The 57,415-nt window shown below is 41.2% G+C and overlaps 3 protein-coding genes across 4 annotated transcripts; all 3 read left to right on the top strand.

Moving 5' to 3' along the window:
• The first annotated feature begins 6,107 nt into the window (after positions 1-6,107).
• On the top strand, positions 6,108-19,755 carry tmem116 (transmembrane protein 116). The gene is made up of 11 exons (XM_066689651.1): positions 6,108-6,554; positions 6,998-7,044; positions 7,206-7,269; positions 7,713-7,844; positions 15,395-15,499; positions 15,614-15,663; positions 15,792-15,875; positions 16,005-16,143; positions 17,035-17,179; positions 17,542-17,618; positions 17,880-19,755. Exons 1-11 carry the CDS (start codon positions 6,474-6,476, stop codon positions 18,087-18,089), a joined length of 1,134 nt encoding a protein of 377 aa, XP_066545748.1. The 5' UTR covers positions 6,108-6,473; the 3' UTR covers positions 18,090-19,755.
• Positions 19,756-21,301: 1,546 nt separating this feature from the next.
• Positions 21,302-42,152, top strand: LOC136712999 (acyl-CoA dehydrogenase family member 10). 2 transcript variants are annotated; one of them, XM_066689887.1, is made up of 21 exons: positions 21,302-21,430; positions 22,025-22,222; positions 22,799-22,947; positions 23,084-23,278; positions 23,545-23,703; positions 23,865-24,018; positions 24,288-24,426; positions 24,679-24,747; positions 25,062-25,243; positions 26,405-26,555; positions 26,775-26,920; positions 27,226-27,399; positions 27,779-28,194; positions 29,351-29,491; positions 29,668-29,805; positions 30,173-30,263; positions 30,493-30,651; positions 34,538-34,710; positions 34,948-35,091; positions 40,831-40,908; positions 41,728-42,152. In XM_066689887.1, the coding sequence occupies exons 2-21, from the start codon at positions 22,036-22,038 to the stop codon at positions 41,860-41,862; spliced, it is 3,180 nt and encodes a 1,059-aa protein (XP_066545984.1). In that variant the 5' UTR covers positions 21,302-21,430; positions 22,025-22,035; the 3' UTR covers positions 41,863-42,152. The 2 variants fall into 2 exon arrangements, with proteins under 2 accessions (XP_066545984.1, XP_066545983.1); XM_066689886.1 differs by having other exon boundaries at positions 24,285-24,426.
• Positions 42,153-43,151: 999 nt separating this feature from the next.
• aldh2.2 (aldehyde dehydrogenase 2 family member, tandem duplicate 2) lies at positions 43,152-56,109 on the top strand. The gene is made up of 13 exons (XM_066689888.1): positions 43,152-43,461; positions 44,983-45,087; positions 45,306-45,446; positions 46,429-46,508; positions 49,576-49,687; positions 50,076-50,204; positions 50,398-50,511; positions 50,877-50,979; positions 51,208-51,392; positions 53,980-54,144; positions 54,580-54,737; positions 55,139-55,253; positions 55,500-56,109. Exons 1-13 carry the CDS (start codon positions 43,342-43,344, stop codon positions 55,530-55,532), a joined length of 1,560 nt encoding a protein of 519 aa, XP_066545985.1. The 5' UTR covers positions 43,152-43,341; the 3' UTR covers positions 55,533-56,109.
• Positions 56,110-57,415: the final 1,306 nt, after the last annotated feature.

Raw genomic sequence — 57,415 nt, 5'->3', positions numbered from 1 at the left:
TGTTCAGCTTCAATCACATCGCTGTGGAGATTGTTCCAGACAACTCTGTGTGAAGAAGTGTCTGCTGATTTCCATCCTTAAAGCCTTGATTGTAGGTCTTGACCTTCAATTTTATTGACTGTTCCCTGCCTTAATGACCTTGCAGTTTAGTCACGTCCTCAGTGCTTTTGTTTGTCACTCAGACAGCACCCTGACAGAAGATGAGGTAATCATCAAGGGAATGAAAATGTTGTGCAATTGCAGTAAACTACCCTAGAAAACCTATTTAAAAATAAAAATGTATTTGATTGGGAAATAACTTCTTATGGACTTTTGTGTACATTTGCTAGTTTACATGAGTTACTTGATTTGACTCCAGAATAATGTAGTGTAAGTGGTACGAATGAGCCCCGGTTACACATGATAGGTTTCTTAAGTGCATGATATACTTTCTTCACTCCGAAGCAGATTGCTATACACTCACCTAAAGGATTATTAGGAACACCATACTAATACTGTGTTTGACCCCCTTTCGCCTTCAGAATTGCCTTAATTCTACGTGGCATTGATTCAACAAGGTGCTGAAAGCAGTCTTTAGAAATGTTGGCCCATATTGATAGGATAGCATCTTGCAGTTGATGGAGATTTGTGGGTTGCACATCCAGGGCACGAAGCTCCCGTTCCACCACATCCCAAAGATGCTCTATTGGGTTGAGATCTGGTGACTGTGGGGGCCAGTTTAGTACAGTGAACTCATTGTCATGTTCAAGAAACCAATTTGAAATGATTCGACCTTTGTGACATGGTGCATTATCCTGCTGGAAGTAGCCATCAGAGGATGGGTACATGGTGGTCATAAAGGGATGGACATGGTCAGAAACAATGCTCAGGTAGGCCGTGGCATTTAAACGATGCCCAATTGGCACTAAGGGGCCTAAAGTGTGCCAAGAAAACATCCCCCACACCATTACACCACCACCACCAGCCTGCACAGTGGTAACAAGGCATGATGGATCCATGTTCTCATTCTGTTTACGCCAAATTCTGACTCTACCATCTGAATGTCTCAACAGAAATCGAGACTCATCAGACCAGGCAACATTTTTCCAGTCTTCAACTGTCCAATTTTGGTGAGCTTGTGCAAATTGTAGCCTCTTTTTCCTATTTGTAGTGGAGATGAGTGGTACCCGGTGGGGTCTTCTGCTGTTGTAGCCCATCCGCCTCAAGGTTGTACGTGTTGTGGCTTCACAAATGCTTTGCTGCATACCTCGGTTGTAACGAGTGGTTATTTCAGTCAAAGTTGCTCTTCTATCAGCTTGAATCAGTCGGCCCATTCTCCTCTGACCTCTAGCGTCAACAAGGCATTTTCGCCCACAGGACTGCCGCATACTGGATGTTTTTCCCTTTTCACACCATTCTTTGTAAACCCTAGAAATGGTTGTGTGTGAAAATCCCAGTAACTGAGCAGATTGTGAAATACTCAGACCGGCCCGTCTGGCACCAACAACCATGCCACGCTCAAAATTGCTTAAATCACCTTTCTTTCCCATTCAGACATTCAGTTTGGAGTTCAGGAGATTGTCTTGACCAGGACCACACCCCTAAATGCATTGAAGCAACTGCCATTGTGATTGGTTGGTTAGATAATTGCATTAATGAGAAATTGAACAGGTGTTCCTAATAATCCTTTAGGTGAGTCTATATGTCTGGACTGAATTCCTTAGAGTCTTTAAATTCATAACACTCCTTTTCATCAGAATAAACATTGATACATAACTAAAACCAACTAGCAGTACATGATCAATTTTACCATCTAGCCCTGCCCCCATTGTATTTTTATGCATTTTGTTTATGCATTTTATGCATTAACACTTAACAATTGGGTTTCCCTTCCCTTCCCTTTCTATAGCAATCTTTATTGTACTTGTATTTTACTGCATGCCACTTTAATTGCCAGTGAATATATTACGTTTAATCTTTATTACTGTAAAAGATCTAGCCCTACCTACCTACTTTTTTTTTTCTTCCTTAGTTTGGTAATCATTCGTTTATTTTTTCTTCTCCTTCACCTAGTTTGTAAGTTCAAGCATTCTGCTGGAGTGATTCCAATGCCTAATTCAATAGGATATAGCTGCTCTCCTTCGTGATATAAGTTTTTTAAGTGTTTTTTTTTTTTTTTTTATGGAACTGAAATGTAATAAGGTACTTTCCTTAACAGCTTGGATGAGAGCCAAGGACTATAAGTATAAAAAACGGAAACAAGACCTCAAATTTATTTATTTTTGCTCACCAGCATTTGGTAAATTGAGCTGTTCAGGAAACAAAATGTAAAAAATACATTTTCTGTATGTGGTGATCTGTTTGCTTTGTTCTTCTGATTCCACATTAACCAACATTCCAGTGGTTGGGGAATCTACAGACTTGCCTTAAAACATAAGACACAATACCTTTATGGTGAAGGTATACTTTTAACATGGGCTGCGTGTCCCTGCCTTAGGTGACTCCACTCTTCAGAGGTAGTTTTGACTGGTTGACTTTTACTAAAAGAATTACCTACGTTTACTTTTCCTTTTCATTTCGACATCATATATTTAGCATCTCGGAGTCCCTGCTGACTCTTTGTGGAATTTCCTGTCCTTTGCTTGTGTACACAGTGTAAATGCTGTGTGGAGGCAGGAGATCTGAAGCGGTCGAGCGTTGGCTTGGTGTCATTCTGGGTCTAGTCTGTTTTCACTGTATTGGCTGCCTCCCGCGTTGTCCCAGGTGGCATCTGTGTAATATGCCAGGACAGTAGAAGGTTTCACAGGCCTCGTGATAGAGGTAGCTGTATTAGCTCAATGTCTGTTGTGCACAGTGACTCCTACAATATTAGTTGCCCTCAGCTCACTGTAATGGCTGTAGTTGATTTTCATCCAAAAGTGTCACCTGGTGTATAGCAGTTAAAGAGATATTACTCATACAACAGGCTGGGTGGCCCAATATTTTGAAATTTCTGCCTGTAGCTATCCATTACTGGAACAGCAGGCATTCCCAACCACCACAAACTCTTCTACACCTTCTCCTCCCTCTTTTGCTAATAAATAAAAACATAATAATAATATTAATAATAATAATAATAATAATAATAATAATAATAATAATAATAATAACTACAGTTCATGGAACTAATAAAGACCATGACTGCAATATTTTATGATTTAACACTTTAATATTCTTCACCCAAGGCAGGGCAAATATGCTGGCATTAAAAGATTTTCTATAAATTTAGAGCAGGAATAAGACTAGTTTTGGTCTCTGTCGAAGATGTGGTTTGCCTTTGTTAAAACTGCCAACTGTGTATGGTTTGGATACCTCTTTAAAGTATTTGTGCTCAAAAACAGCAAGAGAGGAAGTATGTTTACTTGCTTCTCATTTTGCTCGTAGTAGAAAGTGCTTGTGGTGGGGGTGCACTCTGAATGCCTCATCTTTATGTGTATGTATAATTATAAACACTTTATAGCCCTGCCTGCAAATATTTATATTTGTTTTATTTCTGGTATTCTGTGCAGGGATGTTGTGTGCTTGGTTTGAGATTAAGGCTTTATTCAATGGGCCATATCATTGGATTCCTTTCCACTACTGATTATCTGTCAGGTAATGCTTGGGTTCCCTTTCAATACCTGGTCATTGGTTCTGTTGATGAACTAGAATTATTAATGTTTAATTTGTATTTTAAAGTTTACAGTTTTCCCAAGGAAGTGTTTTTTGAGGACAATTAATTTCAGGGGACCTTATTTTTCAGGAATCACAGTCAGATCTTTCACCTTACCTGGACAATGTAGCATAGCAGCAGCCTTGGCCCTGGAGACATCTTATTGCTTGGGAACTATGGGAAGAAAAACAACCAGTAGGTGACTAAAAGAGCTGTACCAACATGAGAAAGTGCCATGCTTTATTTCCTGGAGACCTTTTTATTTTTCACTTTCACTAATAGTCACTGATATTATTAACGGATCAACTGCAAGACAAAAGAGTACTCCAGAGTGAGGACTAAAGAAACTGGTGCAGCAGACATGAACTTGTGTTCCACGGAAATACAAAAGGGAAACCCAAGCTTCTGTTCACGTCAACGGATCTGTTTAACTGTTGTGTCACTTGCATTATGTCTCAAGTCGCCGAAAATGCATTTTCCCAATTCTCTTCCTGTTCCATTTATCGCGTCTGTCTGCACAGTAAAGCATATATTTTGATCCGCTGATCCGCTGATACAAGCGAGTAGTCAGTTTCTCTTTTTGATATGAAGATGATTATGCTTTGCTTCATTACAATATACAACATGGTCCCTTTTAAAACAAGGGCTTGAAAACGACGCCTGGGAGGAGACATCCAAAATAAAAAATAAAGAATATATACACGTCTATCACCTGCATACTTTTTCTAACACTCCCATCATTTTGGCCTCTGTTACTATTATGTTGCTTTCCCAGAATTTGATCGACTGACCTGGTTTCATTTGTCCTTTACTGAACTTTGGCCATAGTCCCATACGCAATTAAGGTTGCACTGAACAATTCCCCTTCATTTTGCCAAGTGGCACATTAGTTAGAACAAAAGTAATGGGACAAGCCGCTCTCAGCCTTCAATAGACAGTACGAGAGATCCAGTGCCATGTAGATGTTTCTGCTTTTCCATTGGCACCATCACTGCCATGAACGAATTGTGATATTCTGGACAACAGTGCCCTGCCAGACAGCACTGTATTGCAGTATTAGGGTGAGTGGCAAGACAATAATGCCTTTCACAAAGCTGGGAGGGGAATGCATTTCATTGCCTTGCTCAGAGCCCCTTCATCAATCCTATAGAACACCTCAGGGATGGACTTGACAGGTGAATCAGACACTGAAAGCATCTTGTGTGGCTTTCCTCAAACCTGTCCTTTACATATAACTAGATTAATAACAATAAGAACAACAAACAACAACAAAGGTCAGATAAAATAATATTTTATCTGACATTTTCTCAAGCAACGGATGACAAACTGTTATTAAATATTGAACTATACATACATTACATGTACATTATTAAACCTGCACTGTTCAATACCTGGTTCAGGGTACAAATAATGCATCTGCTGATTAAATGTATTATTATTATTGTTATCGTATTTACATGTATGTATTTATGTATTTGGGATGTGTATAATACATTGCAGGCAAACAATTGTGTTAATTTTGTATAAGCTGATGCTGTAGGGTTGTGGCTGGTACAGTGTGTAACGATTTATATTAATATATTTAAAACCTGGGCACGTTGTTTGGGCTTGCATTATTCGTGACAGCGGATCTGAAATAAAATACTGATGGAGGGCAAACAGGCAGGGACTCGAACAGAATAATTTCAGTCTGGTTGTTTGTGTTTGAATCAATTTGTAGTTCAGGTTAGAAAAAGCACTGACTTGTTTGTTTGTTTGAACCCTTGTATTGTGTTATCAACATAGTGCTGTTTAAGATATTGATTGTACTGTACTCAATCTAGCAAATGAACAAGGATGATGATGATGATGATAATATAAATAATGTATAAATTCACAAACTCTTGATGTATTTGTGTTGCTTTATTAGTTTGGTAGTTTGTGGCAACATGTTTTTCATCAGTGCATATTTATAATCGTGTAAAGCTTTTGGTATATTTAATGATAATAATAAAATAATAATAATAATAATATTATTATTATTATTAATATAAAAATACATGACGTCTTTCTAAGTTGCAATGGAATAAAACAAATCGTCGCGGAGAGAACCGAGTTACTAATAATTACTCAGATGACTTCCCTTTGTTGCGCTAAAACAAGGAACCCATGGGAAAAAAACACGATTTGTAATGTACAGAGAGCTCTTTATATTTAAACTAGTCTCCTATATTAGTATAAAAATGCTTTTATGAGGCTACACAGATGATTATAACCCCGACCACAGTAATCATGAATTAAAACCCGACTCAATCAATGATGTACACATTCCCACAGCTGAGCACTTTTCCACTGCGCTGCCACTTCGTGTTTGTCTAGACGCGCTACTTGGTGCTTCGGAATATATAGCGTCCTCCGGGTAACTCCTCCCTGTGTGCGGACAAAAACAACCATTTATACGAAGGGGGAGACCTGGTAACGTGCAACCTTTATAAAGTCACTAAGTAAGAATTGATAGCACCGAGACAGCCAGTGGTTTTGCAGCCCGAAGGAGGCAGGCGTTTGGAGAAAGCTGCGGACCGGAGCGCACAGCGTTTGCGCCGTTTCCAAACCTGGCTCAGTGCGCCAGAGGCTCCAGGCTTGGGCAGGACACGCTTATACAGCAGTCGGGGAATTGGCACTTTCCTGGACTGTCATGCGAGAGGAACATTCAATATTTGTAAATCTAGATCAACACATCTGGACGGGAAAGGCTGTGGTGGAACAAAACAAAAACCTTTTTAAAAACAAGAATTGCTGCGTAAGTGCGCACTGAACGTCTCCAATGCGGCGATACATACATCTAACCAGGGAGATGGACATTTCTATTCAAAATTTAACGGCACTGGCCCATGACTGGACTGCGGTGAGTGTTTTACAGCAAGCACACACACAAGGATGTTGTATTTTGTAATTTTTACATGATGATGATTATATTTATTATAAACTTTAAGATCATACGAATAAATGTTGAGCTTTTGGTGTGCAGTCCTTGTAATTTCTGACAAGTAGTTGCCTACAATGCACAACAATACAATCCAGGATCACACAGGCTAGGCAATTGATATACATATACTAATAATAGAAGTAACCGTCATGTTAAAAATAAATATAAATATAAATTCCTTAAGTAAATGAAAGAGTTGGGATTTTAACGGCTTTTGGAAGTAACCATCAATCAATTTAATTTCCAATTAACAGGGATTTAAGGCAGGCAGCAAAAGCGCATTTAATGGTATTAAATCTGAAAACATGACAATTTGGAAGCAATATGACAATATTTCCGTTTTTATTCCTATACATTTTAAGGTGTATGATGCTGTAAGATGGATCCAGCTAATAATGGCAATTCTAAGGTAAAACTTTTAATTTGATTTTAAAAAACATCAGTCAATTAAAGAATGCCCATTCATAACATATGCAGATATAATATTCACTATTATTGTTATTATTTTGTTGTACATAAATCCATACTGTGCTGTATAAATGTATTAAGTCCTTTCTGTTTGACTTGTAGCATCGCCGGATCAGGGTCTATAATTGCATATGCAGCCTTCCAGAATTTAATTAAGACCACAGAGGTAGGTTCATATATTTGCACCCAACAAGGTGAAGGTTAATGTTAAGGACAGCAGACCTTATTCTAAGGCCGGGGCCTGATCTCACAAGCGGGCATAGACTCTCCCGGTCATGGTGCATTGTGCTCTGTTTCAAATCCCTTCTTTCTTTCCAGTTGGAGTTGCTGGAAAGTAATCAGTTCCTAATATAGGATTAATGTGTTGTTAGTGTGATGCTCATACAGGGTTCCCTTATTTTTTAAAATTAACTTTAAAAACAGGACTTTTATGTTTCTGGAATTCTGTGTCTGAAAAAATCTTGCTTTTTAACAAATTAATTGATTGATTGTTTACTCTAACTTTAACTTTAATTTATTGTGGAATGTTTGCACAGCTTAAATTGCTGATATTCAATATGATTTTTGAACTATGTGGTGCAGTGGTGAAACTCTGGTCATCTCCTGTAGATTCGCCCGCTGTTCTACCTGAGCATCACAGACCTGCTGCTGGGAGTGAGCTGGCTGATAGGGGCCATTCTCTACAGAGAGCCCTTCCACAGTCAGAACATCGCCTGCTACAACCTGCAGTCCATCGGACAGGTGGGTCACATCTCGCTCTCTTGTCTAGCCATTTGGCTGAGGAGGGGTTGGCCAATTTAACCAATTCATAAAACCAAATTGTGTCTGTGCCCCTGTCATGTTGTTTTATCACATTTGCCCTTTCATTGTGCATTGTCATGTGCCTTGTGTGTTGTTGTTTGTGCAGAGCTTTGCCATGCGTGGCATGCTGGTTTGAAATGGAATCACTGCTCAGACCGCCTGGCGCGACGCCAGCCCCCTCGGCTCCCTTGAACTTGAATACGCACGCAATTCTGCTGTGCCAAAAGGGCTGAGCTGCAGAAACGTTTATTCATTACACATTTTTTTATTACACTCGCCCCTGAGACAGACAAAGCTCGCCCTCACATGGCACTGCCAGCAGAGGGATGCGTTGTGCTGAGCACCTGGCACACAGAGCACAGTATCTCAGGACACGGTCAGTCCACCCGAGCTGTATTTTTGAACAGCAGTGTATTGGCACTACCGCTACACATCACCTGATTTGCAGGGCAGCATGTGTGTGCTTTCATTCCTGCTGTCCAGACCTTGTGAAACATGTCTAATAACAGTTTAATAACAGTTGATGTCTTTTATGTGTATTTCATTTAAAGAACGATGCTGTCTGTTGTAAACGGCATTGAATTGAAATGTTGTGTACTTGTGAAAAATAAAAGGGAAGGTGTACAGTTCACTGAGCACCAAAGTGTCACAACTGAGTTACAAATCAAATTGTGATAAGATATTTCAGCTGCGTAGTGATTTATAGCTTTTGTGTTTTAACAGCAGAAAAACATTAAACCGGGGCGGCTCAGCATTGTTTACCAGGTTGTTCTTCTGCGCTCGTGATCTTCTCTCCGGGGGTTCGTGATGTGACAGGCTGTAATTATAAACAGAGCAAACACCCACGGCAGCTTGCCATTGTTACTAAGACAGCAGCAGATTGCCAGAGTCACGAGTTCCATTCCAACACCAACACTGGGGTTTATAGGAGCTCGAATTAATTTGACTTCTCTGACATCTGGCTCTGGTTTTTCTCAAATAAGAACCAGATTGGGAGTTGGGTGTGTTGTATTTGGAATATCTGGGAAAAGGCTGTAGAATGAGAATATGAGAAGAGAATTAGAAGAGAATAGGATACTCAGCCCATTAGAGCGTGCTGTGTTACCTGTAGTACCCGAAATCCATATTCCATATTTGAAGTGTCTTCTTGTGGCTGTGCAGAATCTACAGCTAAAACGTGTATCTTTGAAGTCTCCTTCCTGAACTTAGTTTGAAATAAGGTTCAGAGTTCAATTTTTCTCAGTTTTCTTTTATAAACTTTTTGACTAGGAATGAACAATATTATGATCTTTCCTCTGTCCTTGAGCCTTGGAATGTACATAGTTGCTCTTCTTTGGATTTCCTCTTTTTTTTTTTTTTGTTCTGGTTCCTATTTTTGTTTAGATCACTGGCGTCTTCTGTGTTCCAGATGTGGAGAGACTAAGGCACTGCACAGTTTCTGCACAACCTGTCTTGATGTCTAGATAACACTCTTTGCCATGTATCCGAGCTTCCTGTATGACTTTCATTTTGCTTCTGCAAATCCATTTATCCATGTGAACATAGGAGGTTTATCTGAGAAGCCCATGGTTTTAAGAATGCCTCGATAGCCTTGGTCCAGTTTGGGAATACAGAACTGGATTTGATTTAAGATCCATGCCCTATTCCAAACTGACTATAAAAGGAGATAAAAAAACACCTGCCAAATTGTATTTGTGAATCAATCAGTCTTTAAAGAAGCCTGGTATGCTTGAGAATAGAACACAGGCACAAATGAATTCTGTGAGATGTTTCCTACCATCTGATAAACCTGATCAAAAACATTAACATTTATTTGCAATGTAAAGCAGATGGAAATACAGATTTCCTGAAGGACAAAGCAAATGACTGCCTACGTGTTATGCCATCCTTTCTTGCTATGATTTCGAATTGCCGTCACTGAAAATAAAGCCCCTGAATGAAGAGTGAAGTGGGGCAGGCGTTAAGTGGTGTAATAAATGGGTCTCTTTCTCTCTTGCCAATACTTGGCTGTATTTGTCAGTAGATTACTAGTTTTCCCAGGGGCACGTGCCAGAAAAGGGAGACCCACTCAGTCTTTGGTGTTTTTCAGCAGAGAGACTGATGGGAGTCCCAGCAGCCTCCTGTTCCCAGAGCCGCTCATGTGTGCCGCACGGGAGCCTGCGGGTACGAGGTAGCCGCCCAGCACACCACAGAGTTGCCCTCCGGACAGGGGTGTAGCTGTCACTGCGCCCAGGCTGATCAGAGCCAAGCAGGTGTCTGCCTGCTGAGTCGTAAAGATCCGAGCTGACAGCCTGGATTGTGTTTCTCTGAATAGTCTCTCCTCATTCAGAAGGGCCACTGCCAGAGCCCATTAGCAGGAGGAGAGAGTGTGCCGAAAAAGCACCAGAGAGACGGGGAAAGTTGGAGCCCCCTGTAATAAATTAAGGATGAACAAGACTTGCAGGTGACAGGGAAGCTCTAAGTAGTGAGGAGGCTTGCTGTGAAGTTTACCGACTTCATCCCCTGAATGCACTGTAGTATTATATTTATTTTTGCCATGACTGGTAAATAACTATCAGTTCAACCAAATCGACTCAGATATGCTACACAGATCCAGAAGTGTTGTTCTCTGTTCCCCTCAAAGTGTCTAAATCTTGTCACCCCTTTCTGTGACCACCGAGTGCATCCTAAAAACCACCAGTGAAATACCCTTTGTGGAAGCCGGGTCTATTTAAAGACCTTGGTAACCTAATATAATTCTGTAGTGAAACTGCATCCCACCTGCTTTTGACGGGATTCATTTTGTCTGCATTGCTGCATCATGTTTCTGTCACGCTGCACGGCATTCACGGACTCTTCTAGGAAATCCTGTTTGCAGAGGCATGTGATTACCTCCAAGATATGCCTGTGCTATATAATGACAGACAGAGAATTGTGCAACTGCAACTTATCATTCGCCACGAGCATTTTGTTTTTCCATCCACTTTCTGTGTCATCCATTGCAATGAGCCTAACCCGGTGGACGCTGGGAAAAAAACAGGGTCTCTATTGGCTTTTTTCCAACGTGAATATCTGAGTTTGTCCATTAGATCTCGTATTAGGTGTTCCACAAGCCCAAAGGTGTGAGGATGATGTAGTACTCTCATTATTGGCATACAGGGAAGCAGAATACTTAACTAGTGAGTTTCAGAGTCATGTGCCAGGGTCATTTGTCAGCTTTCTCGCGTCCGGGCACTCGGACATCTTTTCAGAAGTTGGTTCTGCCTGTTTCATATGAGGGGTACAGATTACATGACAAAAGAAGTGACGAACATTAGTACATTTTTCTTGTGCCAACAGAGAGGAACGTCCATTGTAAATCGAGCAGAAAGCACGTGTGGAAATGCCGAGTGGTTTTTTGTTTGTACTGGAATGTAACAGAACCAGATGGGAATGTTGCTGATTGAAGCTGAATAGATTTCAGATTGTACTTGTAGGTGTTTTACACTTCACTTCCAGGAATAGATGCCTTGATTTACTGGTGGAAAAAACAGGTGCTGTTTAAAGTAAATTACAGTCCTTATAATAGGGGATAGTAGGGGATTAAAGACACAGAAGCTTTCTTTTCTCCGAAACTTTCTCTCATTCAAGCATTTGAGGTAACCAAGTAAGACTATCCTTCATTTACATTTCAGGTGACACAATAAGTATATAAATAGATTTTTTATTTTAAGGACTCTACCATTATTTCTCCTCCGTTTGGTATTAGCAAACTGCACTAGGCAAACCGATCCTGCAGTCTCCTCCGAGTCTGGTTGTAATTCCTGTCTCGGAAACATCTGCAGGAAAGCCTCTGTGGAATGGATTTTTTGGAAAAAGGCATTGATATTGTCTGCCTATCATATGCCCAGAAAAAGGCTACTAATGCTAGACTTGCATTGCAAAAACATGCTTTAATGTTCATGAACCTGTGGATTAAAACGTTTAGATGTGTTTACTCTGTCTGCATTTTTCAGCGTGGCTCCAGCAAAAAACTAAGGGTGACGATTAGCCAGCCTGGACATTTTATATTGCTTAATTGTAACCCATTTACATCACTATTAAGAAATAAGTAAACTGATTACAAGATTTGTTTCAGGGGGGAGGGGTGATTTGTTAGATTAGCCAGATTTCATTCTACTTACATAACAAGGTGTTCCGAGGGAGAGAAGAAAGCTGATATTATGTCTCTCTCAGGAGCTAATGGTGCCTGTTTGGCTGAGGTAGTCATTACCACCGCCGCAGTATGGGGGCATTACAATTCATTGTTTGCTGAGGTCAGGGAGGGTCAGGTCCTGTCAACCCTAAATCCTCACAAGTGAAAGCCTCACACCATGCGGCAGGGATGGTACTGCCAACTCCCTGTAGACTAGGTGGATTGAGAATGGCACAGGGGTCAGAGGTCAAAGTCCTACAGGTCATGTGGTGATTTTATATTATTTTATAACAGGACGTAGCACATCTATAGGGTAGACTGACACTACATTGCAGCTGTACTATACTCCTATATAATGCTGAAGATAATTCCTGGCATCAGCAAAATAAACTCTAACTGGTGACTTTCCATTGAAGAGCTTTTTATTCATGCCATTGCTCCAGTTTTAGTGAATTCCTGTCACACTAGCTTGTGGTCCACCTGTGTTTTAAGACGGCCTTAAACATGGTCAGTGGTTCTCCGTGAGCTTGGTATGTCATAGCTGGTGATGACTGCAACGTCCACAGCAACGTGATGCAATTTGACCATGCCATTAAAGTGTTAGGCTATGCTCTGTGTTTTTTCTTATCCATTAAGTAACAGTGCATCAGTTGTACAGTGGGGGGGAAAAAAGTATTTGATCCCCTGCTGATTTTGTACATTTGCCCACTGACAAAGAAATGATCAGTCTATAATTTTAATGGTAGGTGTATTTTAACAGTGAGAGACAGAATAACAACAAAAAATCCAGAAAAACGCATTTCAAAAAAGTTATAAATTGATTTGCATGTTAATGAGGGAAATAAGTATTTGACCCCTTCGACTTAGTACTTGGTGGCAAAACCCTTGTTGGCAATCACAGAGGTCAGAGGTTTCTTGTAGTTGGCCACCAGGTTTGCACACATCTCAGGAGGGATTTTGTCCTTCTCCTCTTTGCAGATCCTCTCCAAGTCATTAAGGTTTCGAGGCTGACGTTTGGCAACTCGAACCTTCAGCTCCCTCCACAGATTTTCTATGGGATTAAGGTCTGGAGACTGGCTAGGCCACTCCAGGACCTTAATGTGCTTCTTCTTGAGCCACTCCTTTGTTGCCTTGGCTGTGTGTTTTGGGTCATTGTCATGCTGGAATACCCATCCACGACCCATTTTCAATGCCCTGGCTGAGGGAAGGAGGTTCTCACCCAAGATTTGACGGTACATGGCCCCGTCCATCGTCCCTTTGATGCGGTGCAGTTGTCCTGTCCCCTTAGCAGAAAAACAACCCCAAAGCATAATGTTTCCACCTCCATGTTTGATGGTGGGGATGGTGTTCTTGGGGTCATTCCTCCTCCTCCAAACACGGCGAGTTGAGTTGATGCCAAAGAGCTCGATTTTGGTCTCATCTGACCACAGTACTTCACCCAGTTCTCCTCTGAATCATTCAGATGTTCATTGGAAAACTTCAGACGGGCCTGTACATGTGCTTTCTTGAGCAGGGGGGCCTTGCGGGCGCTGCAGGATTTCAGTCCTTCACGGCGTAGTGTGTTACCAATTGTTTTCTTGGTGACTATGGTCCCAGCTGCCTTGAGATCATTAACAAGATCCTCCCGTATAGTTCTGGGCTGATTCCTCACCGTTCTCATGATCATTGAAACTCCACGAGGTGAGATCTTGCATGGAGCCCCAGACCGAGGGAGACTGACAGTTATTTTGTGTTTCTTCCATTTGCGAATAATCGCACCAACTGTTGTCACCATCTCACTATCTGCTTGGCGATGGTCTTGTAGCCCATTCCAGCCTTGTGTAGGTCTACAATCTTGTCCCTGACATCCTTGGACAGCTCTTTGGTCTTTGCCATGGTGGAGAGTTTGGAATCTGATTGATTGATTGCTTCTGTGGACAGGTGTCTTTTATACAGGTAACGAGCTGAGATTAGGAGCACTCCCTTTAAGAGAGTCCTCCTAATCTCAGCTCGTTACCTGTATAAAAGACACCTGGGAGCCAGAAATCTTGCTGATTGATAGGGGATCAAATACTTATTTCCCTCATTAACATGCAAATCAATTTATAACTTTTTTGAAATGCGTTTTTCTTGATTTTTTTGTTGTTATTCTGTCTCTCACTGTTAAAATACACCTACCATTAAAATTATAGACTGATAATTTCTTTGTCAGTGGGCAAACGTACAAAATCAGCAGGGGATCAAATACTTTTTTCCCTCACTGTATATCCTGAGAAGCGTGGCTGGTTTGCTTGACTGCTTTATTTTCATGATAACCAAATTAGTTTTGGGAGAAAAGCTCCTAGCTGACCGTATTGGCACCGACAATGAAAGTCACGCAAAGCCCACCGATGTAGCACTAAGCGAGCAGGCGTGCGCAGCACTGACGCACAACCCCTTGCTCATTTCCTGTCATTCATCCTAGAGAGACTTTTTATTCCGCATTGAAGGCGAAGCACATGTAACAGGAGTTAATAATGAAATGAAAGGAAGGCTTTAGTTATGAAAACTAATGACCCCCAAAGTGGGGTCTGGGCACCCTGGAGGTTTCCAAAGACTGTCCAGAAGGAAACTAGATAATAAATGAATATAAGAATGAAAAGAATGAAAATGGCCAGTTTACTCAAGGGAAAGGAAATTAAATCATCTCACTCTCCCCTGCACCAGTTGTTTTTAATTAATGGAAATGCATTCCAGATGGACCACTTTTTAATACTTTATGAATACAATTTGCATAATAATAATTACTACATTGTACTTTTTAATGGCAACTGTTTCACAGCAGCCGTTTTAGAAGAACTCTACAAAGACAGCAAGTGTTTCTCAGTGTGCAGTTATTATCTCAGAAACTAGACAATGACTTGACCTCAACAGCAAGTGAAACAAGGACAGAGAGCAGTGCTTCTCAGCCAAGTCTGATGTGTATTTATCCCTAAAGCAAGAGAGGTAACCATTATCTAACCAATACACACACAGTAATCTTTTATTGTTTACTTGTTTCCCGCTATGTTAAAGATGACCTCATGTATTCTTATAGTAACATTTTACAGGTCACCTAAGATTTTTAACAGCTGAAAGAAATGACAAAGATCTAGATAAGCATGTGATTTGTTCAGTTAATGGCTCATCCAAGAGCTGTGATGGAATGAAAACCAGAAGTGACCAGACTCCCGAAGACCAGGATTGTGAAGCTCTGATATAAACTCGGAGCAGATGTATTACACCCCCCAGAACACCTGGGCTAAATTACACACAGCTAGTGCTTCTTCTAGTTGACAACAAGAGGGAGACAAAACCAACTGTCTTTATCTTTTTTCAGGTATTTTATGTGTCGTCCTTTTTCTACACCATAAACTACACCTGGGTCCTGTACACTGGCTTAAAGGAGAAGTACAGCAGGAAATTAAGTGGATATTCTGCACTGGTAAGTGATGCTCTCCCTCTTAATATCACTGGTGTTGAATTTTACCTTTTCGGTCCAGTTTTGTGCCATTTGTGTGCATTGCTCTCATTATGTCATTTCTTCCTGTTTCTACAGTATTCGGAACAAGCCTATAGAATCAACAAAATTGCCGCAGTGCTATCAAGGTAACCCGTGAACTCAAGTCATGTTTGTATTTGAAAAAGTGTTCTTTCCACAGAATAAAGCGATTTTGCACGTTCTGGCCTGGTTCTAAAGCCCCAGTCTGACAGGGTTTCCATCTTTGTGTCCCCAGCGTGGTTCCTGTGCTGCTCATCGCTCCCGTTTTCTACGTTGGCAATTCAGCAGAATGCTATTGGAACTTCACGCAGCCTTACAAGTATGTCATTGCAATTATTTATTTTGCAGGATTATTTATTTATGTATGTATGTATTTATTAATGTGCACCACTGTTTTGATTTGAATTATGGGAAGTAAAAGGCAAACTGATGTGATGTTTCCCCACAGATGTCTGTTGATGCACACCGGGGACCTCAATCCACCCACAGGCTACAATGAATCCAACACAACGTCCTGCCACGTCCTGCACTACTACAGCACAGGGGTCTTCCTGCTCGCCTTCCTCTTCACCCTCGTAGGGATTGTGGTAAGACAGGATTTTCCAAAGCAATTTCATGTCACTTGTTTCTTTTTGATGTGTTTATTTATTTTCTGTCTTGAAGAGGACTCCACAATTGTTGGGGTGCTGTTTCTCTGATGGATCTGTCCTCTCTTTGTCCCCCAGTTTGGAATATATATGATAAAACCCTCGTAATAACAAGACAGAGCACTAAGACGAGATGGCATAAGAGAAATCACAGGCACATTTGTTAAACAGTTGCAGCGACGTTTAATGCATTGTATTCAGAGCTGTGCGTGCGTGTGTTTCAAGTCAGACCAAGCAATCGAATTAATTCAGAATAAACGATTGCAAGAAAAACAGCCAATGTATAAACATCTGGTTCCTGAGTGGATGTCCTCGCTTAACCCCAGACATTGCTAGATGAGTCACGCCAGCCCTGCGTTCAGGAAATTCTCAGCTTTTAGTAACTTTCAGTTTAAACAGCATCTTGGGGCTGAGGGATCTAACAGGAGGCAGGGCTTTGTTTGGTGTTTTGATTGAAAATGGATTGTCATAACAACTACATTTCCTTCTTTGTGCAATACTCATCCAGACAGAGTGGGAAGTCTTGTGAAAGATCCCATAGTTTGTTTATTTATTTGTTATTGTTTTTTTAATAGAAAACATGAATCCCTACTCATGGTCCTGACAGAATGTCTGTTATTATGGTTATAATAAGTAATAGAGGGTGTTTAATTTCTATTGGAAAATGTTAAAATTTCACAATCCCTTAACTCCTGTAATTACTACAGGAATGGTAGCTTTCTTTCCCTTTTAACAAGACGGAGCCACAATCCTAAACCACCATGTCCCACTGTGGCTGTAGTTTTGCCACGATGGCTGCAGTTGTGTCTCACTGGTGCTGTTCTCTGCCAGGTGCTCATGGCAAAGGCCTGCTCTCTCTACAAACGCGTTGTGAACTCCAGCGGGTTTCTGGGCGACCAGCAGTGGGCCAACATTACCGTGTTGGAGCGGCGAGTCTTCCTCTACCCTTTGGCCTTCTTCTTCTGCTGGGGCCCAGGTACGTTATAATCATGGCACCATACGGACCACTCTCACTGTGGCCCAGCAGGCACCAGGACCAGGGCAGCTAATAGCACACCGAACCTGGGCTTACGTCTGTATGCATTGCCCAGTCATGTAGGCTAACCCAATAGCACAAAATGGTGACAGTATGAAATTATGTACATTGAGAATATACTTAATTTGACACAGATATAAGAGGAATGCAAGCATGCATAACATATTCAGTGTCTGACTGGTGAGGGTACAATCAGCACTGTACACTGATTTAATCTGGAAACGTCACCATTTTACCTATTATGTATTCAAATGATCTTTATAAATGTTATAATCTCAGCCATGTCTGATGTTCTCTTTCAGCTATTCTTCTGGCTGTAATGAAGATATTCAACCCAAGAGGACAGGAGAATCTCTATGTTGCCCTTTACATCTTACAGGTAAACTGACGAGTTGTTCAAAACCCCTTTGCACCCACCGGTCAGAGACTGGTCATGAAAAGAATACTGAAGTTCAATGAAAAAAGTTTATGGACAGTATGGAATTCTAGGTGACAATGTGAACAGCAATGAACAGTGCAGAAAGAGGGTGTAGGTGATGTTGAGAGACCAGTGTAGTCTCACACTTGATGCCTGGAACAGGTATCTTAACAAGAATCTCCACCATTTTGAACCCCTTGTGTGCTTTTTTGCTGTGTGCAGGCTCTCACGTCGGCCTCGCAGGGGCTGCTGAACTGCGTGGTGTATGGTTGGACACAGCAGATGTTCCACTTCATGAAGACGAGCACCCGCCGAGACATGGACACGCAGACCCCCTTACTGCGCTCGCAGAAGAAGAGCTACGCAACCCTGCACACTGCGAGCTCAAGCACAAGCACAAGCACAAGCACAAGCACAAGCACCGCCCACTAGACTGCTACACAAGGACACCAGAGCGAGAAATTCCCAACCACATAGGTGGCCAATAAGCTTCTGGCCAAAACTTTCTAGTAGTGCTGCATGGATGAAGCAATGATAAAGCGACAGGCTGCAAAATACTGTACATGTATTATTTCTTAAGATCCTTTTCTTCCTCATTAGAAAAGGGAAACACCTGAAGATTGCGATACTCAGAGGAATTTCTGGTTTTAAAGTCAGGTGACTTTCTGAGGTCTCCTCCCTACCCGAAGCAAAGTGGAATTTTTCTGACGAGGTCATTGCCACAAGCCTGGCTTGTCTCCTTCAGACAGACAAAGACATGTATTTAATTGCTCATTCTAACGGCTACTTCTCTCGTTGTGTTTATTCAAAAATGTCAGTGTTTGACAACAAACAAGACCCTACATATGTTTAAAGACATTGAGAAGGGAAAAAAGTTTTCTTCAATTACTTAGGATAAATATGTCAGAACAGCTGGTTCTATACCACAAATGTGATCCACAAACTCTGATCCATTTCAATGAAATATGGAATATTTGCATTCCATCAGGAACCAGAGAGACTGCAACACTGTCCAGCTTCAGCAGTGCCTGGCCTATGAAAGAATTTGCCAAAAAACAGGTGTTTGGAGCTGCAGTGTGGGTGTATTTCTACTTCCATTCATTCACGGGACACTAGTAAAACGACATCACCTCAGACAATCACACTAAACCCTGCTAAGAAGAGGAAACCTGTGCAACTGTGCAAGTCTAAGTCAAGTGGGAAGGCTCACCCAGCGGCCTCATGGGCAAGACGTGTCACCCCCTCTCCCAGCCCTTTTCAACAGGGTGTATGTGATCAGAGAGTATGATTAAAGACCCGTAGGTGCAAGGATAATGTTTATGTGCATTGAGCTTTGTAGCTAAGCTGCTTGTTTTACTGCATTGAATGTTTTCACTTGTTTGTAGTAATGAGTGGGATATTGCCTCTTTGACAAAGGAAAAATGATTTACTTTCCTACCTAGATTTAGTACTGCACAGTTTCCAGTCTATCCACATCTATATATTTCTTCTGTTTCATGCACAGCAGTTGAGTATATAGCAAAACTGATCTTCCATAAGAGTTTGACTGGATGATCTCTATTTTTCTTCTATTAAAAAAGCACATTTTTATAAGCTATACAGTTATTAATAATAGCATAGTGCCTATTGCACAGTATGTTTTAAAGGTATGTCTTTTTGCTGAATTATTTTGGAGGAACGAAAAGGGACTCTAAAACACTATGCCAGCATTTGGCCAGATGAAAGAGGGACAAACGTGATATATATAAATATATATAAAAATGCTTTTTTGAACTAAATAAATAACAAAAGGAACCTACTTTGGTCCACATTCAGTCAGCCTCAATGCCTATTTAGAGTTAAGCATAGTGCAGTTTATGGAGGTTTCATAGGTGTGTGTTTTCAGCACAGATTTGGCTGTATGTTATTCTAACTGCAATCTGCTAAAGATGTTTAGGTTGAATATCAAAATGCCAGTGATGAAGAAACAATGACAAACATCTAGGTTTTTGTTAGAATTACTGATGGTTAACAACATAAGGAGATATTTATGTATTGTTTAAATTATTTGTGGATCATATGTAATTCTGTAAAAATAAATAGAAACTGCAATACAAAATGCCAATGGTGTACATGATTCATCACTTTTTTTATTTGTATACATGAAGTTTTAGTTTGTGGGTGTATAGTGTTGCCCATTTTCCAAGCAAGAATAATTTCTTCCACTATTATTCCAAGAGGGTCTTGCATGTCTATTTCTCTGGGGATTTCTGGGCTGAAGAACCAGAAGAGTTTGAGTGAACACCATATGGAAGACTTATACATATACTGCGCTATATTTACTATGTTACATCATCATCACCCTCAGCCTATATCGATCCACTACTGGATGAAGACCTCTCCAAGATGTTTCCACTTGCTTTGATCTACAGCTTCTCTTTTCCATGTCACGCCTGTAAAGTGTATTATTTAATCTTTCTTTAATCTTTTATTATGTCATCTTTCCATCTTACTTACTATAGACTATATATAAATCATAGACATACTTGATATGTTAACCTCACACCAGAATATCATGCCAGTCATTTTAATATGGGTTTTATTCTTTTAATTCTCATCTCAGCCGCCTTTATCGATCCACTGCTGAATGAAGCCCTCCCCAAGATGTTTCCACCTGTTTTGATGTAATATGTGTCTATATATTTCAAAAACTATACATATGTAAACCTATATACTAATTATGCTAATATTCCTTATGGAAGGTTTGATAATCATAACATGGCTGCAGGGTCTTCTAGTTTTCTTTCTACCTGAGCTATTGATTACATGTTTTAAATACGAAAGTATGAAGGGTAAAGAAATGTGCACCCACAGTACAGATGTATCTGCAGAAAGGGAATCCCTGAGTCCTTGGGAAGTGTTTTTTTTTTTTTTAATAAATATATATATATTTTATATATACACTACCAGTCAAACGTTTTAGAACACCCCCATTTTTCAAATGTAAGCAGTTCAAGTCCATCGGTATATATAAACCATTTTCTTGACATCAGAGAATGCTTCACATTGTTAGAAAGCTGAGTCTTCATGGGATACCAAACACATGATAAAGAACACAACAGTGAAGAGTACACATGGGATTAAAGAGAAGCACAGGGTACCAGAGGGGTTTGTCCGCTTAAGCAAAACGATTCCATTATTTATTGATTTTTATCTCCAATTGTTTATTTGTTCTATGCTTTAATTTCAGAGACATTGGAAACATTGAGGTGTTGTAAAACTTTTGACCAGTAGTGTGTGTGTGTGTGTGTGTATATATATATATATATATATAAAGACAGAGAGAGAGAGAGCCATCTGGTGGTTTCTTCACGGATACTGTATTGGAGGGATCTGAATTACAGCCTGTGAAGACTAGCAATACTCTGTTGCATGAGATCTTGATTGGGTGCGTTAGTCAATATAGTTTTTAGTTTTTTCTCAAAAGTTTGGGTCTGCATACGGAAGTATACTATTGCATGAGGGAAAGATTTTGTAAAATCGGGAAGCACAATGTAAATTTCTTCTCCTTCAAAATCCTCTTCAGCACGCATTGCACGTCACGTCGCTGGCGCAGGCGGGCCTTGCGCTGACAGACACGTGATCCGTGACGCTATTCCCCAGCGCCATATTGAGAAGGTCGTCTGGCAAAAGTTGTCAGCCGTGCCCAGAATGGAGACGAGATCAGGGATCTAGTGTCTGGCAGCTCTTTTGTGTTAATTTACTGAAAAGCACATCTCCAAAGAACTAGGGAGGTTAGTAAAAGCGAGACGGCTGTGCTTACACAAATGACATTCCTAAATATTGCATATTTTTAAGTGCATGAAAACAGTGGTGGCAGCTACTAACTATCACTTCCAACTGACTATTGTTGATGTATCCTTGTACGGTTTACCAAATTAATTTTTGTGCAACGTATGGCACGGTGTAAATCGTAATGTCTGAACATTGCGCAGCACAAAACGAATTTGATCATGAATATATGTGTGATTTTGTATTGCATGTAATTAATTAAACAGTTGGTCTCCCATAACTGCAAAGCGAAGTATGTATCGTTTGTTGAACGTTAAAGCACTGTTGTGTTGCTGACAGGCTAATATACCCAGTTATTAAAACGCCACTCCCCCTCCTTGTCTCAAGTTATTACAACGTAAGTCATGGGGAAATGTGGTTTCAGTTTTGTGGGATTTGCTGGCTGAAAATTAATTTGATGATGCAAGTCAAGAACAGAAAAAAAAGCCCAATATATTTCGCACCTGAGCTTTACATTTAATACAATAATTCAAGTGCAACACACAGTAAACATATTTTCTACACTTGTGGATCAGGTTCCTCTCTTTTGATCACAGGGAATGCTGTGATGGGTGCTGCCAGACTTTTCCTGTCCCGCAGGCTCCTCCTGTCCCGAGATCCCAGGGGGCTAAGCTTGGTGCCATGGCGGCTAACACAAGCTGCCCTCCTGAAGCCCCCAGTTGCCAGGCACTACAGAGCTGTTATTTTTGACATGGGAGGAGTGATTCTGCCATCGCCATACAAAAAAGCTGCAGGTGGGAGCAGAATGTGGGAAATTAATTTAGTCTGGCTCTCCTTTGGGGATGTGTCAAGGAGACAAATCGTTATTATGGCAGATCATATTTAAATGCATATTGTATTGCTTTGACCAAGTGACGTTACACAAGATGGACTGAAGGGAAGGGACGAGCATCTGCATGATTGGTCAATGATTCTGTGAAATGTTGTCCTTAGTAGAACTCGCTGTTAAATTGTCTATGGTGCACTAGTTCAGCAGGTAACTCCCTATAGAAAATGAAATTCAAGAAAATCACTACAAGAAAATGGCTTTCCTATTTATAGTCAGGGCCTATGGATCTGAAATATCCAAAACTGTACACCTGCATTTGTGCCTAAACTGCCTCTTCCAGGTTAGTCTTACCAAATCAGAGTCTTCCCAGGATTCCCATTGCCTGCAAATTCTGGACAATTGTAAACTTTATTTCGAGGTCAAGTAAAAGTGATGGTAAATGGTGGGTGGAGGGGTCATGGGTTTTCAATGAACATGAAGTATGAGAGTTTGTGGGAGCCCTGGTTGTCTTTAAATGTACTCTCTCCACTTACCTGGCCAGAATGGGAACTGCGCCATGGTGTACCGGCTGGCACTATCATCAAGGCCATCAGGGCTAGGGGTGAGAACAGTGCCTGGATGAAGTACATGAGAGGAGAGCTGAGTGCTGCACAGTTCGTGGATGCGTTTGGAAAAGAATGCACAGCGATAGTGAGTGCAAGAAAGCTTTCTACTAGACAGTTTGAATTGGAATCCTCAGTGGTTTATATGACTCCAGAGAGGTTTAAACAGTTGTCAATGTCGGTGTGGTTCTCTTTGCGTTGTGAATTTGGCACTCTGTTTGCAGGCTGGCCACAGTGTCCCTGCCAGCTCCTTCCTGTCTGACCTCACCATGGGACCCATGGCCCAGCAGCTGCCCGCCATGACCGAGGCCATCCGTCGTATCCGGGCTGAGGGCCTGAAGACGGCCCTGCTCAGCAACAACTTCTTTCTGCAGGGCGGAGACACCTATCTGCCTGTGGAGCGTGCCCAGTTCGACGTGGTGCGTACCGACTGGCTCTACTGCCGGAGCCCCACATCTTGACCGCTGAGTTGCCAAGTGGCCCCAGTAATACTTTGCAATAGGACTGGAATCTGAAATTGTAGAAATAAAAGAACATGTACATTGAGCAATAATCCTTTTTAAATATGTACCTGTAATTGAAATTATAAGCAGTAAATATTCGATTATACATATCTGCAAATATTAATAATAGTAATAATAATTAATAAGAATAATCTGTCTGTTCTCTCCCCTACTCTGTGTAGATTGTGGAGTCCTGTATTGAAGGGATATGCAAGCCCGATCCCCGTATTTACCAGCTGTGTGTCGACCGCTTGGGAGTCCTACCACAGGACGCCGTGTTTCTCGACGACGTCGGACAGAATGTGAAGGCAGCCGCACAGCTGGGAATCCGCTCGATCAAGGTTAGTGAGTCTGGGACCATAGGCAGGTTTCAGATGGGTAGAATGGATGAAATTAAATACCAATAAAAGTAGCAAAACTGCAGATGTCAACTTGATCTATACGTTTATTGATACTAGCATACTAAGGGGGGTGTTCTACAGATTATTCTGCAAAATTTCAGGTTGAAGACCCATTGACAGCAATAGAGGAGCTGCAAGGCTTGCTGGGATTCTCTCTGTCAGGGTTCGTTCCTGGCACCATCAGCCCTACTATGGAACTCCCCACTGACCGGCTTAGACAGTACTTACAGAACACGCTGTCTCTCGGGGCCACAGGTACAGTCATCTCCATAAACTGTGTTTTATATGGGGTTTATGATACATTTAAAATATAGTGTCATTGGTGCTGACAATCAGTTTAACAGGCACTCCTTGTCAAGTATATTCATAGAAACAATTTAACTAATGCAATTTGCACTCAACGAGCCTATCTTTTCACTCAAAGAATTACAGCAGGCTGACTGACTCCATTAGATCTACTGCTCTGTATCACTTATAAATGCTTGATTTGGCAGCAGTTTTCAGTGATTTACGTGTTTCAGTAGCATTGGATTTGCGACAGTTCAGCCATGGCCAGTCCAACCCCACCTACCTGGTGTCTATCGGGGGGCGCCAACTTGTTCTGAGGAAGAAACCCCCAGGGCCATTGCTGCCCTCTGCCCATGCTGTGGAGAGGGAGTTCAGGTGAGTGTCTGTCCATTTTATTGCCCTCTGTCCTTTTTCATTTCCTTTCTTTCAGTTTTTTCTGTCATTTTTGTGTGAGGAATTTTTACTTTGAGGCCCAAGAAGTAGAGCTTCACAGAGTAGAAGAACACAGAGATTTCAAGGCAATCTCTTATTAAAAGGCTCGTTATATGATAAGGAGACTGTATGTAGTAGTTTTAATGGGGTTTATTGACTATGTTGTAGTTTTATTTTATTTTCTGTGTCCTGCAGGGTCCTGAAAGCCCTGGGGAAGGCTGGCATTCCTGTGCCCAAAGTGATCGCCCTGTGCGAGGACTCCAGGTGAACACAGTATTGTACCACCTCCCTGCCCCCATGCGGCTCCTGATAAGCTCTTATTGACAGCAACTGTACAGGTTAAAGAAATATATAGAAACATGCTTTTCTTAGCTATTACCCATCCAACATGTGGTTTGGACAACATACTCATGACCTCTGAGAAATGTACTGCTAGACTGTCTTCTTCTTTCACACTGCAGGCCCACAGCACAAATATCAGAGCCCAGATGTTAGACAAAGAAATTACACAGTTGACACCACTGAGCTTTTTGGTTCCCCCGCCCCTCATTACTGCTGCATGCTCTGTGTTTGTTCAGTGTAATTGGCACCCCCTTCTACCTGATGGACTACTGTCCTGGGAGGATATTTAAGGACCCCTTGCTGCCAGGGATGACCAGCGAGGAGAGGAAGGAGGTGTACAAGGCCATGAGCCGCGTCCTCTGCCAGATTCACAGCGTGGATGTCAAGGCGGCTGGCCTGGAGGACTATGGCAAATCTGGTAAAAGAAGATCTTCCTTCACAGTGCTTAATGTGCAGATCCAAAACCTCACCCTTTCACAATTTCATTCACAGTTGAATTAAGATGCCAGATGATAGAAGTATGCAAAAAGATATGAAGAGAAAGAAAATGTTGTACAGCACATACAAAAGGGATAGAGATAAAACAAAATACAAAGAATATATAGAACTACAAAGAGATGTTAAGAGAGGGACCAGGAAGCAAAGAAGTAAAGAGATAGAAACATAGCTCTTGGAGCTAAAACTAATGCAAAGAGCATGTTTAAGTACTACAACAGCAAGAGGAAGTGAAACAGATAAAGGGCAAAAATGGAAGTATCTTAGAAAATTAACAAGATGTGGCAAATTTGCTAAATGAGTATTTTATAGAGGTTTTTACAAAAGAAAAGACATGCCACAGGTTAACAACCAGTCCAGTCAAACCCTAAGGGAGATAAATGAGGAGGGGGTACTAAAGGGACTAGCAGAATTAAAAACAAACAAATCACCTGGGCCAGATGGTATATTTCCAACAGTACTTAAAGAAATGAGGGACATTATTTATAGGCTGCTAACCAATTGACACTTAGAACAGGGGATGTGCCAACTGATTGGAAAACTACAAATGTCATACCTATCCACAAGAAAGGGGACAAAACTGAGCCAGGAAATTACAGACCAATCAGTCTCGCCTATATTACTTGTAAATGTTTGGAGAAGACTTAATTCAAGTCTTTAAAATCATGAAAAGCATCGACCACATCAAACCAGGGAGCTTTTCCAGATCAGCAGGGACACACGCACCCGGGACACAAATGGAAATTGGGCTTCAAGGCATTCAAGATGGAAAACAGGAGACGCTTCTTCACACAGAGAGTCGTCACAATCTGAACAAACTCCCCAGTGATGTGGTTGAAGCTGACAATTTGGGAACAGTCAAAAATAGACTGGATAGGATTCTTGGATCACTTAGTTATTAATGGACACCAAACGAACACGATGGGTCGAATGGCCTCCTCTCGTTTGCAAACTTTCTTATGTTCTTCTTATGTTCTTATGTAGACTTTGCTGTTGATACTTAACTGGGGGTAAATTCCACTTTTTTTTAATATTGCAGGGATCTGTATAAACTTCAGTGTCCTGACGATCTCTTTGTCCACAGGTAACTACGTTGCTCGGCAGGTGCGGACCTGGACCAAGCAGTACCGGGCCAGTGAGACGCACCGTATCTCGGCCATGGAGAGGCTGATCAAGTGGCTCCCGCAGCACCTTCCAACACATACGAAGACGACTGTGGTGCATGGAGACTTCAGGTACGTCACTCCAAGAGGCCTGCCTTCCCCCAGACACACAGTGCATCACACTCAATGGGCAGAGCTTCCCAACTCTACACTTTAGAAGAGTTTTTAGGTAATTGGCAGTGAATCAGAAAGGAGCTCCAGATTTAAACAAATATATTGTTCAAACCCTTACCACTACAAATACCAAGTCAAATCTATATATTTTTTATTTGATTATTTTCCCTCATGCAGGCTGGATAATCTGATTTTCCACCCGGAGAAGCCTGAGGTTGTGGCTGTGCTGGACTGGGAGCTGTCCACTCTGGGAGACCCCATCTCTGACCTGGCATACAGCTGCCTGGCACATTACCTACCTCCCAGTTTCCCAGTTCTCAAAGGTGGGTGTGACAAGAGGACTTGGGGTCTTATTGGGGTCACTCTGCAAAGAACAGGAGGCAAAATAAGCCAGTGATTTATTTACCCCTTGATAAATTTACACAAAAACTGAAATCTGAAGAAGTTGACAACAAATTGTTCAGTTGTTCAATAATTGTTTTCAGTTCTGCTCAGTAAAAGAACTTAAGGTCAATCCCCCTGTCTGTGCAGTATTTAGGTAGGCCTTTTGTAGCACAGCCACAGATACTGAAAGTTAAGGTCAACGTTTGGTTATATGTCTTTGTTCAGTTTTTGCTGTACTGTACAGGGATGAGCCAGTGTGATCTGCCCGGGCTGGGCATCCCCAGTGCAGAGAAGGTCTTCACCCAGTACAGCCGGTGCATGGGTTTGGAGTGCTTGGACAACTGGAACATGTACATGGCCTTCTCCTTCTTCAGAGTGGCTGCCATCCTGCAGGGGGTCTACAAGCGCTCCTTAGAAGGTACATCAAGACCCACCGCCCAACACTGCCACTTCCCAACTAACCTCTTGAATTAATTTATATTTCCTTTAAAAAAAAAAAAACAGTACTTAGTGAAAAGATTTTCTGAAGAGAGAGGGAAGTTTATGTCCCACACTGTGCTTAAAACCTTCCCCAATGCTTCTTATCCCTGAGGGTGGAGAGGAGATTTATACTGGATTATCCTCTTTGGAGTCAGATTTTTTAAATTGTATTATTCTTTTAAGCATTGTAAGATTGAAGCATTCAGTGCCCTGTGAAGGACTATGTGGTTTACATTTCCAGTGCTCTATAGATGACCTCATGCTTTTTCTAAGCGGGAACATCTGCGCTACATGTTGTGCATTGTCTCCTCACACAGGGCAGGCAAGCTCTACCAGCGCTGCCAGTGTGGGGAAGATGGCGGAAGAGATGGCAGAGCTGGCTTGGGGTTTCGCCACCAAGGAGGGCTTCCGGGTCTTCAAATCCATGCCTACAGGAGCTCCGGGCACAAGCCCCCGTAGGAGCTTCAGCGGCTGGAGCCCAGCCCTAACCACAGCCCCCCGCCTGCCTGACAGCTTCTCCATTCGCCAGGCCTCGGGGGGTGACACCTCTCCTCCCCTAGATCCAGGTCATCTGATCATCTCCCCCACTAGCTTGCCACCCCACGTCCAGGCGCTGCACCGTCGCCTGCAGGAGTTCATGAGCGCCCGCATTCTCCCTGCAGAGCAGCAGCTGCGGGACCACCAAGCATCTGCGGACCGGTGGACCCCTCATTCAATGGTAGAGGAGCTTAAGGTACCATCCTGACCTGATCCTGTTTTTCTCAGTGGAGACATAGAAAAGCATGTGTCTGCCTTTTCCATACTTGTTGCCCGCTTGATGAAGGCTCTGAATAGTCTATGATGTACTTTATAGTTTAGGCCACATCGGACATTCTGTTGCATTGTAAAAAGAAAGAAAAAAGCCAATGCATTCATTGGTTTCTCCAAATGTTTCTTGTCTTATTGTAATTTGTCCTTGTAACTACAAAACCCTTCAGTACAGGGATTAGTTTTGTTAATCTGAATGCCTCTAAGACATCTTATGTCTATTTATACTGTGGTGACACAAGCACACTTTTCAAGGAACAGCAACAATACCATTACGGGAGTAAGAGTCTTAGAAAGGTGATGTGCATCTCTGGGTTGGTGGAGTTAACTTCCTGTACCAAACAATTACAGAGCCATATCCGCATTATTATCATCCATTTGCTAAACAGTATTTTACAGACTGACCCTGCATAGCTGTATTTTCACTATAGTAACTGCTGATTTTTGGATTCAGTGCACATATATTTATATGAACAATATGCATTTGTTAAAATACAAATGTACTTGCTCTGTGTTTCTATGTAAATCCAGTCTTCAATACCGCATTTAAATACAGTAGATTCTTCAACCTGCAACTTTCTCCTAACATGGATGGCTTTTGACATCTCTACAGATATCAATATCAACATGCTTGGGATAGCATCCTTAAAAGCACACAATCAACCCTTTTCATGATTATTTGTTTTGCTATTTAAAAGGAAATGCAATCCTTTTGTTCCTTTTCATCCCCGGTGTTATTTATGGAATGGAAATCCAAAATGAATGTAAAATACTATATTATCCTGTAGTGAATTTGTATTGCACTTTTCAATATAATCAGATTTTTCATTTTAGCCAAACTCTTAATTATCAAACTGAGCAAAATGATTTTTTTGGTTGAACCAATTAAATCCTTTCCCCATGTGTAAGTAACCTATAAACTCCTCTGGACTGCCACACTTCAGGACTGGATCCGGCCACCAGTGATTTTAACGATATAAGAATTTAGTTAACTGTTCCCCTGGTTGCAAGTTTTCTGGTTAAAGGATCCCCAGTAAAGTTGCAGGACTGACACCCTCCACCTTTGTCTGTTGCGTCCACAGGCTGAGGCCAGAGCAGCGGGACTGTGGAACCTTTTCATCCCAAGGGAGGTGGACACCAAGGCCCAGTTGGGGGTGGGACTGACCAACCTCGAGTACGCCCACCTGTGTGAGCTGATGGGCCACTCAGTGTTTGCCCCAGAGGTGAGGGGGATTCTGGGACAGCGGTGTCCGACTCTTCTCTTGGTGGAATGAGCGGCCTGTGAACATTAGACCGTCTGCTCTGAGAATTATGTTTATCTAACAGGGAATAAATGGCACTGATGATTCTGTACTTATTTGGGTTGGGTCTGTAACTATATTTATGTGTGTGTGTTCAGGTGTTTAACTGCTCTGCCCCAGACACTGGGAACATGGAGGTGCTCATTCGCTATGGGTCAGAGCAGCAGAAGGAGGAATGGCTTGTCCCACTGCTGAACGGCACGATCCGCTCCTGCTTCGCCATGACGGAGCCAAAGGTGAGGCCCTGAGCCCACTTACAGGACACACAGATACCTGTCACTGGACAGAGGTGGGGATAGATATCCTGACTGGAATAGTAATCATTCAACAAGATTGAACTAGATAATTTTAAGAGCAGGGAGTTCTTGTAGATAAGATGGCTGATGTAGACCTAACTGTCTAGGTCTTGCTGTTGGAGAGGCTTTCATAAAAGTACAATTTCCAAAAGACATTTCTTCAGGATGTTATTAATGGACTAGGCCCATCTGTAGTCTTAAGGTCTGCTGCAGTCCCTTTTATCGACGTCCAGAGAAGTAATTTGTTTAGGTCTTTTGTTCATTGGTCTAATAATATACTGTTAATCTTTGTTTTCCTCAACGTCAGGTTGCTTCATCAGATGCAACAAACATTGAAGCCTCAATCACACAGGACAAAGATTCCTACATTATAAATGGGCATAAATGGTGGATATCAGGTTAGACTGCCTTTTTTATTGTTTTATTTGTTTTTGCATGATATTGAAGCAAACCTGGAGGCCACATTCTTACTAGTGTTTGTGCTGTGGACAGTGTGGAAAAACAGATGAGGCCTGACAGTACAGGTGTCATAAACAAAGTGCAATGAATCATAATAAGCAGTATTTAATCCAGTGTTTTTTAATTTTTTTAATGAAACTTTGTCACTGATCAGTCCTTGACCCCTAGGAGCCCTCGACCCTCGCTGTAAAATCTGTGTGTTCATGGGAAAGACCGACCCCAGCGCCTCGAGGCACAGGCAGCAGTCTATGATCCTGGTTCCCATGGATTCGCTGGGTGTGACAGTTGTGAGACCTCTCTCTGTGTATGGAACTGAAGACGCTCCAGGTCGGTTACACACCAACTAGGGGTTGTCCATATAGGGCTTCTCTGAAAAGGAACTTACAAAATGAGACAAATTACTTTTTTCTTCATCTTCATACAAAACTGGCATTTGTGTTCGCTGTAAGCTTGTACGATTAATTCTATACAGCCAATTAGGGATGGGCGATATGGCAAAAAAGTCATATCAAAATATTTTCAGGCAGGATCACGATCCACGATATTATCACCATTCTTTTGCATGTTGGTTTTTAAGACTATTTATAGTGTTACTGTACAGTTCAACAAAACTAATTTCCCTATTTGGAAAACCCTAAAATCCAGGAAACGAAGAAAGAACAAGAATATCGGATCATTAAGGCAAAGTACCTACCAGACTGTTTTTAATTAAATGTGCATTATAAGTATAAATATTCAACAATATAAACCAACTCTTGTATTCTTTTAAGTATAAAATTTTTAAACAAATGCAATATTTCAAAACCAAAACAATCAAGCAAATGTACAATATTTCTCTGTCTTCCTGAGTGACAGCAATATATCACCTCTTCTTCTAAAAGAAGAAAACAGTTAAATATTCAACAATGTAAACAAACTCTTGTATTCTCTGTTTTGTGCAAACAATTGAAAACGATCAAAAAAATGTGCAATATTTCTCCATCCTGAGTGACTTTTCAGCAATATATCTCCTCTTCTAAAAGAAGAAATAGTATGACAGTTCAGATTTTTTTTCTGGCTTTAGAGTTGGCCTTTGGCATGTGACAATATTGCCACCAGTGCTGAAGACTCGTTCTGGGGGAGCACTTGTTGCTGGAATGCACAAGTACTTTTTAGCTAGTTGGCTGACCCTTGGAAAGTTTCCCTCATGGACTGTCCACCATTCCAGTGAATCTATCTCGCTGTCTGCATTTGGTATGGACAGATAGCCCTTCAATTCCCCGTCCATTGCATCATTTAAAGATGGGGAAGCAGTTTTGGCAGCTACAGTTACAGCACTTGAGGTTTTCAAAAAGCTGGCTAGTGTTTTCTTAGCTTTTTTTCGGGATCAGGACTCTGAGTTGTGGAGGTAGATGAACTAGGCTGAGCCGATGCTGCTAGATGCTGTGCTTGTACAGTCAGCAGGGTCTCCAGCTCAGACACAGCTCTGGCTTGTATTCCCTTTGTCTTGTCGCTGTCAATGTGTTGGGTTTTGAACCTCGGATCTACAAGTGAGGCTGCAGACAGATGTTGTCCGTTCAACATGGGGGTCTTTGGCACTTTTTTCTAAAATAAAAGAAAAAGAAACTTGAGGAATAACATTTTATTTAACTTAAATCACACATTCATAACTGTTCATATTATTAAATTGAAGCCTACTTTAAGTTTGATTAGTCAATAATACTATATTTTCATATAAATTAAAATACAATATTTTATATAATACAATAGAAATGATATTGCTATTGTTTGTTGCAGATGTATTTTATAAATTTAACAGTATTGTTATTTTGAACTAACTGGCCTTATCTGAATGGCAGTGGCAATGTTTTATTCTATATTTATGTGCTTTCACTCACAAATGGCTAGGTGAAGTCTGTGTCCAAAGCATTGAAGATGAGTCCAGCTGTTAAGCTCCAAGGCCTTCACCAAGTTAGCCCCACTATCTGTTGTCATGCACGTCATGTTTTCTGTTTTTAGACCCCAACGTTCAAGAGCATCCCTCAGGACTTGTGCGATTATCTGCCTTGTATGGTCTTGTGGGAAGTAGGAAGTTTGAAGGCAAGTGGTACACAGCTTCCAGTCATGGATGAAATTAATGGTCAGACTTAGATACGGCTCTGAAGTCCGGCTAGACCATAAGTGGCAAGAAACCGAACGTCTTTATTTATTTATTTTCAATCTTGTCACGGCATTTAGAGTACAGACGTGGAATTGAAACATTAGAAAAATATTTGTGACTGGGCAACTCGTACCGCGTATCAACTATTCTAAACAATCTTTTAAACCCCTCATTTTCCCACAGTTTTAAGGAAATTCATGTCCTTGGCAAAGTGAAATGTCACTCCACCTGTTGTATCTAGCCAGCGCTTACTTGTTCTGTCATATGGAGTACTTTTGTCAAATGCCTTCGTTAGGGTCGTTTGTTTTGTCTGCGTGGCGGTTGCTGAGGCACTCACAGGAGCTCTTCTTAATGGGAATGTTGGTGTGCTCTTTCTGGTGTTTTCGTTTCAAATGGTGAAGAAGATTTGTAGTGTTGCCATCTGAAGCTTTGAATTTTTCTTTGCAAACTTCACAAATTACAGTGGTTTGCACCATGTCACTTTGTGAAAATCCTAAGTATTTCCATATTACCAAGGTAGATTTTTTTTTTTTGGAACCAACTCCTCAGTGTTGTCAGCCATGCCGCTATATTGTTAATTGAAAAGCGGCAGTACACGAAATCCAAGGCACAACAACCCACTCTTTGCTATTATTGGATTATTTGTGTGTCTTTTAGCGAATGCATTAATCAGACTGGCGGATCGGTTTAAAATTTGCCGGAAGGCGTTTGACAGTAGGCAACTGCATACAGTCCTGCATGCAGCCATACTGCGCCATGTTAGTTTAAAATCAATACAGAAAAAATAAATCGAGACAAATATTTATCATTCAATCAAAGCACAACTAATAGCTTGTAATGTAAAACTGTATCACGATACTCACGATTCTCTACCAAATAATATCATGGATACATTTTTATCATTCACGGTTTTATATTGTCATATCGCCCACCCCTACAGCCAATAGAGGAACACTGTGTGCCATTGTGTCCTCTTAAAATAAGCTCACTTTATGTATCTGGTTTCTGGTTATTTGTTTTAATTTAAAGCAGCCAAAATGTGCATTGTTTATGGAAATGCATTGGGGAATTAATTACAGGTCTGATCCAGAAGGTGTGTCCCATTGACCCTGTTTGTGCCGGTAGAATCCTGTTATCTCAAAACTGAATGAATAAACTGCCCAGAATCTTAGATAATATACTGATATACACAATTGAACCTTGCCTCAACACATTGCTTGTTATCGCATCATCTAAAGGTTCAGCAAAGACTGATTGAAGCATGAGAGAGCTTTTATTTTGTACAAAGCTAGTTAATCATTACATGCCTTACTCTATACAAGCGCTACTGCTTATTTTCTCATTCAAAACAGTAAAAGCAGATAAGATTATGGTTTCTCCTGTTACCCTGATATAATGTGGGCGAAAGATCCTGTTCATTTTATTTGCCTTATTTGCCTTTATTTACCTTATCTCCAGAGTTTCACAATATAATATCTTTCTGCAAACAGGCCTCTGCAGGGGCTAGTCTGAGTGGGCCAATGTTTGTGGAAGCTTCAACAGTCAAACAGTCTTTTTTTAATCATAGAGGTGTGATGATATACTTTTCTTCACCAAGCAGATGGCTAGCACAAGCAAAATGGCTGTTTCTAGGGAGATGTCAATTACATCCTCACAAGTACCCATCAACCACCATTTTCTTTCTATTTGACAACTGCAGCCGTTCAAAAACAGAACAGAGCACTTGTAAAATCCATACTAAAAACCAATACATTTCAACCAATAAGAATTATACCTACACCATAGGAAAACACAACAGTGCTCTTGCGTCCAACGCTGAGAAGATCTATTTTTAGGCAAAAGAGAGTTTGTAGTTTATTTCCATTTACAAATTGTACAAACTTCACTTAGGAATCCCCAGTTGGGCCTAAACCAAAATATTCACAGGGTCCTAATTTGGTTTGGCCCTAGTTGTCACGACCTAAGACTCAAGAGATGCAGTTCATTTAGTCTGCCCTGACCTTCAGTCCTGCGATGAGTACCTTTCTCACAGACTGACCCTGTCTCCTGTCCCTGCCTGTCTCTCCCTGCCAGCTGGCCATGCGGAGCTGCTGTTTGAGGGGGTCCGCGTGCCCCGCAGTAACCTGCTGCTGGGGGAGGGCCGGGGTTTTGAGATCGCCCAGGGCCGGCTGGGGCCAGGCAGGATCCACCACTGCATGAGGCTGGTGGGACATGCGGAGAGGGCCCTGGAGCTCATGAAGGACAGGGTGAGGGCGGGAGAGAATGGGGGGTCTTGAGAGCAGATGTAAGAAATAAGTAGCCTGGGGCACAATTTGATACACTGCTTCTGAAGTGGAGTGTAAATGGATTGTCAGGGTAGGATAAGGAAATGTCCTTATTGTATCAGGATTAGTAGCACATAAGGAAGTGAAATGGTTAAACAGCAGCCTGGGATCTATAGAGAGTATACTGCATCTTCTTAATTTGTGTTGTTATTTTGCCAGGTGAAGGGAAGAGTGGCCTTCGGGAAGCCCCTGGCCGAGCAGGGGACTATCCTGGCTGACATTGCAAAGTCGCGCATGGAGATCGAGCAGGCGAGGCTGCTAGTGCTGAAGGCAGCCCACCTCATGGACACGGTGGGGAACAAGGTAGGCCTACACTCCCAGGATAACCCGAGGTCCTGGCCTTTGTTTGTATCAACGTTTGAAATATGAAAACAAACCATAACGATTCTTTCACACATCATTGGTCACGTTAATATTTAGAAACGTCAGCCTGTTGTTATTGTGCTTTGTTAAATTATGCTAAGTTTTGTTTGGGATACAAACATCTCCCCCCAACATTCAGATTGGGATCGGAGTGTGTTTGCTATAGGGCTGGAACGATTAGTTGACTTATTCGACTAGTAAAATACGTCGATTTCTATTTCAGCCGTCGAATAGTCATTAGGTATGTTGCCTCTAAGCCATTCTTATTTATATCCTTGATCTGAGCTCCTTCGCCTAATATCCTTGGCCCGTATTCCTAGCTCTGTGTGAGAACAACGGTTTCATTCCAAACAGCAGTAGGTGGCAGTAATGCATCACTTGGTGTGTCATCCACCTGTGCGCCTTACTGGTAAAATGTCTGAACCTGCACGTCGCAGCCAGCCACTGCACGAAACAAAACTTGGGCGAAAGCATTGAAACTGTGGGAGTATTTATAAGAGAGAGAGAATGATAACCGTATGGTGCTTTGTGGACTGTGTAACTCAGAATTAGCCTTCCAAAAGAGCACATCCGACAAACTTGAGCACTTGAAACGCATAGTAAGTTTTTGCAACTTTGCTAGTAATAGGGTAACTGTAGTATTAATTATGAAATTGTGCTGACAGAAGTGTGGTATTTGCTATAAGGTTTTCTCTCATGCTAATCTATGCAAAAGTCTATATCCAAAATTCGACATCGAATTTGACGTACATACATGTAATTTTAAGTCTCTTCAATCGTAGCGCACGTAGACACAATTTTCCAAAGGTTCAGAATAACTTAAAAGTGACTTTTGAATACAAGCACACTTTAATTTCTTAGTTAAAATCAATTGAAAACAGTGCTGAATAGAAGGCAATGAAGCAGCGTTTGCGGCAGCCAGATCCATCACAATGCTGCGCAGAGCCCTGCAGCGCATCTGCAGCGCGTCTTCCAAGCTTATTGTATTGAACATTTCAATACATTGCACAGAGCAATCTGCTGATGGCACTGGTTTTGATAGATTGAGTTTTAGTTGATAATTACTGTTCATTGTTTATTATTACAGCGTTTCAAGGTGTTTTCATTTGCATTTTAGTGTATTGTTTATTTTCATATGCGAACCAGTGTATTGCGTATTATTAGTGTTTCAGTGTATTGTTTAATATTTTTATTTTCATTTTAGTGTTTTTTGTTTTTATTAAGTTCTTTATTTATTATACACTCATCTAAAGGATTATTAGGAACACCATACTAATACTGTGTTTGACCCCCTTTCGCCTTCAGAACTGCCTTAATTCTACGTGGCATTGATTCAACAAGGTGCTGAAAGCATTCTTTAGAAATGTTGGCCCATATTGATAGGATAGCATCTTGCAGTTGATGGAGATTTGTGGGATGCACATCCAGGGCACGAAGCTCCCGTTCCACCACATCCCAAAGATGCTCTATTGGGTTGAGATCTGGTGACTGTGGGGGCCAGTTTAGTACAGTGAACTCATTGTCATGTTCAAGAAACCAATTTGAAATGATTCGACCTTTGTGACATGGTGCATTATCCTGCTGGAAGTAGCCATCAGAGGATGGGTACATGGTGGTCATAAAGGGATGGACATGGTCAGAAACAATGCTCAGGTAGGCCGTGGCATTTAAACGATGCCCAATTGGCACTAAGGGGCCTAAAGTGTGCCAAGAAAACATCCCCCACACCATTACACCACCACCACCAGCCTGCACAGTGGTAACAAGGCATGATGGATCCATGTTCTCATTCTGTTTACGCCAAATTCTGACTCTACCATCTGAATGTCTCAACAGAAATCGAGACTCATCAGACCAGGCAACATTTTTCCAGTCTTCAACTGTCCAATTTTGGTGAGCTTGTGCAAATTGTAGCCTCTTTTTCCTATTTGTAGTGGAGATGAGTGGTACCCGGTGGGGTCTTCTGCTGTTGTAGCCCATCCGCCTCAAGGTTGTACGTGTTGTGGCTTCACAAATGCTTTGCTGCATACCTCGGTTGTAACGAGTGGTTATTTCAGTCAAAGTTGCTCTTCTATCAGCTTGAATCAGTCGGCCCATTCTCCTCTGACCTCTAGCATCAACAAGGCATTTTCGCCCACAGGACTGCCGCATACTGGATGTTTTTCCCTTTTCACACCATTCTTTGTAAACCCTAGAAATGGTTGTGCGTGAAAATCCCAGTAACTGAGCAGATTGTGAAATACTCAGACCGGCCCGTCTGGCACCAACAACCATGCCACGCTCAAAATTGCTTAAATCACCTTTCTTTCCCATTCAGACATTCAGTTTGGAGTTCAGGAGATTGTCTTGACCAGGACCACACCCCTAAATGCATTGAAGCAACTGCCATGTGATTGGTTGGTTAGATAATTGCATTAATGAGAAATTGAACAGGTGTTCCTAATAATCCTTTAGGTGAGTGTAAATTATAATATTGTAAACAAAAAAATGCATTTGCATTGTTTTCTTTGTTCAAAAAACCTTATACTTATCTCTTCACTGAACCTGGATATGTAGAACATAAAGGGGTAATGACTTTTTTTTTTTTTTTTTTTAATGTATTTCATTCATCATATATTTACATTTTAAAGCAATTTCAGGAATTTAAATCATTATTATAATTATTTTCTAAATCTGGTACCTGGTACATCTGCTCTTTTTTCATCTGGAGTTGAAGTGATTAAGTGTAATGTAAAATGTCTAGTCCTCCTCAGGGCAATCAGAGCCCTTTATTTACAGAGTTCGGTGAACTCGAGAATAGGATGCCATGTTGGCACCAGGACCCCATAAGAATGCATTGATAATAAAACAATGTTTCTTTTGTTGTGATTATTTGAATAATCGATTGTTTTATGTATAGAATAATCGATTATCATATAAATCGATTGCTGCAGCCCTAGTTTACTATATATAGAGTACTGTGCAAAAGTTTTAAGCAGGCGTGCAACAATTCTATAAAGTAAGAATGCTCTCAAAAATAGACATGTTAATATTAAGATTATATTTATCAATTAACCAAATGCAAAGTGAGTGAACAGAAGAAAAACCTAATCAAATCTATATTTGGTGTGACCACCCTTTTCCTTCAAAACAGCATCAATTCTTCTAGGTACACTTGCACAAAGTCAGGGATTTTGTAGGAATATAGTCAGGTGTATGATTAAACAATTACACCAAACAGGTGCTAATGATCATCAATTCAATAGGTTGAAACACAATAATTAACTGAAACACAAACAGCTGTGTAGGAGAAGTCAAAAGTCATACACCATAGCAAGACTGAGCACAGCAACAAGACACAAAGTAGTTATACTGCATCAGCAAGGTCTCTCCCAGACATTTCAAGGCAGACAGGGGTTTCCAGATGTGCTGTCCAAGCCAAGGAAACTTACTGCAGCAGATGAGAGACGCATCATGCTTACTTCCCTTCGCAATCAGAAGATGTACAGCAGTGCCATCAGCTCAAAATTGGCAGAAAACAGTGGGACCCTGGTATACCCATCTACTGTCCGGAAAAGTCTGGTTAGAAGTGGCCTACATGGAAGACATGCGGCCAAAAATCCATACCTCCGACATGGTAACAAGGCCAAGACTCAACTATGCATGAAAACACAGGAACTGGGGTGCAGAAAAATGGCAGCAGGTGCTCTGGACTGATGAGTCAAAATTTGAAATATTTGGCTGTAGCAGAAGGCAGTTTGTTCACCGAAGGGCTGGAGAGCGGTACACGAATGAGTGTCTGCAGGCAACAGTGAAGCATGGTGGAGGTTCCTTGCAAGTTTGAGGCTGCATTTCTGCAAATGGAGTTGGGGATTTGGTCAGGATTTATGGTCTCCTCAATGCTCAGTAGTACAGGCAGATAATTATCCATTATGCAATACCATCAGGGAGGCATCTGATTGGCCCCAAATTTATTCTGCAGCATGACAACAACCCCAAACATACAGTGAAAGTCATTAAGAACTATCTTCAGCGTAAAGAAGAACAAAGAGTCCTGGAAGTGATGGTATGGCCCCCACAGAGCCCTGATCTCAACATCATCGAGTCTGTCTGAGATTACATGAAGAGAGAGAAGCAACTGAGGCTGCCTAAATCCACAGATGAACTGTGGTTAGTTCTCCAAGATGTTTGGTCCAATCTACCGGTAGGGCTGGGTGATATGGCCAAAATACAATATTGTGGTATTTTTCACATTCTTGACAGTATGACAGTATTTTTTAATGGCCATTTTATACTGTTCATAAAGAAAAAATAATAGGACACAACTGACATTGAATTACGTTTCCTGTTCTGTGTCAGTTGTCTTGAAACCAAATAATGTCCACACTATCGACGACGCACCTTCACTAGGGTCACTTTGCTGTGAAGTTTCAGCCACACTCATCTCCTCCATCTCGTTTTCGTTGATTGTGCATTGATCACGTTTGTTTGTTTTTGTCAACACGCAATACACATGGAATGTATTTTTCGATATTTGGCTGAGGCGCATTCATTCCAAAACAAGGGTCGCGTTCGAGAAGCGCAGCTCTGCGCAGAGATTCAGAGATGCGTGTTACTGCAGTATTTCTGTGTGATGCCACTAAGACCCAGCCACAGAAATCTGCGCAGAATCGCACAGCCCAGCACAGCTCTGAGAAGCTGCTGCAGGAGGAGAATTGTGGTTGTCAGACAAAAGATTATGCAGAAATAAAGAGGGACGTGTTAAGCCGAATGAGAACTACTACAGCCCCCTTGTTAGCGGAGGCAAATGTCAACTTTCATTATACAATGAAGCTGTGAACAGCATTGTCAAAACCATGGATATAGAATTCTAGATTGACACTTGTCAATGCTTTATTAAATAATTACATCAATTATTTGTACAAAATTGAATGTAAATCTGTGATGCACAATAATTAAGTAGTTACTTAAATGATTGGCAATTCTATTTTTTTAAATAACTAAAATATAAAAATAATAAATCATCCAATTACATTGATTTCTGCAGAGTTTGTGAAGAAAGGTGGTCGCGTTCTTGTAGCGCAGATCTGCAGGATCCAACCTATACCATTGGTGGAGCTGTGCAGAGCTGCGCAGATCTGTGGAAATTTGCGTTACTCGAACACTATCGGCATTTTTTTATCAGATGCCTCTCATGTCAGACAGCGCAGTCTCAAGCAGCTGGTGCAGCAAGTTGTGGGATACGCGAACACGATCCAGTTTATTGGTAGCTGAATTCTATGACTCAATTACACAGTAAATAGTAAATTATTCAAAACTTTAAAATACCGATATTGAAGGTATAGTAAAATTCCAAACCGGTCCGTAAATGAATACCGGTATATCGTTTTTTACGGTATGCCGCCCAGCCCTACCTACCGGCCAAGTTCCTTTCCTGTGTGCAAAGGGTGTTCACACCAAATATTGATTTGATGTAGATTTTTCTTCTGTTCACTCACTTAGTTAATTGCATTTAGTTAATTGATAAATATAATCTATATGTCTATTTCTGAAAGCATTCTTACTTTAGAGCATTTTTTCACACCTGCCTAAAACTTTTACACAGTACTGTATATGGCTACAGTAATGATTGTTTGTTATTCACATTGCCACAGCTGTAAATCGTACATCCAGCCGTTAATGTATTGCTTGTCTGTACAGGTGGCAGCCCCGGAGATTGCCATGATTAAAGCAGTGGCCCCCAGCATGACTCTGCGGGTTGTTGACCGGGCCATCCAGGTACCGCACAGTGCTGGGTCACTCCTCAGCATAGCCATTAGACGGCACAGCACTCATCTCGTCAATGCCCCATCCACCTGATTCACAGCAAAGGCCTATTTGAACAAAAGTCCACTCATTGTTTTCCAACCAATAGCAAAATACAATAATCTTTAAGCAGATGATTCTCCCAAGACAACCTTATGTTTTATTAAGCTCACAGTCTGCTGCCTAAATTACAGGGGGTAACAACAGCATTACCAAAAATAAATTTTGCCACACATTACAGTAAACATGTAAAGTAGCTTTATATGACAAAATTAGCTGGAGCACAAATAAGGGAGTTAAATGTTACATATTTCACAAGTGGGAAAGACTCCAGCCCTTCTAGACAAAAATAACTGTCCATAAGCCTCATTCCCATGGAAACGGCAGGAGGGAAGGTCTCAGATATTGTTAATAAAGTCATGTAAAAGAACACAAATGTGTTTGAAACTTCTGCATGACTTTGAAACTTAGAAACTTCACTTTTTTGTTTTTTGTTGTCCTGTTCACATCAGGTGTTGACATATCTTGAGCTGCCCAGACATGAACATGGTGGCTGTGTCTGTGTGTCTGGAATGCAGTAAAACACTTTCTCATTGGCTGAGATTCAGGCTTCTGTGTTTACTGACACGGGGCATCTTTGTTTTATGTGAAGACAGCTGGAGAGAAAGCACAACCCATATATGACAGCAGGGGTTGGATTTCAGACAAACAGTCGCCTTTCCTTATACTGTACCTTAGATCAAACTTACAGCAACTGAAAGAGACCAATAGCCCTGGCTCTGTTGTTTTCAGGCTTTTGGAGCGGCAGGGCTGAGTAACGACTACCCTCTGGCCACCTTCTTCAGCTGGGCACGAGCCCTACGCCTGGCAGACGGGCCAGATGAGGTTCACCAGGCGGCGGTGGCCAAAATGGAGCTGAGGCGGTGACTCTGCACTTCTCAAGGGAGCCTGGGAAAGCAAACCCGAACTCAACCTGGATTTCCTCGTTTCCTTCATTCAGTTTAAATGCCGCTGAAGGCCTGTTTTTATAATTGTCTGTATGTGTTTACCTTCTCAGGCCTGGTAAAAAGGGTGAATGTGAGTTGTGTCCAAGGACCTTAAAGTTATTAAATTTGAATGTATTAATTTATGCCCCCCTTTTTTTAAATTTATAAAATTACCCTTTTACAAATGAAAATATTTAGTGCAATAAAACAGAATAAACATATATAATTGTGTTTTGACTGAGAGTATTTAATTGCCATTATATTGCTTTCAGATTTATGATTGTAAATACATTCACTAATTTCTTGTGAGTAACATTTTGAAGGCTATATTACATTTCTTGTTTGAATGACAGAGTTAACTGTGAATTAGGTTTCATTCATCAACTATTTACAGGAGTTAACCGTCTAAAGTAAGTAGTATATTCATGAATGCTGGCACCCCATCTCAATACCCGTGGAGTGGAAATATGGAAAGTCAGTATGCATCAAGGAAGTTTTGAAACTAATATAGTGGGTCGGTGACATGGTTAGGGTTTGAATTATATTACATTTCTTAGCAGACGCCCTTATCTGGGGCAACCTACAATTGTAATAGTGCATCACATTATTTTACATACAATTACCTATTTATACAGCTGGGTTCTAACTGGAGAAATCTAGGTAAAGTACTTTGCTGAAAGGTACAACAGCAGTGTCCCCCACCTGGGATTGAACCCACCATACTTTGCTCTTTCTTGGGTGTCTGTTGTACCAAATCTCAAAATCCCTTTTAAAGTCAGCCCTGTGTGAGAATCAAGAAGAGGCAGGAGTTTACTTTCTCTCAGAACACAAAGATAAAACATTCCTGAATTCCATTTCTCTTTCAATATAATCATTTATGTCAGTAGGCCAAATGGTATTTATCATAATGGTAGTTGCACAATAAGGTCATGATCAACATTTGTTTTTGTCTGACTAGTGTCAGATTCATTCATCTGTCAGACAAAAAGTGGTTTGCTCCCCCTAATGATCCGATGACAATAATGAAAAGATAGCTGTGAAATATATCCATCCATAACCATGGATACATGACCTTTTCTGATTTGCCAAATCCCCACACAGCCACACGAAAACTGCAATTGACTCAATGCACAACACATGTGAAAAGTGGCGACTACAGCAGGCGCATTGACCGTGCTGTCACTTCCCTGTAACTGAGAGTTGCCGGACTTTCCCCTCTTCGGGCACTTACGGCGCATGCGTCATACCGTCTCTTAAAAAAACAACAACCCCACAGTGCTCTTCCGTGCCTTGCTGGAGGGGGTCTGCAGGTTTTACAACGATACAACCTGGGAGAGAAACCTTCAAGTGCATCTTTCAAATCCTCTGAAGAGTTGGACAGCTGAGGTTGCAAGCAGATTGACGCTCTGGGAGAAGAAGCATGCTGCGCTCCGTGCTGTCCGCGATTCCGCGCCCGGCGCTCCGGCTCCCAGCCCGGGCGTACTCCGCCGCAGCTGCCATCCCCGCTCCCAACACACAGCCAGACGTCCATTTCAACAAGGTACCGCCGGAGATGTACACATGCAATGCTGGAAGTCATAAAATGAATCCGTAGTGTAAAGTGCACGGGCTGTTTTACTTCCCCAAAAGCACCAGATGGATAGTGTTGTTATTCTGCACATGCACAGCAGAAGGAGCAGGCTACACAAACACTACGCACTGGCTACTTTGTACAAACTTGTTGAAAACATCTGAACTCTTTACCGTGGCTGGTTTTAGCTGTGAAAGGCGGTGGTGTCTGTGACCGCAGTGTGGTTAGACTTCCCGATTACTGTCGCCTTTCTCCACAGGGACGGTTTCTGCAAAATCAAGAAAGTGGGTTCATTGTAGTAACAAGGCGAAAACAAAATGTGTGTGTGTGTGTGTATGTATAAGTGTCTGTTGTGGAAAATGGTAATGTGTGTCCTAGAAAATACAGTAATGTGGGTATTATTTATTTATTACCCATTGCAAACCCACCAACTAATTACCAGTCTGAAATATTCATAGATGAATCAAGTTATGTTAAAGAAAGGTTTGGTTATTATTTGACTTCTTAAACGCAGAGCACCATCTAAAACTGGACGTGCTTTTCTGCTTCATGAGAACAATACAGGAGCCTAACTGGAATAAAACTTCAATTGTATTTCAGTTATGTCAAGCTGTTTACCTTACTTTGAATGACTGGGAATAAAAACATTGGAGGTCATGGAAATGCAATGTACTGTCACAGCTGTCTTTTTCTCCACTGTGCACATCAGAGCCCACACCAAGGCTTGACAGACTAAACACTAGTTTCCACCCCCATCAACAGCTTCTTATAACGCTGTAGGGGCCGCACCATGAGTCATTCCTCAGACAATTGCACATCATGAAAAGAAATGAAAGAGCTGCAACTTCAACTGCTGCACAAGTGTGGCAATGGTCTTATAATTACATGAACATAGTTTTTAGAGTAACATTTGGACTAATTTATCACAAGAATGCAGTTTAGGAATAAACTTATTCGTAGAAATGTAGACTTTTTGGGTTGGGATTGTGTTAAGTGTCAAATTTTGGTGTTGGGTTTCTGGCTATTATTAGAGCTAAACATGGGTAGGCATTGTATTGCTGTATTACAATGGTGTACAGTGTCAAGTATTTCTGCAAAGTGGCCTCCACAGTTCAGAATAAGGTTTTAGAAAATGTCCTTAATAGGCTAAATCATTTCAACTACAAACTGTTGATTTAGATGTTTGAAATGTGCTTTGACCATTACCATTGGTCAGTCTGCTTCTCTCTAATCAACCAATTAAAAATGCTGTTTTTCTCATTCTTGATAAATTAATTTTCATTCACGTAAATATGAATCACCTTGTTTATGTAGCAAAAAGCAGTGCATTTTTGCTTTTGTACACAAAGTTGAGAATGAAACAAAATGCAGACAGAATATGAGGGAATTCTAGATGGATGAGAGTTTTTTTTTTTTTTTTATGGCTTGTCTTATAGAGAGTTTGTGTTGACATTATGCCAGTTTCCTCAAGTAAATAACTTTTCCTTCCAGCTATTTATCAACAACGAGTGGCAAGATGCTGTCAGCAAAAAGACCTTTGCATCCATCAACCCATCTACAGGAGAGGTGATCTGCCAGGTAGCAGAGGCAGACAAGGTAAGAGGCATTACTGTGTACCAGGTGGCATCTGAAGCCATTGAATATTTATTCAGTGGCTCCATAACAAAGCAAGAAGGGTGCAGAGCAATGGCATAACACTACTGTCTTCCTGCTTCTCTCAGCAGAGATTTAAAAAATGTACTAAAAAGGACTGAACTAAAACTAGACTTGTTGTTTTCTTTATGCTTGGCTCTTTGCTGTTACTCTTCCTCCAGGCTGATGTGGATAAAGCTGTGAAAGCCGCTCGTGATGCCTTCAAGCTGGGATCACCGTGGCGACGCATGGATGCCTCTGACCGGGGACTTCTGTTGAATCGACTGGCCGACCGGATCGAGAAAGACACCGCCTACCTGGCAGTGAGTCCCTTTGTTTTAACGCACGTGTTCTCGATTTCCAAAATTGGGAAAATCTAATGATTACATGCTGAAATAGATTACTATTTTGAAGATTTGTTGTTGTAGAAATGTTAAAGCTTTAATTGAATATAAATATTAAGGCAATTTATTATTCAGAGTTCACATCTTTTCACATTTGCTGTTTTGTGACTCCTTATTTTATTTTCATAAATAGTGTTATTAAATGTTCAAGTTGAAAATACAGCTCCTGGTATTTAGGGTAGGTCTGAGCCAGATCCAGTGACTTGGCACAGCTGAAAATGCCATCGCTGTTTGGCTCAGGTTTTGTAATCTTGGGAGGTGAAGTCTGGCAAAACTAAAGAAGAATAAAGTCAGTTTAATCATGCTATGACGAGGGGTCGCCATTTGCTGTTCAATCTGATAGTGTGCCTCCTCTGAGGTATTCCTTCCAAAGGAATTTACAAATGTACAGTCAGAGCGTTTAAATGTATTTAGGCATTTTATGATCTGTTGTACTTTCAGTTCTGATCATTTTCTTATATAAAGCACACTGCAGGAATTTGTATCAACATAAATACCTTCAATTGTTCAGACACAACTTTCACATGAAAAGGTTTACTGAAATGTGTATGATTACCTGTTTTCATTTGCTCGGTATGCCTGCATTGTGTGTTCTAGATGTGCTTAAAAATACAAAATAAATCAAAAGCAATTTTCCTTTCTTGGTAGTAACAATGACTAGAAGATTCCTCAAATATTTGAAAGAAACAATTTCAGCTCATGCTGAAACAGGATCTGTTCTTTGGGATAGTATTGGTTTGTGGAGAATTAGATTTTATTACATAAATGTGTGAAGAATTGCTCCCTTTGTAGCATGTGGTTGATGTTCAGAATCAGATCTATCTCATACTATCTGATTATCTGAAAATTAGGTTGATGTCTATTCAATGGAATAACCCAAAGTATTCTACTGTTTCTGTAGGAACTGGAGACCCTGGACAATGGCAAGCCCTATGCGGTGGCATATAGTGTGGATGTGCCCATGGTTGTGAAGTGCTTGAGGTAAAATGCAGAGTTCACTTCAGCAGAGCTCCATTAACATCCCTTACTGCTGTTGAGTCTGGTGCCCTCCATGTCAACAGCTACATGATCAAAACAACAAAAAAACGTGCTCTAATCAAAAGCCTACATGAATGAGAAATGTCTTGTGTAATAAGTATTTCCTTTTCAGATTTAGAATGTTTGATAGCTGTGTAAAGACCCACAAATATATTTTATTTACATGAATGAATATATATATATATATATATATATATATATATATATATATATATACACATACACATACACACTTTTTTTTTTTTTCTTTAAACATTCAGATGCAATGTGAAGTAGGAAGAACAAAGTGGTAGTATTATATTTACATAATGAAAATATTGCATACCATTAGTGGTTTTAGTATGTGGGATGTAGACCACTTATTTTGTGAGAGAATGTTTTTACTGTTGGCACTAGTTACTGGGATATCCTGAATTTCAGGTTCCAGGGCTATAGATGGTGAAGATCATGGTTTTATTAAAAAAAAAAAAAATCCAAATTGCTCTTAGATTGGTTTTCCTTCTTTATTCTTTTACTTATAACAGGGTCTCCCAAATAAGTTTTTTTTTTTATAAACCTGGCTGCTCAATTCAGAACCATTCAGTCTCTGGTTAATTGCAGATCCAACAATTGTTAAATCTTGGAACAATTCCCTTTCACCTGTTCCTGTGTGCAAATATACAACATTAAAATATGCAAATTCTGTTTAGGACAATTTAAACCGTAACATAAGTCAGGGGTTCCCAAACTTTTTTGATCCAGGGACCCCTTTGCAGCCTGGATTTTCGCTGAGGACCCTCTCCTACCAAAGGTGGGGGACACACGGTAAAAACGTGTGAGAGCGGAGGGAGGGGAGGGGTTGATACCGGAAAAACATGTGGGCGTAGGGGCAGTAAAAACGTGTGAGAGCGGAGGGGAGGAGGGGGGGGCGGTAAAAACTTGTGAGTGCATGAGGGTAGCGAAGGCAACAACATGCAAGAGCGGGGGGTTGACAGTTTCAGTCTGCATTTAAAAACAATACAGGGGGTAGGGGGTGGGGGGTTTGACCCCCTAGCACTCCCTCGTGGACCCCAGTTTGGGAATCTCTGACATAAGTAATGCTGGCTGCAAAAGTATCACATGTTTAAACAGCAGCATGTTCACCAGTGTGATTTCTCTTTAACCTAGTCTTCAGCAGCAGTACATTGCAGAGATTTATTTGCCTGATTGTTCTCCAGATTAACTGAAGGAACTTTGGAACTGAAGGTTCTACGTTTAGGTTTTTAAGGACTGCCAATAGCCCTAGCCCTAGCTAATAATTTTACTGGCTCGCATTCCACCATTGAATTTGTGAAATTCCTCTTTAGCGCTGTTTCCACACTGGCCAATATCCTGCACTCTGGTTAGAGAAAATAGTTAATCGGAGTTTATAGCCCGGCGTTGTGTAATAATACTGATATGTATGTGGTTATTGTCTCGAATTGTTTGATGGCATACTAAAGCCCCGGAAGCCAGGTGACTGAATTACATAAAACCTAAATCCCTACGCAATGGAGCTGGCTAGTACTAAATTCAAGGAGACGGCAAAAACTTCACCATTCCGTTTAAAACGATTTTAGACAAGTTATAGTAGTACATCAACTTTCTGATTATCTGCATTGCTGTCTACGTTTTTCTACACTTCTCTTAATTTGATCTAATTGTTGTGTGACTAATGACGTGCCTTGCTCTTGCCTATATTTGCTAGTTTGCTTGTTGTATGGGTTTCATTTACAAACCCGTTTGCTAGCGATCATGGCCCATTGGGGAATGGGCTGTTTATATTAAACATGACCAATTCATATTCGGATAATTCACACATGGCAGCTTTCAGGATGTGAGATCTCTGGTATGGTGTTTTTAAATTGTATAGAAACAAATATTTAAGACCTTCAAAACAATTGTTCATATTTAAAACCTTTTAAAAGGCTTAAAAATCGAAAAATAAATGTAATAGTTAAGGACCCGCAGGATTGAGAATCGAATCGTTGCTTGCTTTACATGCAATAACCTATTTTCTTACTGATTTCTGTCTATTTTTGTGCTTCTGGTACCATAAGCCTACAGTTACGGATTGATACATTTAGCCTTTTGTAGGAACTAATAGCTGAAGCCCATTGTGCGTCAAGGTTTTAGAACCGTGCGTGTTTTTTCACGTTAATGAAACGGAACACAATAATATACACTCCTTCTAAATTTGTTTTACTGTCGAACCCTGAACTGGTGCGGTATGTGCAGAATTATCCTGTCATATGACCAGCTGCACAAGTGTCCTAGCAACCAGGATTTGTAGATAAAGAAAGTATGAATGCTTGAAGAAAAGCTAGATTGTTTTCCTCACAATACAATCTGGGCATTTTGTCTTTCTGAAGTGATAACAAACAGAGCCTGGTGAAACTGAAGTATTGCTTTCCTTCTCTAGACCCTGTGATATACGTTTCAAAACAGTCATTGAAATTAACACATTTGGATGAGGAGAAAGTGACCAGCACTGCTAGACATTTTAAATGGCTTGGTTGATCCTTGCTTCTGAAAGCACTATCTGCAGTGTGTCGTAGAGAGATTGAATTTCTGTACAACATTGTGCCTGCCAGGACTAGGCTCCACTGGTTTATTTTTACCTCAGAGCCACAGCACTGTTTTCAGGTCTGATTGCGTAGCTCCCCTTCTTGTTCTGCTTGTATATATATGATGAAATTGCGAAATTGCGTTGTACCTAAATGTTGCTGCTATCAATGTCCGTTAAATACCAACTGAAATTAAACAAGCACCCTAACCTTTAGTTGTTTTTGTGGAATAGATTCTCGAACTCTATTCTGTTGTGGGTATAGCAGGACTCTATCTGCTCTCTATAGGAAGCCTATAGAGTACTTAACTGAATATGGTAAGGCCCCACTGCTTGAGTCTGGCTCACATGTGGGTGGTTGGACCCCTGCTGGCTCTTCGTACTAGCCCTTCTGCAGCTTGTGTCTTGAATTAAGTGTCTGTGTTTGTCTTAATGTTTGTGGCACAGGTACTACGCTGGCTGGGCTGACAAGTGGGAAGGCAAGACCATTCCTGTAGACGGGGACTTTTTCTGCTACACCCGTCATGAGCCTGTGGGAGTGTGCGGCCAGATCATCCCTGTGAGTGAGCCAAGCTTAGCAGGGCTGGACTGGAGATGGGACTCACTTTGGGGACTCAATCAAAGGGAGACGGATTGAGAGAAAACACTGCTTTCAGGAGTGACTGATATTTATAGAGCGCTGCACTGTCCAGGTCATACAGTACGGATAGTGTATCCTGATGTACATCATCGATGTATCCTGTTGGCCTCCACATTCTCTTGGCTGCTCTCTTCTAAAAACTGAAGCAAGCCTTATAATTTTTCACCTACACTATGTGGAACCAAAGGAAACTGAAACATTATAATAATAAAAAAAAACATGATCAAGATGTCCTAGTACATTGTTCTTTCTGCATTTCACTTTAATTGTGTCCAGCTGTTAATCACCCATTGTTTTTCCTTTCCAGTGGAATTTCCCATTGCTGATGCAGGCATGGAAGCTGGGTCCAGCACTGGCCACAGGAAACACTGTGGTGATGAAGGTGGCTGAGCAGACGCCTCTCTCTGCGCTGTATGTGGCCCACCTCATCAAGGAGGTCAGTCCCCCACACCTCACGGTTTTTAATTACATATTTCAATGACCCATAAGATTGAGGTAGTATAGAAGTGGGCTCTCCAAGACCAGGGCTGGAGACCACTGCTCTGGAGGACAGTGGTCAACAGTCCCAAAGGCCTACATGCAGTACTGCTTACGTGGCTGGGTGAGTCTGACTGCTCTGCTCTCCTCAGGTGGGGTTTCCCGCAGGGGTGGTAAACATCGTGCCTGGGTTCGGCCCCACTGCCGGGGCGGCCATCGCGTCCCACATGGATGTAGACAAGGTGGCCTTCACTGGTTCCACAGAGGTTAGTGTGGGATTGATTCAACTTTTCCTCAAATTACTAGGTCAGGGTATATACTGCTTTGATTTATTGGTCTAAAAGCTGGTTTTACTGATGCAAATTATAAAAAAAATGTATAAATTAAAAGCAGGTAGTTACAGTAGATAGAAACCTGGAAAGTAGACAAGCTCAATATATGTTGTTCTCGACCAGACAATTGTCCATTAGTGAAGATGAAGACCACATGAAGCAGGAACTCAAATCACAGGATAAATCCGATAAATGTGATGCTTGTTAGTTGAATCTTCTTGCCTGCTTTGTTTTTGTATGCAAATTCAGTTTAGTTTCATGCGATTAAATCTGTTTACTGTATGTGCTATAACCTCCAGGTTGGGCAGCTCATCCAGCAGGCTGCTGGCAGCAGCAACCTGAAAAAGACGACACTGGAGCTGGGTGGAAAGAGCCCCAACATCATCCTGTCTGACGCCGACAGTGAGCATCCTCTCTACATTGTGTCTTAGAGATAAACTCTTGTGTAGAGTGTTCTGGGACTCCCCACTCCTTTTGGGGGAAGGCAAATATTGTTGCAGATTCTTTACACCCTTCTTTGTAATAACTGAAAGACCCGCTGAAGGCCGATTTGCATGATTTCCTGACACAAACCCTGATCCCAGGCGGCACCGCACATCTTTGTTGATTGCAGTGTGTTTTCTCTGGCAGTGGAGGAGGCGGTGGAGATGTCCCACTTCGCTCTGTTCTTCAACCAGGGCCAGTGCTGCTGCGCCGGCTCCCGCACTTTTGTACAGGAGGACATCTACAACGAGTTTGTGGAGCGCAGCGTGGAGAGGACTAAGAAGAGAGTGGTGGGAGATCCCTTCAACCTGAGTACTGAACAGGGCCCACAGGTACCAGGGTTGAGTTTGACCATATTCAAGTTAAAATGAGCTGCCAGGCCCTACAGATATTACGGGCCTGCTTAGCTGAAGACTTTCCTAATGAGAGGGCAGTGCGTATCTTGTATAAGACACTAAGATACATCTAATTTGGTTGAGAAAAGCCCCCTGTAAGTCATCTTAATTTGAAAAACTAGAAAATGGTAATGAATGAATAATTTACCAGCTTTGGAAAATCAGACCGTGTTTGCAGCTAAAGGCAAAATGGACATTATGTGGTAACTTGGCCTATAATGCTGTTATACATTTATGGACTGGGCAGCAAACAACAGCGTACAGGTACCTCCAACTTTTTTTTCAGTCTCATTTTCTGTAAATTTGGAAGATTAATGAGTACATGCATTATGCATGCATGTATTTAGTTAAGAGGGGGACATAAAGGCACAGGAGAGAGAAGTGGGGATAGACAACACTGTGTTGAGTGCCACTTGAGAAGTGAGCTCAAGGAAACCAAAGGGATATAAGCCTTGTACTGTGATACTGCGATGGGAGAAAAGTAAAGCTGGATGCTTGCAGATGCTTCTCCAGATCAAATAAAGAAAGACAAACAAACCCCTCTCTTTAGTGGCTGTGACATTTTCCCCCTGAAACTACATTTTAAGTTTAATTCTACCTTGTCTTAATGGAATGGGACATTAGAAATAAGGTGTTATTTGAATCAAAGTTAAGTACTATTGCCATTTATGTAGAGCATATTATCAGAACCTGGGGGGGTGTTAATTGCCGTTAATTGGGTAGTTGGCTCTGCCTGTGGGGGTTTACAGGTGTGTGTGTGAGTTTATAGTAAATAGTTTAATGAAATGAAAGGATGCTGATCTATTAAGATACGGGCAGAATGTTGAAATGGACGCATTGTTGTCAATTTATCCTTACAGTTATTGTTTTATTAGTAAGTACTTTCGATTGGCCTAGGACTTTACCTGGAATTTGGCTTATTTATCTGGTATCGATATTGGAAGAAATTATATTTGCTGAATAAAGTCCTGTTATCTTGTGACCCCTACACATACAATCCACAGCGGTCAAGTCCCCTGAAAACCTGAGACCGGGTTGATATGCAAGTTACCACAATACTTTTACTAATGAACTCAGATTAGCGGTGAGGTTGATCTGCATGAATTAACCTTGAAGTTGTTTTGTTTTATACAAGATATAGGTTTATTAAAAATGAAATTAGACAACATGTATTTGCAAATACAACAGAGAAAAGCAGTGTGGATAATCTTTCAAGTGAGAATGAGAGATCTATCCAATACTCAAGTTTTGACTCAAGACACAAAACAGGTAAAATAAGAAACAAGTTTTATGATTACGTTACCCATTCCTCAATTTAGATCTCATACACAACTAGGTTTTATATAATTGTGATTTACCTAATTCTGGACTAGTATACTACCTGTGTGGTTTACTAAGATTCAGTTATGCAGACGTTCGATAGTGGGGAGGGCTGGCAGACTGCGTCGACTGGAGGACAGTTGGAAAGCTTTCAGGTTTTTGGTGGAGAAGTTCTGGTTTTGTTCAGTGTTCCTGGATTTCATCTCCATGGTTTCTTCTCCCAGGTTGTTCCACTCCACTCCACTCCAAATTGCTATTTAAACTTTCTATTTTTATACTTTTTAGACTAAGAGATTCTAATCTCTTTCCTTCCAAACTTCTGATCGGTCAGGTTTGGGGTAATAAAATTGAAATTCGAATTGAAGCAGTCTTTGCCATTCCTCTCCCTTGATTCCTACAGAATGTGTATTGGGGGTGTGATGGCTTTGAGGAATGTGAAAATGGTTCACATGTTACCCAGAGTTTAAAACTCTCTATATTGTCAAGTTTTAGTTGTATCAAATACATTTTCAAGTCCCTCAAAGCATGACCTTACAGTTGATACCAAACAAGCCAGGTGTTATTTTTTGGTAATGTTAAATTTTAGCTTTCTTGGAATTCCAGGGGGGCTGGTCTGATGCCCATGTCAGTGGAGGATCAATTAGGATGTTTGGTGGATAAATGAGAGTGGACCTGTAGCTCTGCTTTCAAGTAATTATTTTATTAAACCGCCAGACAAGGAATTCCAAGTCTGCAATATAGTGCCTCAAGCCTCAAAGTACCCTCAGTCAGTCTGTTCTTCCTATTATCTTTATACAGTGCTAGAGGCCAGTCATGTGAGCAGTTTCCAACCAGCTCAGACCAAACAACAAACGCTGAAACAGTAAGGTTAAACCAAGTTCAAGGTCAAAGTTGGACAACTTAGTGCAGCAGTCTAGAGTATACAGCCCTACAGAGCCTAATTAGTTAGAGAATGTTCCAGCATGAAAGGTTTACTGGCCTGCAGTCCTTGGAAAATAGTTACAATTGTATCTTAAAAGACACCTTTCAACTGTCAATTTGGGATTCTTAAAGCCTGCAACACTTTACAATGTTTTTCTCCTCTGTATAAAGTGGTGGTGAATTAACATGTTGCTCAATGCTTCATGCATATAATAAAACGTATCAGGAGTCTTTGGGTATGTTATGAGGCTTGAACCCCAGTTGTGGTGGCTGTCTTCCGCAGGTGGATGAAGAACAGTTCCAGAAGATCCTGGGCTACATCAGCACAGGGAAACGAGAGGGAGCCAAACTTATGTGCGGGGGTGGTGTGGCAGCTGACCGAGGGTACTTCATCCAGCCCACTGTGTTTGGGGACGTGAAGGACAACATGACCATTGCTCGAGAGGAGGTACTATTGTTAATGTCTCTTATCTCCTTCGCAGAACCCTCCAGAAATTACAGCTGGGCGCAGGGTTTGCATTACTGTGGAAGCCTGCATCATACTTTGCAGACAGTCATGCTCTGTGGTTTAGTGGACTGGTCATGCCTTCCACCACGTGTTGTGTTGTATATCATCATTGCACATTCGGACAAGTTCTTCAATTAAAAGTTTAAAGTACATCTCTTTCAAGATGTCCACTTGCGTGGGTCAGCAGTAGGAAAGTTGGAGCAAGGCAGTTCTCCGCAGGGAAAGTCATGTGCTCTTGGCCTGTCGATGTAGCATGTTCTGTATAAAAACCTCTGTCTAATGCCTTCTCTCCACAATGGCAAATAATTTGCCGCTCTCTTGTTGTATCCCAGTCATTTTTCAAATTCCTGAGGGTTTGTCCTCTGACCCTGGCAGATCTTTGGTCCAGTAATGCAGATTCTGAAGTTTAAGACGCTGGAAGAGGTTATTGAACGAGCCAACGACACGAAGTATGGGCTGGCAGCTGCTGTCTTCACCAAGGACATCGACAAGGCCCACTACGTCTCTGGAGCCCTGCGAGCTGGCACTGTCTGGTACGCGCTCAACCTTCATCCTCTTCAAACATTGAATGGCTTCCATTCATAGTTCTTAACTGGGCAATGCAAATTAACTCATCGTGATGCACGTCACAACCAGCCAAGTGCCTCCCGGTTGGGTGGTCTCCAAGTCAACCACAATTTCCTTGGTTCCCAGCTCAATAGTGCCTGAAATTGAGCTTGCAAACCCTTAAATGATGTCATTTCAAAATTGTTTAAATACATGTATCACTCCCTCCTTCACTATGTTTATATGCAAGCTTTAGACTAATACAATAGAAAACCAATAAATCTATGTATATTTTCCTTACAAGTATAGTTGAAAGTAATTGCAAGTTAAATATTACATCATTGTTGGCCAAAGGCTTACACACAGTTTGCCTCACTCTTATCTGCAGGATTAACTGCTATGATGTGTTTGGGGCCCAAGCTCCGTTCGGGGGCTACAAGGCTTCTGGAGTTGGGCGTGAACTGGGAGAGTACGGCCTGGACAGCTATACTGAAGTGAAAACCGTGAGTGACTGGCAGCATCATTCTTAAAGTTCCTCAAATGATTGTTTTCTTCTCCACTTTGAATCCAAGTTATGTATTCCACCAACTAAGGAATATCGTTGGAGTCTGGAACAGATTTATAATATTTGTTAGCCTTTGGGTATTTTGCTTCTCCAGATATTGCTGTCTGTTCTATTCATAGTCGGCATATATGTACAATTAAAAGAGAAGCTGAAATATTTACGCAGTGAATGTTTTCTCTTTCAGGTAACAATCAAGGTTCCACAGAAGAATTCTTAAACACTGATTTGATCTCCAAACACTGATAGACAAACTGATGATGCCGTGAAGAGGATATTATCACAGGAAACCACCAACTCTCTGGATTGTGCTTTCCTTCTTCTTCTTTTTTTTTTAATAAATCTGCTCAGACAACAGTATCGAGCTGCGGATTTTGCAAGTGAAGACACATTTAATTGCTTCTCTTCTTCAAATGCACTTATTTCTTTTTCCCAAGTCTCACTCTTGTTTTTGAAATATGTTTGTCCTGAAGAATAAGATCATTACAGTACTGGATCAGTATTGTCTATTGATAGCAGGACTGCCAGACTAGTTCTATTAGAGATGCTGAGAATAATGTTTCCTCTGTTCTTCATCTGTCTTCTTGATGTGTTAAAATACATGCACTGAATGAAGCATTAAGACATTCATAATACGTTTTGGGGTTTTTATTTTTGTATGACGTGCAGATATTATGCAAGGCATTCTACTTTTCTTCATGGCTTCAACTGTTGATGTGAAAGGACAGCTTTTGGTGGCATTGTACAATAAACACATAAGCCTACGAATACGTAGACCTGGTTCATGTTCCACCATACCACTTGACTCCTTATTTCAAAACAGTTTCTTTGCAGTAGTTTAACACCTTTCTCCACCTGTGGATGCAGCTGCTGGATTGTGAGCCACTCTTATTTTCATTACCGGTATTAAATTATTTTAGAATCTAAGCTTTCATGAGGAACAGTGTGGATGACACATCAGGACTGCTTTTTGGTCCCCAGGATTGGATTGAAGTTAAATGGCAAACAGAAGTTTTGAGTCCTTGTCCTAGGGGTAGCCTTGACTTACATTTAAATCATACCTGAACTGATTGACAACGCTGTTTTGGCAGGGGATTGGAAATTTCCATCCGTTAAAGAACTCCAAGGCATATAGAAATGTGTAATTAAAGCACTGAGTTGCAGTAACCACTCAGCTGGATATAGGGGATTTCCATGATGGATTTTTTTTTTTTTTTCTTTTGGGGAATTAACTGTCCTACAGGGGAAGGGAAAATAAATATGCAGCAGTGCCATCTACTGGTAGATATTTATTCAAATCAACTATACAGCAATTAAATAATTGTATTATATTGGGCTTGCAAATCAGATCAAAATAACAATTTTTCCACTCTTGTTTGTGGTGCAATTAGTAATGCACACATTCAAAACATGCATGACATAAATCTAATTTATACCCAAGTAGCATCTAAAATACAGACGGGTGACCAATTAAAGTAAAAACTTGAATAAATGAGTGGAGGAACATAACAAATGCAGATGCCTCTAAAGAGGTGTACTGCATGATAAAATTAAGCAATTAACATCTAACATGCTCTATGGCATGTATTAAAATGCTGAGCAGGCCCAGTTGACCTTGATTTTGGATCAAGATGACAAGAGGACAGGATTGAGGTGACTTTGAAAGAGGGGTCATTATTGGGGCATGAATGGCAGGAACTTCAGTCACAAAGACGCTCAACTGGCTAGTGTTCTTGACAAGTGGGAAAGTGCATGTGCGGCGACACCAAGAGAACAGTTCGTGTCTGACTGCTGGACCCCTACAGTGAGGGGGTCCAGAGGCTCTGTTATGCTGTGGAGGGCATTTTCCTGGTGTGGTTTGGCTCCACTTGTCCCCTTAGAGGGAAGGGTCACTGCAAATCATTACAAAGTTATTCTGAGTGATCACCTTTATCCTATGGTGAAACATTTCTATCCTGATGGGAATGGTCTCTTCCAGGATGACAATGCCCCCATGCACAGGGCACGAGGGCTCACTGAATAGTTTGATGAGTATGAAAATGATGTGAATCATATGCTATGGCCTTCACAGTCACCAGATCTCAACCCAATTGAACACCTATG

This window comes from Amia ocellicauda, chromosome 17 (assembly GCF_036373705.1).
Source record: "Amia ocellicauda isolate fAmiCal2 chromosome 17, fAmiCal2.hap1, whole genome shotgun sequence".
NCBI lineage: Eukaryota > Metazoa > Chordata > Actinopteri > Amiiformes > Amiidae > Amia > Amia ocellicauda.
Note: the sequence above shows the minus strand (reverse complement) of the source record. Positions and strands in the feature narration are given on the sequence as shown.

Bases quoted from the DNA above. Each gene is read 5' to 3' on its own strand.
- LOC136712999 (XM_066689886.1), top strand. From the start codon at position 22,036: ATGGGTGCTGCCAGACTTTTCCTGTCCCGCAGGCTCCTCCTGTCCCGA. The intron at 23,279-23,544 runs GTGCGTACCGAC...TACTCTGTGTAG, and splicing joins AGCGTGCCCAGTTCGACGTG to ATTGTGGAGTCCTGTATTGA. The intron at 25,244-26,404 runs GTAAAAGAAGAT...CTTTGTCCACAG, and splicing joins GGAGGACTATGGCAAATCTG to GTAACTACGTTGCTCGGCAG.
- tmem116 (XM_066689651.1), top strand. From the start codon at position 6,474: ATGCGGCGATACATACATCTAACCAGGGAGATGGACATTTCTATTCAA. The intron at 7,045-7,205 runs GTAAAACTTTTA...TTTGACTTGTAG, and splicing joins CTAATAATGGCAATTCTAAG to CATCGCCGGATCAGGGTCTA. The intron at 16,144-17,034 runs GTAAGACAGGAT...GTTCTCTGCCAG, and splicing joins TCACCCTCGTAGGGATTGTG to GTGCTCATGGCAAAGGCCTG.
- aldh2.2 (XM_066689888.1), top strand. From the start codon at position 43,342: ATGCTGCGCTCCGTGCTGTCCGCGATTCCGCGCCCGGCGCTCCGGCTC. The intron at 45,447-46,428 runs GTGAGTCCCTTT...CTGTTTCTGTAG, and splicing joins AAGACACCGCCTACCTGGCA to GAACTGGAGACCCTGGACAA. The intron at 46,509-49,575 runs GTAAAATGCAGA...TTTGTGGCACAG, and splicing joins ATGGTTGTGAAGTGCTTGAG to GTACTACGCTGGCTGGGCTG.